Here is a 72089-nt window from a genome sequence, read left to right on the forward strand (position 1 = left end):
ATCAGATTTATTCAACAAATACTTGATGGCTTCATGATAAATGTAAATTATTACTTTTGACCCCACCAAGTATGACCTGAACTTTTCCAATGCATAAACAATTGCTAGCATTTCCTTCTCTGTGGTAGCATAATTAACCTGAGCATCATTTAGAACCTTGTTGGCATAGTAAATTGCATGGAATACTTTGCCTTTTCTTTGGCCCAAGACAGCTCCTACAACATAATCACTTGCATCACACATTAGTTCAAACTCTTGACCCCAATTTGGAGCTATAATCACAGGAGCAGACACTAGGATGGTCTTTAGGGCGTTGAATGCTTGCAAAAAGTCTTCATCAAATAAAAACACTGCGTCCTTGTTAAGCAAATTACTGAGTGGTTTGGAAATCTTTGAAAAGCTTCTCACTCCTTTGACATTAACAGGAGGGGGTAACTTCTCAATCACATCAATCTTAGCTTTATCAACTTCAATTCCTCTCGCAGAGATCTTGTGGCCTAACACAATACCTTCTTGTACCATGAAATGGCATTTTTCCCAATTAAGCACCAAATTGGTCTCTTCACATTGTTGCAACACTCTCTCTAAATTTGATAGACAGCAATCAAAGGATGAACCAAAGACGGAGAAGTCATCCATGAACACCTTAATACATTTCTCCACCATGTCAGCAAAAATCGCCATCATACATCTTTGGAAAGTTATAAGAGCATTGCAAAGACCGAATGGCATTTGCCTATAGGAAAACACACCAAAGGGACAAGTAAATGCTGTCTTTTCTTGGTCATTTGGATCTACAACAATTTGATTGTAGCCAGAATATCCATCTAAAAAGCAATAGAATGATTGTCCAGCAAGTCTTTCAAGCATCTAATCCATAAAGGGAAGTGGATAATAATCTTTTCTGGTGGCTTCATTCAGCTTTCTATAATCAATACACATCCTCCAGCCAGTGACAGTTCTTGTGGGAATTAAATCATTCTTCTCATTCCTTATCATTGTCATGCATCCTTTCTTGGGAACCACCTGCACAAGACTAACCCAAGCACTATCCGAAGTTGGATAGATGAGGCCTGCCTCCAGCAGTTTAAGCACCTCTTTTCTCACTTCCTCTTTCATAACCGGATGCAATCTTCTTTGTGGTTGTCTCACAGGCTTATAGTCAGGTTCCATATTGATCTTATGCATACAATAAGAAAGGTTGATTCCTTTCAAATCATAAATGTGCCATCCAATGGCTGCCTAATGTTTCTTCAATACCTTCACCAGTTGATCCTCCTCTTCCTTCCTCAAAGAACTGCTAATGATCACCGGATTGGCTTCATTTTCCCCCAAAAATACATACTTTTGATGTTCAAGAAGGGTCTTCAATTCTACTTTAGCTTTTTCTGCTGGCCTATTATTTTCCAATCCTTCAAATACCACATGCCCAGCAGGTTTTTCCTCTACATCATCTAATTCTTCAAGACAAGTCTGCACTTCTTTTTCTTCTTCCATGGTCAAACATTCTACAGTGTTATTCAGTGCTTTTTCTGGTGGAGACTGCAGTACCATGGCTCTAGCTACCATATCTATCTCGTTTTCCATCTTTTCTACTTTAAAACAGGCCTTATGATCATTTGGGTGCTTCATTGCCTCAAATAAGTCAAATGTAACTTTCTGGCCATCCACGCTCAATTCCAATTTACCTTTCCCCATGTCTACCACACAACTGGCTGTTAGCATGAAGGGACGTCCCAGGATCAAGGGAATTTCAATGTCCTCTTCAATATCCATCACTACAAAATCAGCGGGGAAAGTAAAATGCTTCACTCTAACCATAACATCTTCAATTACGCCATAAGGCCTAGTAATGGAGCGATCTGCTAACTGCAGTGTCATCCTCGTTGGCATAATCTCCAACTCTCCAAGTCTACTGCACATGGAGAGTGGCATCAAGTTTATATTGGCCCCCAAATCAATGAGAGCTTTTCCAACAGACACAGAACCAATAGAGCAGGAAATTGTGACACTCCCAGGATCCTTGTGCTTCGGTGGAAGGATTCTTTGAATAACTGCACTGAAATTTCCTTCCACAACAATATCATCACTATGAATGTGCTTGCTCTTCTTGGTTAACAGATCTTTCAAAAAATTTGAATAAAGTGGCATCTGCTGCAGGGCTTCTCCAAAGGGAATTGTTATCTCCAATTTCTTGAAGATGTTAAGGAACCAAGCTAATTGTCGCTCCTTGTCTTTCTTTGAGGGTACCAAAGGATATGGCACCTTTTTCCCTGTACATGGAGTATCCTTTTTCTTCTTCTCACGTGCTAGCTCACTCTTGGTCTTTCTTACTCCTTCTTTTTCCTTCTCTTTTTCATTTTTTTTTTCATTTTTTTCTTCTTTTTCTTTTTCTTTTTCTTTTCCTTCTCCATTTATTTCTTTCTCATTCTCATTTATTGATTTCTCCTTCAACTGGTCTTCTTCATATTTTTCTCCTTCTTCAATCACTAGCTCTTGGTCATCAACTGTTCTTCCCTCATCCTCAACAATGGTTGCCTTTCTGCCTCTGGTCATAACAACTTTGCATTCTTCTTTTGGATTATTTTCAGTGTTTGCTCCAAAAGGCTAGAAGAATTTTCTGCTAACTGTTTTGCCAACTAACCCACTTGGATTTCAAGGTTTTTGATGGCAGACTCTGTGCTCTTGTGGTTGGACATTGTGACCTGTATAAACTGACCTAGGGTCTCCTCCAGCTTAGTGGTTTTGTCATATAGGCTAGGACCTTGTTGTTGAGGCCTATTAGATGGTCCACCTTGGTCCTTGTTGAATTGATTTCCTAGATAGGACCTCCATTGCCCTTGTTGTTGGTTATAATTTGAACCATGATGAAAACCTGAATATCCGCCTGCATTAAAATTGGGTCTGGGTTGATTCCCCATGTAATTTACCTCTTGAGTTGTGTCATCTATGGGAATACAGCATCTGGACTCATGGGCTCCCCCACATATGCTACAACCTCCAACCTGCAAAACAGCTGAACGTGAAGGTTGATTAACATGAAATTGATTTAGCAACTTACATAATGTTTCAGTTAATGTCTCAAGCTGCTTGGACAACAACTTGTTTTGTGCCAATAATGCATCCTGAGATGAGAGCTCTAGCAAACTTTGTTTTGTGGGAATGTGAGTCGGATCACATAGTATGGCATGATCACTTGCAGCCATATTTTCAATTAGTTCCATGGCTTCTTTCGGAGTCTTCAATTTAATCTTTCCCCTTGCAGAAGCATCAAGCAGCTGCTTGGACTACGGCCTTAACCCGTCAATAAATATATTCAGCTGAATTGGCTCTGAAAATCCATTAGTCGGAGTTTTCCGCAGCAAGTCACAAAATCTTTCTTGAGCTTCACTCAAGGATTCATCTGGGAATTACTGGAAGGAAGAGATGGTTGCCTTTCCTTCTGCAGTCTTAAACTCGGGGAAATACTTCTTCAGAAATTTTTCTACCACTTCATCCCAAGTCTTAAGACTGTTCCCTTTAAACAAATGTAACCATCTCTTCACTTCTCCAGACAGTGAAAAGGAGAACAAACTCAGCCTTACAGCATCTTCCGGCACACTTGCAATCTTGACTGTATTGCAGATTTCAATGTAAGTCACTAGGTGTGCATACGGGTCTTCATTCGGTAGGCCATGAAATAAATTGCCCTGTATTAGCTGAATCAAAGAATGAGGATAAGTAATATTATGTGCTTGAACCTCTAGCCGCGCTATACTGGTGAAGAATTGCGGCACAATAGAACTGGAGTAATCTTCAAGGGTAACTCTTCTAGGTTGATCTTCAGCCATTATGTTAGCCTCAGATGCCCTTGTATCAAATTCCCTTGTCTGTGGAAAGATAGAAGACGACTTAGATGATTGAGGTTCCTCTAGAATTGTTGGTGTTGTCCTGCCCTGCAGTATTTTTCTTCTTCTTTCTACGTTGTTTCTTCTACAAGTGGCTTCAATTTCCAAATCCAATGCAACTAAATCACCTATAGAAGATTTACCTCGCATACAAAGCACTAGTAAGAGCAGCAGTTAACCAATTCAAGAGAAAATAAATTCTGAACTAACTAACTATTCACACAAAAATTAATAAAAGAATAAAGAATCAATGCCTACAAATTGAACTAAACTTTCCTAAATGTCTGGTCCATCCACTGCTCATTCACATGCCACTTTTTGTGTTCTGCGTTATTTGAAGCAAGCACCCGGATCAGGACTCTTCTTTCCAGCCAATAGCTCCCTCCAATTAAAAGCTTTTAGTGACTCAGATTGGGCAGGATGTCTTGATACTCGCCGCTCTATCACAGGGTTTTCCATTTATCTTGGTGATTCTCTTGTCTCATGGCGTTCTAAGAAATAACCCACTATTTCTCGTAATTCATCAGAAGCTGAATATCGTGCTCTCGCCACAACAACTTGTGAGCTTCAATGGCTCACTTATCTCCTCAATGATATGTATGTTTCTACTAAATAACCAGCTCTCCTATACTGCAATAATCAATCCGCTTTGCAAATCGCAGCCAATCAAGTATTCCATGAACGTACAAAGCACATAGATATTGATTGCCATATAGTTAGAGAGAAAGTTCAATCTGGTATGATTAAATTACTTCCTGTTGCTTCTCCACAACAGCTTGTCGACATCTTCACCAAGTCTCTCTCACCTTCAATGTTCACAATCTTATGTTCTAAGTTGAGAATGTTGAATCTCTATTCCCAGCTTAAAGGGGGATCTCACGAATAATAGTATGTTAGAATAATAGTTTGTTATAACTATTTTTTTGAGTATCTTTCACTTTCTGTTATAAGTTTTCTTCTTTCTCCACGTTGTAATATATATACATTGTTTTTGGCATTTTATTGAATAACGAGTGTGCATTATGCAGAGTATATTTTTCCTTGCCATTCTTATTTCATTTCTCGTCACTATAGCCTACTAGCATTCTAAGGTTTTGTTTTGTTTGAAATTTCTTTTTCTTAAGAATTCCAGCAAGATGTGATTTTTATTTTCTCTTTTTCTCTTCTATTGTGATCCAAAGATCTTTCCTTTCATTCCTTTTTCCATTTTTATTAAAAATATATTGATATTTGACTTATAAGAAGACCAACTCTTTTTTCTTCGGTCATAAGACCAATTTTGTTTCGTAGTACTTTCTATGTTTGATAAACAAAATATTTAAAAAAAAATAGTCTTGGATGAAAAGGAATATACTGTTACGTTTTATAAGAATATTTTGAAGTTGTATTTTGTATTAATTATTTTTATCAAAATATTTTTTAATAAATGTTGTGAATAAAAAAATATAAATGCATTCCTTTATGTTTTATAATTCTCATTTTTTAAAAAGTAACTAGTTTGGTCCTCTGTTAATTTGAAACTAATACGGGTAATTTTTTTTAAAAAAATTATGACCATTAAAAATGGTATCTTTAATAATTATTTTAGTATTTTTTTAAAAAATATTTTTTTTAAATTAGTATAATTTTGAACTTATGATTGTTACACATGACCTTTAGTAGTAATTTTCTATTTAACATCCAGTAAAAATGTTACTAAAAATTTTTGATGATATTTAAAAATATCATCAATCATAAATAAATGTTACTAATATATTTTCATGATATTTTATCAAATATTATGTATATCTCATTTTATTCAAATTTTAGTGGCATGAACTATTAAGAGTGGTTGATAAAATATCACAAAAATATATTAATAATATTTATTTATATTTGATAATATTTTTAAAATGTTACCAAAAGTTTTGAGGAATATTTTTATTAAATGTTAGAAAAAAAGTATTATTAAAAGTGAATAATAGACTACAACAATTTTAATTTATAAAGAAAAAGTCATAGCCCAAATTTCCAATTCTCAAAATTCAAATTCCTATCAAAGAAAGATTGCACAAAATTAAAGTTAAAACTGAAGCACTTGAATTCAAGCCCCAATCATAACCAATCAAGAACAACTGACTAAAAAATTTAGTTCACGACAAAAAATCACTACCCACCTCAACATCGTGTAGTGACAACACAGATGTTATTCATCTTTCTACAGGAAAAAGAAAACATCCAAATAACACCAGAGCACCACAGTGGTAGCAACATTTCATACATCATAACTTCAAAATTCAAACTAGAAACTAGAACAACATGCGGCCTAATATTTTTTAATCATCAACTCAAAAATAAATAAATCGAATAGAAGTAGGGACCTGGAGTTATAATCAACAAGTGTTGCCAATTCAATGAAGCAAGATCTTAGAGTTGTTGGTAACCATGCATTGCACAATGATGGAGGAGGAAGAAGGGTAGTGGAGACACAATGGGCAAAGTTTCAGGGTCTGTCGCCCACTGGGAAAAGTGAAACTGACGAGTGAGGAGGAAGAAAGGTATAGGGTAGGATTGATTGACCGAAAGAAAATGAAAAAAAAATGAATTAAAGTATAAAGAAAGAGGCATGGGATCCAGAGATGAAGCTAGGATTGAGTACTTGGAAGGCTAATTATGAACTTTGAGTTCATTCAGTTTACCAAAGAAAAAATTACTAGAAAGGAAATTAAAAGATCCTCAAATATTTTATATAAAAAGAGGAAACAGAAACATCTCTATAATACAAAATATAAAAAAATAGAATATTTTGTGATTTTTTTATGAAAAACAAATAACTAATTTATTAAGACTAACGAAGATAGTTAAAATAATTATTGTTAATTAATACTGTCATAAATTTTAGTTTATTTCAAAAAATATCTTTAACTTTTTTTTTTGGAAAGCAAATATAAGATATTATTAAGGAAAGAAGAGAATTAAAATGAGATCACAAAGCTGAAAGCTCAGTTCAAAGTACAGATATCGAAACCCGTGAAGATGGGTATACTAAACCCTTCTTTCCCCTTCCAAACCGGTTAAACTGATTCCAAAAACTCCCCAAAGCTCCAACCAAATAGGTCATCATATAAGTGTTTTAATGCACAACAAAGGTTGCATTTGCCACTCATAAAAGGGCGTTGCTAGGTGCACCCAGCAAAATTGCTGGTGTACCTAGCAATTCAATGAACTACCAACAATATCCTTCATTTAAAAAATAAAAGTTAATATATTTAAAAAAAAATTTCTTCTTCCGCGCCTGGTTTCTTTTTTGCTCGTGCACCCAACAATCTCCCAGCAAGCTTTCGTTCTTCTTCCTTCGTCTTCTTTCCTTCTTCCTCTGCGCCCTTCATTTGCTTCTCCATTTCAAATTTGGTTCCCTTCTTCTCCTTCGTGTAACAGGCTTTCGTTCTCCCCGGCTATTGGCATCCTTCATTGGCTTTCTTTGTTCGTTTCTTCCGCCATCCAGGTTAGTGTTCTAACCTCGTATCTCTTTAAATCGCGTAAATGGCCGTAGGATAGATGACATTAGTGACGTGTGGTGCTTGAGGTTGAAGACGAAGGTTCTTCCGCGAGAAGAACCTTCTTCCGCGCGTGTGAAAGTGGACATTGTGTATTGTAGCGGAAGACGGTGTTCTTCCGGGGGATCTTGCAGAAGAAAGGTGAAAAGGTTCTTCCGCGGGTTCCAGCGGAAGAAGGTGAAGAATATTCTTTCGCGGGATGCAGCGGAAGAACGTTGTCTTCCGCGAATCCCGCGGAAGAACCTGTGGAACCTTCTTCCGCAGGCTACATGTTCTGCTCGTGGAAGAACCTGCGGAACCTTCTTCCGCAAGGTACATGTCCTTCTCGCAGAAGAACCTGCGGAACCTTCTTCCGCAGGCTACCTATCCTTCTCGCGGAAGAAACTGTGAAACTTTTTTCGTGGACCATGTTTTGCTGTATATTGGTTTTTTTTTTCTTGAAAATTATGTCTGAACCACCAATTTATTGATATTATTAGTTAGTTTTTTATTTTATTTTCTATTACAAAGTGTATATGGTATTTAACTTACACAAACTCCCTAATTTTGATGCATCACCGTACTACAGGTTTATTGTATTTTGCTTTTTTTTTTTTTAATTATCCCTGAACCATGATTTTGTTCATATTATTAGTTAGTTTGTGTTATTTAGTTGCTATTAAAAATTGCATTTATATGTAAATTGAAATTATATTTGGTGTGATTTATATATGCATTAGGATGTCTAAATTGAATTGTTATTTGTTGTCATTTGGTTAGGATGTCTAAATGACTGTATGCACTACATAAATTATGTGGATTAGTTAGGATTCTTTTCCCCTGATGAATGAGACGGTTAAGAAAAAAACAAGCTAAGCTAGGATACTAATATGCACTAAACTCAAATGGGATTGAAGTTGTATTTAAATATTGTAATAGATACCTGTAGAACCAGAATGCAAGTGTTAGACTTGTAATTAAGAAAAAATATGAGACAAGAAAACAAAGTTCATGTCTTACTCTGTTTCTAAAATTATTTTGATATTGAAAAGAAATTTGTCTAATATAATCTAATAGCCTGTAACTTGTCTTATAAGCATGGGGATTCAAAGCTGATGCCATATGAGATAAGTAGAAACCTGTGAATCACAATTACAGCATCGCATCTCATCATCACACAATGTTACATTTAAGAATAACAGGGCTTGAAAAATGAGTGAATCTCATTTGTGAAGGTAGACATATGGAGTAAACCAAAACATTTGGGTCCTGTTGTTGTAACTTAACCAAAATTTCAACCTCTCCAAACCAAACCAATTGATTGCATGCACATAATGTTGTCTTTTTATAGGATTTAAAATAAATTGGTCCAAAGAACTACTTTGCATATCCTTTTAACCTCTTTTTATGCATAGCAAGCCGAGAACAGTGTCATATCACTTTTTTTAGTCGATAATTGAGATCATCACCTTTTTAAAAAAACATTGTGTAACATGATTAATAGAAATGAGGAGTAACTCACGGAAATCTAACTAATTGGTAAAGAATGAAAAATAAAAATAACTCAAATTACCTTGTAAAAGACTTTTTCTCTAAATTTAATAATTTTCTTTTAACCTTTTTGTCTCTTCACTCTCTATACTTGAAGAGGTGGTGGAAGAAATTCATTTTTGTGAACCTTGGCCCTTTTTGTAACCTTCAACCTTTAGGTAGGTCTCTCCCACTTTGGACAGAAATCTTAAAAAGAAAATTCATTTCTGGCTAATAGAATTCATAACAGAGAAAGACATAAAACGTTTCCCATCTAATATTATATTTTCTTTATGTGGGACAAAATACAAAGGGAAACTAATATGGCAAGGGGTTGATCTTATACACACATTCACATAGAGGTACCTCAAAGCTCCTAGATCATCCCTGTGATTATAATATTTGAAAATTGCATCAAAATGTGATGGATCATGATCTAGAAGACGACTGGGAACCTTATCTCTCAGATCATTGAAGCTCAGAAGACTGTAAGCTCTAAAACCTTGAAAATCTGGGAAAGCTTTAGGACTAATCATTTGATAAGCTAGCAAACTATTTAATTATTCAATTTCAGCTTTTAGGAGAATTTTGTCTCCTAAATTCTTTGTCTTATTTTCATAATACTAAACCAAAAAACAAAAAGAATAAACACACACAAACCAACTTCGTTAGGAAGAGAATGGCATGCCTTGATTCTACATGTCCCTCATAATCAAGCATAATGTCACACAAATTTGACATGACAATGTCACACATATCATAAGTGACAATGTCACACATATCATGAGAACATCATGTCCAAGAAACATTGAAAACTTAATTTGACCAAATTAGTAAGAAACATACAAAACATGTGTTTGAACAAATTTGTAATGACAAAGCTTTTTTACCAATTATTTGAATATTTAATTTGACCGAAAAAAGTAAATGTTCTTCATGATTTCAGATCATGGTTAGAACACGAGGTTTTGGTCGTGCGTTAGGAGCTGGTAGAGGTAGAGCCATTAGTGAGGATGCACATCAAGCAGATGTTCCTCGGCATCGCAGGCCTACTGCTTCAGCACGTAGGCAACGAGTTCGTGTGCGTGAGGACGTTACAGAGAGACCTGAGGATGTGCCTCAGTTGCATGAGGATGTTCCTCATGTGTCTGATGCTACCCTAGAGATGACAGGCGCATCATTAGTAGGGATGCTGGGGCGTTCAAGTAAGTTTAAAATTGTTTTGGCGTGGCATGTTCCACCTTCCGTTGTAATACAGAACCGCATCATGAGTAGGGATGTTGGGGCGTTCGAGTAAGTTTAAAATTGCATTTGGTGTTCTACCAACGGTGCATAACAACTCAATCAGTCCAACACATGAAAATTGATCATTACACATTAACATGGTGTTCACATCCATGTCATGTTTCAATTGCATACATTGGAAGTGAATGTTGTTACCTGTATCTTCGAGCGGTCGCTGGTAATGAATTTCATCCACCACTTGATTGTTGTTTAGCTGAAGGGTGTTACGTATTATGCTTTTAAGAGTTGAAAAATTGCACATGTTTGGTACTCTCATGGGCACTGGAGTAGAACTTTGAAAATAAACCTCACACTCCTTGTGAATGACGGCTCTATTTGGAAAAATGAATGCCAACCTTGAGTTGACGATCGTCTGAGATGAAGTTTCTCCTAAGAATGCCATTGTTTATCAAAATTTCTTTTGACAGACTGTGAATACCACTTGCTGTTGAGTACCATGGACATGCCCATGTCTCATTTATATACACGGCCCAGGCAGGTGCATGGCTTCACTTTTAACAGACCCGTGACCATTTTTGTTTTTAAGTTTACAAGTAAAGCATTGTCGTGTCACGTCAGTAATTGTCGTGTCACGTCAATCAATGTCGACTCATGCCAGTAATTGTCCTATCACGTAATTGCTTTTAAATGGACAAGCTAGGCAATTTGTTCACGCAACAATTCATTAGTATTTCAATACTGATTAATTACATGAACAGAAATCCAATCGTAAATATAGATACATAAATATTACAAGTTCAGTGTCTGCTTAGGTCTACATGCGTTGTATTAATTGTCATTAGGCTTAAGTAGTGTTGCATTCTACCTACACCTACATATGCAGTTGACCACTGTTTTGCCTCCGGATACGAATTGCTTGACCACAACAACGCCATAGGCGATAAGGGACAACGATCATTCAGATAAACCTGTTGTGAGTGAAATTAAAATAATAACTTAAACAGACAAACCAACTCATTCAATAATTGAAATTATTTAAGTAAACGAATTTTCAATGGACTTGAACAAAATGACTGCCAAACACATGACCAACACATATCATGCGGTGTGTAGAAGAATCGGCCGGTGGTCGACTTCTAAGAGGAAAAAATGTGAAGCTCTGTTGTCGTGACAACGATACAAGGATTACATTATATCTTGACGCAATTACATATCCCATATCCGTTATATCCATCCATTTGTCCATACTAACCTAAATCACAAAAAAAATACACGTGTCACTCATGTAAACATTATTTATATAAATAAAAAGCATAAAAACACATACCTTGGATAACCCATCCACGTGTAGGGACAACCTCAGCTGTTCATATCTCTCCGTGCCACCAAAGATCTTTATGTAGTCTTGCGACCATTTGCCAAGTTCTTTAATCAATTCGTTACGCATCATGGCCCAACACTCTTCTCTCATACCTAACAAAGTGGAAACTGATCGATATCCACAATTACCATCCGCTTTTACATCAACAACGTCCTCAATGAAACCATGCATAAATGGCGCAAATTGATCCAACATCGGGATCATCCTTGCTGGCTTCGATGGTTCAAAAGATGATGCATTGGGTCTGACTGAGGTGTTGCTGTTTTGAACCGAATGATAAGCATCAACATACTCCCAATAAGATGGATCACGCTTTGTCGATCTTTCGCTTATTTTCATTTCTTTCTTCGGGGCACCTTTTGTCTTAACCTTTGTTGGAGAAGGATACATAGAGGTCTCATCGAGAAACGGGAATTCTCGGAGTTTACTCTTGAGAGTAACTTTCCCGCAAACATCAAGTTCCTTGAATCTTTTATATATTTTATCCATCTCTTCCTTGATGCTCACTTCGGCCTCACATAGCCCCTGGTCTGAAAAACTAAGTCTTCTCCAGTACATATGGACTGCATCCAATGGGATGTTGCCTCCATCATACCTTTGTAGCTCGCATGCACAAGGAAGACCTAGCGTGGTTCTCAAGACACAACCACAAGAAGACAGATTGTCTTTGAAATGACGTACGCGCTCAAACTCAATCAAAATTTCATTTAAAGCGTACCTTGACACCATTCCCAGAAGCCTCTTGTATAAGGTTTTCTTAAAAACATGACCAACGACATGCGTACTTGTTTCGAATGATGCTCTAATTTCAGTGTGTTGCAGTGTCATCATGTTGTTCATTGCATCCCAAACATTACAGAGGTCTCCAACGCTATTCTGTAATACCCTTTTCAAAGACCAATGAGCATATTCAACCCTACATTTAAAACACACAACAGACAACACAAATTAATAACAATCATTTATACTAAAACAATCATTTAAACAAACTTGACAAAAATAATAAAACATGTAAATACCTATTTGTTGTTGTGTTGCCTAGGTGCATCACCTTATTCGTCCAGACCGTGATAAACTTCTCCTTGTGTGGGACAATCCATGTCTCACATACGTAGTCAACGAACATTGGCCACGGGGAACACACTACTTGAAACCTTTGAAGTTGCTCAGGGAACTCCTGTTCCGAAGGACAATCTACCAAGTTACCCCAGCTATCCATTACGTAGTCTCAGGCATTCTTCTGACTAATTAGCAATTTGCACTTTGCCTTCACATTCTTGTCTATGTGAAACCTGCACAACAAATTAGTACACTCCGGAAACACAACTTTCACAGCATTCATCAGGGCTAGGTCTCTATCTGTGACAATAACAACAGGAAAGCGATCGTTTCTTAAAAAAGGCCTCGAAACCATTCCAATGCCCATACAAGATTGTTCACGCGCTCACCCTCCGGATATGCAAACCCAGCAGAGAAAGTCATCCCGTTTGGTGTCACCCCCACAAAGTCAAGCAATGGGAGCCTGTACCTATTTGTTTTGTAGGTACTGTCTATCAAAAAAACAAGATGACATGTGTTACATAACTTAACTGCATCTGGGTGACACCAAAACAAATCACGCACCACATCTTGATCCTTCAATCTATGCCAATGAATGTATTGGTCACGTTTAAGGAGCCTCATTAGGTGTTGCATTTCAGTGTCATCTCCTCTGATTGAAGAATGATATGCACTTCTTGCATTGTAGATTTGTTTGATTGTGGTGCAACTGTTGGTGTTGTGCTCCTTCAACGTTAGCTGGATGTTTCTTGGTTTCACATTCGACTTCGTCATATCAGCAATGATATTCTTCTCATCATCTGTCAATCTCCCAGCATATGGATGTTCAACTAAGGTCTTTGCCAATTCATGGTTGTGAATCCCACATATCAGCTTCACCGTCCAACCTTCACCTCCATGCATTGGTTTTCCACGAATCTTAAAGGGACAACCACATTTTCTAGTGCATGTGTCTCTTCTAACAAATTCTTTCTTCCTACACTTGTACTTACCGCTCCTTTCACACCCAATTAACACAAATGAAGTTCTTCCTCTGCTACCAGTATATGTATCAGACCTCATAATTACTGCAACAAAACCGTTTTCATGGGCAACCGTTCGAGTCCACTGCAAAACATCTTCTCGGGTTGCAAAGACCTAGGACACTACCACGACATATTAATTTTTACACAAATCATACATTAGACCAAACAACTCAAACTGATCGACATGATTAACTGAGAAGTATTAAAAGCGTCTGAACAATCAACATGTCCTTCATTCACACCACAATCTTGTTCATATTGAAAATCCATATCAACTTCTTCGGACATCGTACTGTAATATGCCCATTAATCTTCGTCCATCTTAATTCAAACTATAACTATCACCTAATTCAATATTCAACTAAATAATTTGAACAATACAGCAACCCAAAAAAATTTACAAACTATGAATATCAAACTAATTCAACATTTGACAACCTCACACAAATATTTAATCTACATATACATCAATATTTTAACAACAACCAAATTCAACTTTTAATTACATAATTTCAAAATTATAAACAACAAAGTTCATTTAACCAAAAAATACTTCAACCTAGGCAAAAAAATCAACACTTCAACCAAGAAATATATTTTTATGTTTCACATAAATTACAAATAGAATTAACCAAAATAACGTTCAAAATAATATTAAAACTAAAAATCATAAAACAAATTAATCCACGGAAGAAGGTTTCTTCCGCGATTGACATTACAACTGTGGAAGACAACTTCTTCCGTGGAGTCTCGCGGAAGATGTCTTCCGCGAGATTCCACGAAAGAAGATTTCTTCCGCTATTGACATTACAACTGCGGAAGATAGCTTCTTCCGCAGTAGTAATGTCAACAGCGGAAGAAAACTTCTTCTGTGGAATCTCGCGGAAAATGTTCTTCATTTGCTTCAAATCAGACACTTACATCATTCCACTACCCAAAATAAACAATGATACACAGAAAAACTATGTACCTTAGTTGACAAATATCACACCAAAGCAGAGCACAAGCACAACCAGCACGGAGAAATATTGCACAACACAAGCACCACAGAGAAACAAAGAAAGCAACGATGAAAAAAAAATAGCTTTTTATAAAAGAAAAATGTTCAGGGGTATTTTGGGGTTTTTGAAAAATTGTTGGGTGCACCAGCAATGTTGCTGGGTGCCCCTAACAATTCCCCTCATAAAAAGAGAAAGAGCACCGAGGAACCTTAGCCTGGATCCAACTCCATGATTTAATCTTCACCAAGTCCAACGCTTTATCCCCGTATGGTTGAACCCCATTGAAACACCTCTAAATTAATTGGATTAAATAGTAGTTTATTTTATTTTATGTGGAAGTAGTAGTTAATTTAATGACACTATACCTCTAATCATATACCTCTACCCATAGTGTCTTCTAGTGTTAATAGATCAATAAATACACGCGAAAATAAGTTAGTGTTCCATTAATAAATTTTATCAAATGAAGGATATAAAAGAAAAATTATAATTTATATCATACATTTTAAAATAGGTTTATATTTCTTATAATTAGGACAAAAAAATACTTGTTTATTTCTTATATAAAGGATGAAATGAAACATTTTGTATATAAAAAATCTTAAATATTATCATTTGCATAGTCAAATCTCACACACACACATATATAAAGGAGGAATTAAATTACATTGATGTAACTTTGATAACTATTATATTATTCAATAACTTTCAATTGAATAATATTTTCTTAAAACTCACTGTTAGATTGAATTTTTTTTTCACATAGATCACATATGTAAAATTTTATATTAATCCAAAATAATTTGTTACTTCGTTTATATAAATTAAAATTAACGTAATATAAATATTTTAAAATATATTAAAATATGAACCATTTGTTTATCTTCTTCTTCTTGTTGTTGTTCAATTTTGACAAAATTTGATACATACAATCTTGATAATATGTAGATATAATTCAATGATTGAATTAATAAAAATTATATTCTAAATCAAATTATAAAAATGGTCTAATAGTTATTAAAGTTACATTGTTGTCAAAGTTACACCGGTGTAACTTTAATAACTACCACACCATTTTTTTCAACTTTTGACATTGTTTTTTTAGCCTTAATAATCAAAATTGTTAACGAACATGACTTGTTACTATCAAATATTTAGACTATATTTAGAGGTTTGTATAGGTTTTAAAAACAGAAAGGAGGTGTGTTTAATTTCCTTAAACCTTAGGATAAACATGTGTATGTTTCTCAAAAGATAGAAAGACATAAGTGATTTCTTTAAACCTCATGGAGTTATACATTCATTATATATATAATTATCTTAGATATAATATTTCTTAAGATTCTAATTGATTGACGATGTCAAAATTGACACTAACCAGTATAACCATTAACCTCTTTATTTTATTATCCCTAATCTTAAATTGATTAAAAAATTGTGGATTATAAATCTTTTATTTTCTAGTGGCAAATTGTGTTTATTTCATTTTCTCATGAATTTTCATAGTTAAATTGCCGATGACTTCAATCAACCTTCATTCATATATTTTCCCCCTCCTTTTATATAAAATATATCTAATATATATATATATATATATATATATATATATATATATATATATATATATATATCATTGAAGATTCTAATTATCTTTTATCTCAAATCGATGATCGTCAAAGGAGTCTAACTTGGTTAAACAAGAGTGTAAAAGTTGTTATAAATCTACTAACACTATCTTTGATTCTCACAAATGAAAATAAATCTATGATAATATCATGGATTATAAATCTTTTATTTTCCATTAGTAGACTATGTTTAATTGGTGACGACTTCAATCAATCTACATTCATATTTTTTTGTTCTCCTTTTTTAATATATATATATATATATATATATATATATATATATATATATATATATATATATATATATTAAAAAAGTCATGGGGATCAAGTCAAGGCCCCCCTCAAAGTAACATAAGTGCATTTGTCCTTGGTAGGAAGCACACTAAATAGTAAAATTTTCCTTTCAAATAATCTTTCCTTCTTAGCAACCAAATTATTCTAAGAGTGCCTTTGGATAGAAAATTTTAACTGAGTAAAGTAATTTATCAGAGAATTTGAATTTTTGTAATCTAGAATTCATTGTTAGGATATTTTTTTGTGAAAAATTTAAAATTTTGGAATTTTAAAACAGAATTTTAAACAACTAAAATTGTGGAATTTCAATTTCCTTCTAAAATGTGAGAAATTGAAATTTTATTCTTAGAGTCTTCTTTAAGAAATACCGTTTGAGCTCGTGCAACATCGATCCAGGAGCGTAGAGGAACACCTATAACTAACACACCAATCATATCTTATTTTTTTTTTCATTCATTTTTTTTCACCCTCATCATTTTAATTTTTTTTATCCAAAAATAAAATTTTGAAAATAAAAGAATTTGAATTGAAGTATTTGAAATTCTTAGAATTTAAAATTTCTCAGAATTTTTAAATTCCCCCTTGTAAATCCATTGACAATGTCTTTGATTCTCACAAACGAAAAAAAAATATAATAAAATCATGGATTATAAATCTTTCATTTTCCACTAGTAAGTTGCGTCTATTTCATTATCCCATGGATTTTCATTGTTAAATTATGGATGACTTCAATCAACCTATATTGTCTGTCCTTGGTAAGACCCATATTAAATAGTAAAAAATTTCTTTCAAATCACATTTTCTTCTTAACAACCAAATCATCTCTTGGAAAATTCAAAGATACAATATGGGTTTATAATTTTAAAGAAATTAATAAATTATGGCAATTAAAATTAATTATATTAAAATTTAAAACACTTATAATATTAGTGTGAGATTGGTGACAAACTAATCATTTTGAATAACATTACAAATTTAAAAAGACTAAAACATGATTTTAAAATGTAAAAGACCAAAGCAAGAATTACTAAACATAAGAACCAAAAGAATATTTTTAACTAATTATTTATAAGTGATTTTATATCTTTTAAATGTAGGGAGATTATCTTTGTGATAAGATATGAATTTGATAAACTTTTTTATCTTGTTTTTCATACACATTAGATGGCAAAACTAGATAGCATTATATTATGTTATAAGTGTTCGAGTAAGACCAAATTAATTAATTTATTCCAATAATCAATTATTTTTTTATAATCAATATTTCTCTCTCAAAATATTTTACACTACAAAATAAACTGTTGATTAAATATTTTTAACTAGAAATTTAATAAAATTCACTTGACAATTGAAGAAAAAAAATAAAAAATTATGATTTAAATCTTTTTTACCAACCAAAATTATTAAATAACTCCGTTCTAAAATAATAATCATCACAAATTATTCTACACAGATAAAACAAAATATTATAAGAAGTATTAACGAAAAAATGTAATTAAGATAATATTAAAAAATTAAAATAATAATTACTTTAAAATAATTTTTTTATTACACGACAAATTATAATGAAAGAGTAATAATAAATAATAATAACTAATATTTACGGAGAAAAAAATATATTTTAAACTAGATAACAGCTTACAATCAATCAATGATTTTCCAAAACATCCTAGAAGAAATAGAAAACCATCAACCGCAACCGTGTAAATTTCTGGAACTTTCCACCATGATCGAGATCCTACACCTGTAGAACACTAACTTCAATACCCGAATGATTTAAACACCGTATTCCTTCGACACCATTATCATCAACAACCTCAAATTCCAAGCACAAGTTCTCTGAGTTGTTTTGTGAGATAGCACATAGCATAGCAAGGAAGGAGTATTACAACCGAAACCCTGAAGAAAAAAAGAGTAGAGGAAGAAAAAACACCTGCACCACCAACGATGGGTGTGGATTACTACAAGATCTTGCAGGTTGATAGGAGCGCCAAAGACGACGACTTGAAGAAGGCTTATAGGAAACTTGCTATGAAATGGCACCCTGATAAGAACCCCAACAACAAGAAAGAAGCTGAAGCTAAGTTTAAGCAGATTTCCGAAGCATACGAGGTATGTTTTCATAAGCATGTTGCAATTTTTTTTTTTTATCTTTTTGTGGAATTGGGAGTTAAATAGTGAAACTAGATCAAATATTTCATCTGGGTGTTGCTCACTTCTTCTTCTTCTATTGTGATTTCTGATGTTTTTCCATAGGGATGTTGCAATTTTGTAGCTTTTTATGAAATTAGGAGTGAATTAATTCATCTGCTATTGTGATTTCTAATGTTTTTTTCATTAGGGTATGCAAAATTTTGAGTTTTTATTCTTCTGAAATTAGGAGTGAAACAGTGAAATCTAATAGAGAGGTTGGTCTGGGGGTGATTCTTACTCTTTTTTTTTTTTTTCCGTTGTGATTATTGAAGGTACTTAGTGATCCCCAAAAGAGAGCAATCTATGATCAATATGGAGAAGAGGGTCTGAAGGGTCAGGTTCCTCCTCCTGATGCTGGTGGTGCTGGAACTGGAACTACTTTCTTCTCCACAGGAGATATCCCGGGTTCGTTTCGGTTCAATCCGAGGAATGCCGATGACATTTTTGCAGAGTTCTTTGGTTTCTCAAGCCCATTTGGTGGAATGGGTGGGAGAGGTGGTGGCGGCAGTGGTGGTGGCATGAGATCAAGGTTCCCTGGTGGGATGTTTGGTGATGATATGTTTGCATCTTTTGGGGAAGGGGGAGGAGTACATATGAGTCAAGGTGCATCTCGGAAAGCTCCTCCCATTGAGAGTAAATTGCCCTGCACTCTTGAGGAGATATATAAAGGGACTACAAAGAAGATGAAGATCTCTAGAGAAATTGCAGATGCTAGTGGGTGAGTAGAAGTTATTGCCATGCTATTTCTTCTTCTATGTTTGAGAATCTTCTGGGTTTCTTAGTTTTTGTTGTTGTGTATGTGATATGATATCTAACATGTTAATTTTGTGCATGACTGAAAATGGTTGAACTTTCAATTGGTTGCAGAAAAAGTATAAATGGATTCACTAAGGAGAAACTAATTGATCCCAATTTTCATGACTGCAGTCTGCGATTTTCACTTATGTTGATTGCTTGGCCTGAAAAATTACACTTGAGAACATGCTCATCGGCTGTCCTTTGTGAATGCTATTTTAGCTATCCAGTGACTTGCTTTATTTTTTGGTGCATCTATTCCATCTTCTGTGTGCAATGTTCAAGCCTCCATTGATAGGTGTTTTAGTTTACACAATGGTTAATGCTTAAACGGTCTTTTTGTTAGTGTCGTTTGCTTTATTGTTTGAAGAAGAAAATTGCGTGCTACTTTCTAGTAATTATAATCAACAATGCTATTTGTATTTTGAAACATCCTGCAGTTTATCTTTTATACGCAGTAAAGTTTGTACACCCTCTCATCTTTGTGTTCAAGACATTCTTGAAGTTCTTACTATAGCTCCAAATTGAATTAAAACACTTTTAATTGCGATAGTTTTGCCTTGGGATTTTTAATATAGAAAATTTTCCAGGTTTTAACTTCTTATACAATAATTACTTCAGTTTGTCTGTGAGGCATTTGACGGATGGTGGTGGTGGATGTTCTGTTAGTGTTTTATTTCAATTTATTTTGGTACTTGTCATTCCCAGTAATGAATTTATGGAATTTAAGCTTGAAATAATAAGGGTTATTGATCTAACAAGTTAGTTAGTGCCTGACAAAGAACTTCTACTCTATAATCATTGTTTAGTTATGCTAACACGACAAAAATGCATTATTATAAACCCTTGTGCTGGAAAGTGTTCTTTTTTCTACGATCTTATGAGTAATGCCCCTTTAGGCGTGTATACACATAATCTTTTTGAATGAAATTGTGATGTTCAAGGATTATTTTAATGTGCATTCAGAGTGTACTTGCAGTTTCTTTTGATAATTACTTGTTAATTTTCATTCTGTCTCAAACCAATTATTGACGCATTCTCTTTCTTGTGGTGCAGAAAAACCATGCCAGTAGAGGAAATCTTGACCATTAATGTCAAGCCTGGCTGGAAGAAAGGAACAAAGATCACATTCCCTGAAAAGGGAAATGAACAGCCAAACGTGATGCCTGCAGACCTTGTTTTCATCATTGACGAAAAACCGCATGGCGTCTTCACTCGTGACGGAAATGACCTTGTTGTCACCCAGAAGATTTCTCTTGCAGAGGCATTAACTGGTTATACAGTGCACCTCACTACCCTAGATGGTAGAAACTTAACCATACCAATCAACAATGTTATTCATCCCACTTATGAAGAGGTTGTCCCAAGAGAAGGAATGCCACTTCCAAAAGATCCATCAAAGAAGGGGAATTTGAGGATAAAGTTTAACATCAAGTTCCCAACTAGGCTCACTGAAGAGCAAAAAGCAGGAATCAGAAAACTCTTAAATGCCTAAGCGTGAGATAGTATAGTATTTGTCAGATTCCCCCCTGGGAACTACTTTTTTTTTTTTTTTGTGAAGATGTAAGATATACCAATATATTTTGGTTGATTCCCCCTGCGAAAAAATTTTGATTTGATTATTTTTGTGTGGTTTATCAGTTAATAATGTGCAAAGCTTTTAAATCCTTATAATATTATAGCAAGGGATCAACTATCGTTAGGATTACATGCTCAAAATGTTTGCTTCTCAAAAAACAAAAAATTGTTCAAAATGCTTAAATAAAAAGGAAATGTTTTTGGCACCATGTAGCTTTGCATATAGTTTATTCTTGTAAGGGAGCAATAGCAATCCAAATCAATGTAAATTTAACTCATAAAAGGTGCTATCTTAGATTGCTTTTACACCCTGACGGGGAGTCCAAATTTAGATTCGGTTCCTTTAATGTACATTGTTTCGTTAATGATGAGAAAATTAATTGAAGTGAATTGTTTAATTGTTGATAAGAGAATTAGTGATCGATACCCGTATATAGATCTACAAAGTTTTTCCTAACTTTGACTTGCATCATTACCAGAATTCATCCCTAACCTTGACTTGCGTCATTATCGGAATTGATAACAACAGCGTCACAGAAAGAGGGGAAATAATATTGAAATCAAGTTTAAAATAAGCTAACCAAATACCTTATCTAAAGTGGAGAAGGAAAAACCAAAAAACTTTCAAAATGGAGTACTTGTATTAAAAACCAAGCACTATTGCAGAAACCAGACACAGCAATGTAGAAGATAATAAACCAAAAAGTATTTCATACGTAGTCCATCATCAATTCTAACCTGTAAGCTTATAACTGTTATGCTAACAAGTGCAGCTAATTTTATAAAGGGCCGATTAACTATATATACGGTTTGTAAACTTAAAAATCAAATTACATAAACCTTCCTCAGATGTGTACTTATTACACATGTATCTAGAAGTGTCAAAATGGGTCTCAAGCCAACTCGGTTCACCAAGGTTCAGAATATGAATGAAAAATTGAAAAATTTTACAATATTTGTCAAATTGTAACCCGATTTACTTAATTTGTGAGTTAGGTGAGTTTGAGTTGGGTTGATCCACTTAGACTAAAAATTGATATTTTTAAATTTTAATTTTAAGATTTTAATATTGTTGAAATAGAATTAATGTTTGGACAATTGGATTTTATTTTAAGACTTTGATATCTTAAGACTTTTGAATGATATTTATGTATTTGAGAAATTTAAATTATTACTAGAATGATAATATTAGATACTTGAATGATTATTTCATACATTTGCATATTATTTCTGTTCGTGTTCATATTAGAATAATTTGAATTAATAAATATATTTGATGAAAAAAATATTTTTTAAAAAGAGAAAAAGGAAAAATATTTTGATTTTTTGTTTGGAATTTTTTATTTTTATACCGGATTGAGTTGGTATTTTCAAGGGCTCTTGCTATTTATACCTATGATTTTTTAAGTATACCCTCATACCCCCTTTCTACACCTCAATTATTCATTATATCCTTTTTTTCTTAAAGAAGTACATCCCTTTTGCTTTTGAAAAATGTATTTCCAAAATTACATATACCTATTCTGGAATGCATCTCTAGAACTTTGATTCATAGTTTTGAAGATATAATTTAAAAATAGGTATATATTTATCAATAAAATATTACTTAAGAATTAAGATGATTGAGGAGAAATAAAAAAGAAAAGATGATAAACGCTTATCTTATACTCATGTTTGTTAGTCTTATTTTCATCCTATCATTAGTGTTTTTTTAAATCCTATCTAAAATCTTATTTTCCTCTTATCTTTATTATTCTTAAACCCTAATTTTAAACTATTTTATATTTATTATATAATACCGCGTTTTCATCATTATTATACAATATTTTGTGTTTTCCTTCATGTGACAATGCATTTCAAGATAAGTTTAGCACTAACTTCATGTGACATTGAATTGTTGTCATAGACTTGGATTAGAAAATGAAAGGACACACTTGAAGGAAAGAAACCTCATCCAAAGCTTTGCTTTGTAATCAAGGTGTATAATATATGAACTTAGTGATGAACGTACCTTGAAACACAGTGTCATATGAAGGAAAACATAAAATATTGTATGATTTAAAGATTAGGGTTTAAAAATAATAAAAATAGGATAAAAATAAAATTTTAGATATGATTTAAAGAACACTAATAATTGGATGAAAATAAGACTAATAAACATGGATATAAGATAAGTGTTTATTATTATTATTTATTTCTTATCAACCATCTTAATTCTTAAGGAATATTTTATTGAAAATCATATACTTATTCTAGAGAAGTATATGAATCATAGTTATTGAGATGTATTTCTGGAGATAAATTTTTAGAATAGATATATGTGATTGAAATCGAAGGCACCATGGGGGCTACGACGGCACCGGTAGGAGCATCGTCAATGATCGGCGGCGACTTCTTCTTGCTGGAACGTAGCTGCCTCCTTTCCCCATCGTCGGCAACCAGTCGAATTGGGAATGTAGAAAGAGAATTTTGGGAACAGAGAGGGAATGGAAGCATCCAAGTAAGAAGAAGGATAATTCTGGGTTTCCAAAAAAATAAAATGGATAGGATATAAATGTAATTCACTTAAAATAGTTTAACAGAAGTAGTTAACATTGTTAATGAAGGGGTGCCAAAGAAATGGTCTCAAACAGAGGGGTACATGTGTAATTAGCACAAATCTTAAGGGGTGTTGTTGTAATTTGGTCAGAATTTAATTACATCTAACAAAAAAATTGTCTCTCAATCTTTAAAGTAATTACATAGCTAAGACTCAAAATTATAACTGCCATGCAAGATGCTTAAGAGTAGATAGAATGAATTTGATAATGCATAACTGTTTGCTGACTTTGATGCTGTTAGATAATTATTGTGTTGTTAAGTCATGCCTCGGTGAAAGGAGACCTACCCCAGAATATTTAAGTGTAAAAGTGTAATCTCTTGTCTTCTAGGTCTAATATGAGTGATATAACAATGTTGTATTTTGGGTCGAGCTGTTCCGCATTATACGCAGTCTCTCGATCTCAGGCATTGTGGTGCGAAGAGATTACATATGTTCAAAGACGATCAGGGTACCAAAAGGGTACAATAATGGTTAGGCCGTTGGTCCTCTTTTAACACCAAGTTACCTGTGAACTCCTCAGGATGAAGGGATGCATAAGGATCATGGCTAGTTGCGCCAAAACCTATCTAAGTCAAATCTTCCAAATGGACCTACCCTGCCTCTGGATTCTATACAGTTTGGCAATGACATCTCATCCTGTTGCACAACCTCTTTATTAGATTTCTTCAAATTAAGTCTATATTTCTGCCAATCACAGATAATGGAAATAATATTAATTGCCATGCATAAAAAAGGACAACATTACTGTTTAGAACCACAAACGCAAGTGGGGTTTGGATTGAAAACAACCATGGCACCTACGTTTCATGCTCAAATCTCTACATACCAGCTAAGCTCAAATCTTAATTAATTGAAATGGCAGTTTATACTGAATTATTCTAATTTTCAATATAGAAACCAACCTGTAAACGACTAGCTACATGCTCTTCTGTCAAACCAGGAATATTCATCACTTCAAGAGTTCTCTTTGGCTGTGCCTCTGAAAAATAATCAAGGGACAGATTATAAGTGTCATAAAATTATGCCTTATACATGTATTACAAGACCAGAAAACAAATTAATTGTATGAAAAGAGAAAAATAAACGTTGAAGAATTAATCATACTATCAAGCCCAACTTGCATCACATTCACAGCCTTGACAAATTGGTGATGATGCAATTCTCCTTGCCATACTAAACGAGACTTCTTTCCAGGGGGAGCATAACAAACATCAGGATCAGATTCTTGGGAATTAGAACTGTTCTTTTTTGGGTCCCTCACTGTTGTATCAAGAACATAAGAATCAAATTCAGAATCATCTTTTTATGGTTGCTTCTTTTCATTCAGGGCTTTCCTAGCAACATGCTGCCACATCCACATAATCTTGAATTGGTTCTGATGCAATGGTTTAATCCAATAATCACAAGCTCCATAAGCAATAGCCTTCATCACAGTACTTGTAGCATCATCAAGAGACATCACTGCATATATATTTCACTATGATAAGTAAAATAAGACCAGAACTTATTATAATAATTAATATATAGGATAAGTTTAATTACATTCTTATACAGGAACATGAATTTTTTTAGTGACATGCTGAAGAAATTCATAGCCATCCATATTTGACATGTGAGTTTCAATGAGTATCACATCAGTGCAATCTTTTTTCTTCTGACATAATTCAGAGCAAGTGGGGGCATTATATAAGATGTAGTAACTGCAACATAAAACAATAATCAACAAGGAAAGATCAAATCTTTCTATAAGAAATAGTAACAGTTAAATATGAGATAAATAACTAACCGCCATAATGGCATTGAAAACACTTTTTCTGAATGACTTCAATAAGGATAAATATCATTTTTGTCTATCTTTTATTAGTTTTTTTTTTTTTTACTTTTTATACATTAAGTTTTAAAATTTTTATTTTAGTCTTTTATATTAATGTTTCATTAATGTTTTAAATTTTGAAATAATTAATTATTTTAGTTATTATTATTTTAAATTAATTATTTTATTTATATTTAGTGTTCAGTCAAAATTTAAAACATTGATAAAACACTAATGTTTTTTTTAACGAAAAATAAACAAAATGATAAAAATGAAATTTTAATAAATATAAAAGACCATAATAAAACATCTAAAACTATATCAAAATGTAACTTTTGAAAATATAAAAAAAAAAAATTTAAAACTTAATGTACTAAAATAAAAAATACTAAAATATAACGGACAAATTAACCTTTCTATAATATTGGCGTCATCATCAATCGCAAGGATCCTAAGATCTGCTGGGAATTGAAACGAAACCTCAGTGGGGCATTTAGCCATTGCTTACTATAGAATTGAGAAAGAATTTAGTACGTGTTGTGGTTTATTATGTACTGTCTATATACTTTATATAAAGATTTAGATCGGTAGACAGAAAGAAAAAGAATTGAGAAAAATGTGTAGACATAATAGGTTTTATAAGTTGACAAGAAAAGTGTAAAATAGGAAAAACAAAGAAATACAGATTTATAAGGGGAAAGTGAACGAAACACTAGAGACAGAATTTATCAGATAAAATATACAAAGTGGCCGGGAAAGAAGGAATAGAAATAATCAATGTTATAGAAAGAGAAAACATTAACTACGTATCAACAATAATTACCCATTAAGAAAATTTACTTGATTGATTGGTTTTAATGATATATTTGCATTGAAATTTTAAAGAGACCAAATCTTATAGATGCTGTTATCAATCAATTATATCACTAAACGTTTTAATTTCTTGGAGAATAGATTTGGTTGGGTATTAAATATATATCACTTAATTAGGGCAAGCTGGGAGACAGAACAACTTCCGACGGTAACATTAAGAACATACCTCATCTTCTCACGCCTCTGCTTCTTTCCTCACTCTCTTTCTAGCTTTGGCTTTGATCTCCTCTTTCACGTTCTCCTCTCTTTCTTCTTCCTTCGGCCAAGTAATTTAAAACTTGTTATTATTAAAATCTTGTGTTGTTAATTTAATTATATACTATAGTCCAAGTTCTATATATAATATCTTATTGACAATTTTTGTATGTATGTGATTGCTGTTTTGTAGAAAATTGGTCGTGCAAGCACTACTACAATTATAGCATTCTATGACAGCTATTTTAAGATGATTCTTTAGAACTATCTTAGAAAATAACACGGTGACATTTTTGTAATTATTGGCATTATAATTGTTATTTACGTCGCAGGTTCTAAGACGATCATAATGAACCATCTTAGAAAGACACATGGTGGCATTTTTAAAAATACAATGAATGAAGACAACGGCGGTCTTTGTCTATGACCATCTTTGTTCATTGTGTTAAAAATTAAAATACTAGGTCACCCGCGCACGTTGTCCACCTCCCCAAAAAGTTTACTTCTCTTGCGCCCTCCCTTCGTGCCTCTACATCCCTGTGCAGTCTGCCTAACGCTTGTCGTCTGCCGTGTCGCTTGCCATCTATCGTTCATCCGTCGTCACCGTGGTCGGCTGCCTAGGTTTTTTGGTGCCTCTGTCGTCCCTCTGCCTGAGTTTGCTTGGTTCATCTCGGGCGTACAGCTGGTAAGGAAATCACTTATATTGCAAAAATGTGCTTCACTTGTTCCTGTGAATTAAAAATAGTTGCATTTTTACTGTCTTATGGTACCTTTAATTTTAGGGTCTGGGGTTTAGGCATATGCCTGGGTTTTCTGCAATTAATTATTTTAAACAAATTATAGGGACAAAATCATATATTTGAGGACCTTCATTGCAGTTGATAGTGATTCTGGAAGCTTCTTTTTCTTCTCACTCCTTGTTAATTGTTGCCTTTACAGGATATTCCACTTGATCCAACCGGTCAAGTTGACCAACTTGGAGCTTTCATTGAAGATAATATACATATATGGGCTTATTGGCATTGTTAGGGTTGTGGTTCAGGTATGTTCATTATTGTTGTTGTTTTAGTTTGTTAGTATTTGGCCCTTTTATTCATGTTAATTTTTTAATCATGTAAACAATGTTATATGTGTCTTTTTTGTTTCAGTTATATGTGTATAAAAGGTGATAATCAACGTGTATATATAGGTATGTTTAAAAATCCATAATTGGTGAAAAAATTATTTATCATTGGCTGATTTTAATATATGAAAGGTTGAATACAAGAGCATAGGCTTTTGTTCTCTTAATTTAGTAATTACTAGTACCTGGGTTATTGTATCTTGTATGTGGTATCTCCATTTTCATTGTCAAGTTTCTTTCTGTAAGCCGCCCTTATATATATGGATATGCTTGTTGTCCTTGCCAAATGCATGCATGGTTAAGACTGTTGAGGGGTGTCTTAGGTGTTGTGTGTTGTTGCTTTTGGTTCAGCAAATTGTGGTCCAGTATTTCGTTATGATATTTTTACCCTTTTCTGTAGAAGAAAGCTACCTACATTGTTGGCTGGCAATGCATTAGCACCATTGTGCATATTGAAGTATTGAGGCAGCAACTTGACCTTGCAAAAGAGTTAAAGAAACCAGCATCTATTGATTGTGTTTGTGCTTTTAGTGATGTTCTTCAGCTAATTAAGTTATAATATTAGGTAGGTTTTCCTTCTTTGTTGCTAATGAAATGGTAATTTTCTTTGGTTTTCTAATTTGATTTGTTACTGTTTGAATTTATTTGATATATATTTAATATGGACCACTACACCCAATGACAAGTATCAATCTGATATAGGGCAATGATCAAGAATGTATAATAGAATAAATTTCCTCTTTACACTCTAGCTATTCAATAGACTTGGAACTCTTCCTTCTATTGAATTCCCAAAATACAAGCTACTCCTCTCTTGGTACCCCCTTTTGACCAACTTCCCTTTTAGTTACCTAACTTACCTCAGTAAATGTGGTTAATTTCTGTTACATTGAATAACGCCATTGATTCTCTGCTGCCGAACCTATTCCTCCCATAGACCATATTTGTTGTAAGCCACTATCATACTCCAATTGAGATTTCCAATCCCTATGCAAATATTAGGGAATAGGAATGCGGGGTTGGAATCTCAGGTAAAACTATAACATATCACATTCATATGCACCAGTCCAGAAATAACAGCATGTTTCTGTAAGGCCTCACTTTATTGAGGCAAAACTCACACAGTGCTCGGCAAAACTAACAAACAGTATATGCCAGAACTACCACACAAGCAAATTCAACCACAATTAAGTTTCACTTATGGACACTTATTCCAACTAAACTAAATGATTGTTGTTATTTTTTACCTATGCTCCACCATATGAGGGGCATTAAAAATGGAATAATAGTGAAATACAACATTCCAATCAATAGAACTAAAATACATAAATAGCTAAGCAGGCTAAAATTCAATTTAGAAAAATATTCTCTGAAAAAATGTACAGGCAATTTCAACATTGTTATTAATAAAATTTAACAGAATAAATATAGAAAACCACCATTAAACCTCTCTCCATTTGACCATATTGTCTATGTCACATGAAGAGATTGTGTTCTGAACAATTCAAAAGTGAAGACACACGCTTACCAGTATTAGAATTACTGGCTTTAGTAATGTCATTCTTCTCCCTATCCAAGCAAGTGGTATTGACAGACTCAGATTCATTTGTCCACTCTTCAGAAGTATTCTCATCATCAGAGTCATTTTCAAAAGTATAAGCTTATAAAAGTTCAAATGGCATGCTTCTCAGTTATCTCACCTTTGTCATTTTTTCACTAGCCAAACTTGTGTCCACAACAGTAAATTTCATGACATATGTACTGTGGTTTGGAGTTTTTACCATGAGATAGCAGTGGCTTGGTTGATTTGAGGAATTTTCACAGTCCAGTTTTGTATCTTTTGTCCACCCATTTCCTTACTTGCTAGTGCAATCATTATCTGGTATCTTCTCTAGCTCAATTAGCTAAGAGTCAGAAGCAACCTTACAGAGGACATCACTATTTTGATTCTATTTTGTCCTCTATAAAAACAAAATAAACTACATCTAATTACAAATATTGGTCCCTAGATTTTTCATTGACATTTGTTGTGCCAAATGGTGTTGTACCTCGTTCACTTTGCATTGTTTTCCTAAGCCCAATTTCACCACTCCTTTTATTAGTTGGTAGTGCTAAGATTCTGTACCTATTTTTTTTTCTTTTGAGTGTCCTACACCTAACTCATTTTGGCTAAATTATCAACAACAAGCAAATATTTATGTACTGTAAAGGTCCACAAAGAGAAGAATTGATAACCCTACATTGAAGAATGATGTTAACCTTAGTGTGTGTCTCCAATGTATTGGGTTAAAGGAAACTATATGATATCAAAATTGACCAATGGTATGTGGATTTGAATATATATCTTGTTCAAGCTATTTGGAGGCACATAGGAAAAAAAGACAGCTAAGCTAGAATGGTAAACAAAATGTACATGATTTTAAAATGTAAAATAAGAGTAGACTGGGCTCAGTTTGGAGTGGTATGTTGCAAGTTGTTATACAATTGGTTGGTACGTAGAATTAAGAATCAAATTCAAAATAAAATCTAAACCAGAAATTGATTATGTTTGGAATTCCCTCCAACATCACTATGGGGAAAACCAATCCTTTACTCTGATAGTAAACAATAGTTTGCAGCACATTTTCTGATTCCAATAGAGTGAATTCTATTTGGATTATTAACATATATATTCTTTTGCCTTTTCTCTTTTCTTTTGAAATGTACTCCTTTTGAATTTGGATGTAAGCCTTTGGTGTTCTTGAGCTTGATGGAGAGGGTGGAAAAGCAAAAGTAGGAGAATATTTAAATTGGATTGCAAGTTATGTGATAGTTTGAGGAACAATTTCTGGCAAGAGATCTGGGCAATGAGCATGGTCAAAATCTGCACATACACTTTTCCTCATTTTTTGGCTTCTGACCCTTCTTCTTTATCTTCTTTCTATGCAAAGGTCAACAAGGTACCTACCTCTCTTCCCTAACACCAATTCAAACACAAATTATATAATAATACTGTCTCAAATAAAAAGATGCATTCAACTCAGTTTTTAGGATTATAGTGTTTGTCTAAAGTATGAGAATTTAAAATATGAGAACAAACATAAATTAACATGTTTTTTTTAAATTTATTCTAATTGCGTGATACTATTATTTTTCTAATGAAGTCAAAAAGAGATTAATGGGACAAAACTCATGCTCTATTCAAGGAGTGAGAACACGTTTAGTGGACTTAAGGCATTGATCTTATCTAATTTTATTATTAAAAAACCCTCAATTAGGTAAAAATAGTGGTGAAATGATAGGATATGAATCTTGGATTGTGTCAAATTCGTACAACAGGTCAATTGAAGCATATTTTCCTTTTTTAAGTATATTCTTAATGAATAAAGGAAGAAAGTTATAGATTAGATGTAAAAACTAACAAGTAATGAAAAATAAGGATAATGTTTTTGAGCTTTTGTAAAGAAATTGACTATGACCACAAAAAAAGGATTAGTTACTAGACTGTTAATATCTATATATGTATATATAGCAAATTATACATATATAGTTGCCATAATGTCTACAGGATACATAATGGCAATTTGATACTTGAATTTAGATGGGGCAACTGTATTGTACTGCTGTATTAGTTCTGTAATTGAGAGCATGACTTCAATTTACACCCCATTGCCATAAGCTCGTGCTTTTTTCCAAAATGATATCTTGTTTTATTTCAGATCATGTCATGCCTATGGACACGGTCATTGGGGGTGATGAGAGAGGCTCCTTTGACTTTGTACACAGAAGTGGGAATGATTCTAGAATCATATGTAGTAAAAAAAGGAAACATAGAAGTTATTGCTCTGGTATTTGCTCGGGACAGAGACAGGTCTTTGGGTATGTCTTGTTATCTTTTTGGTAGCCCTTGCCACCTGATGCATGACATTCATGTAACTACTACAATGCATACTATCCTATTTCATTGATGAGGAATGCATTCTCTTTTATTCCTTGAAGGATCTCGGGTGACAGCTGCTGTTTTTTCATGAATATATATAGTTTATGGTGGAGAAAAATGTATTGTAAATCAAATAAGTTTTAAGAAAAGACAAATGAGGATTCCCTTCAAGTTTGATTAGACATGCCTGTAAATATCCTTTATTTTGCTCTCTCAAAAGCAGATAGAGGCTAATAATGCAATTGCTTTCATTGTTTGTTATCTATAAAAAATACAGTTTGGTGTTGTTATTATTTTTTTGTTTTTGGAGGGGGGGGGGGGGGGAGAGAGAGATCCATGTCAATGTATTTTTAGGCATGGGTTTTGGTTGTTGCCCGCCACCAATGCTTTGTTGTTTATTTTCATCTTTTTGGGTATTATTATAATTTTCAAGTGTGCTTATGATGGTTGAGATAAGAGGTGTCCTATCTCATTGCCATTCCTTAGCTCACCTCCAAAAAAAAAATATCAATATTGGATTCAAATATATCACCAATTTTAGAGTATCCATGCATCATAGGAGAGGTGCCACTAGTCTAAAAAGCTACTAGTCTATGACCCTGATTTTTTTTCATGCTTCCTTCTCTTCTGTGTGAACAAGTTGAATAATAGTCTGTCTTGTATATTATTTTACTATCCTGATTGTTTCCAGAGTTGCATGGCATGATATTACAATTACAAGTCTTTTTATTTTTATTTATTTATTACAGTTTTTTACAAGTTACTCATCTCTGTTATGGACTCATTTTGTTACAGGAACTATTAGGTTTCATGTTGCATTGTCAAATGGTGTTTCAACTGTGGGTCCCATATACAAGACAACCTCAGTTAAATCAAACAATGCTGATTGTTCAACATGGCTAATTGCTAGGAGGGAAGGGCAATAGGAAAATCTTGATGGTCAGAGTATTCTACTTGATATCAACAATTTGGCAGCTCCTACCACAATCAAAGAAGGACTTGGCATTCATATCGGATCATTGTCATAGGAGATTGTTGGTATCACAGGATCACTATTTTGACTTGCGATCAGATTGTAATATCATTCCTACTAGATCTCCATAGCATGGCATGGGTTTTAGTTGTTGCGGCACTTACATAGTCATTAGGACGACTTGACAAGCAACAGTCTTAAGTAAGACTTATGTTCATTGAATTGAATTGTTTTCAATTTAATATTATTGATAGCAAAACTTCTTACATACATGCATGAAGTTTAGAAATTCTATTGTATAATGATCCTATATATATATATATATATATATATATATATATATATATATATATATATATTAATTTTTTCACACTTGTAATATGTAGTTAAATGATTTTATAATTGTTGAAAATGATGATAATACTTTTGGTTGGCATCAATGTGCATCTTATTTTTTTGAAATTGAATTTTATTTCTTTTCTATATATAGAATATATAATTCTTTTATTCTTTAACCTTTTTTAGATAATAAGGTTAAAGAATAAAAGATACCAGAGATCAACACAAAAAAAATACAAAAAAAAACCCAAAAAACAAAAAACAGAAAAAAAAATTAAGACATACTAAGACGGTTCTAGGAATAACCATCTTAGTATAATCTATATAATACGACGATTATGTCAATAACCGTCTTAGTATATAGTATGTCTACATGTAAAACTACGACGATTATAAAACAACCGTCTTAGAAAGTCATCGCATACTAAGACAATCTCCAATGACCGTTGTAGTTTCTCATGTACACATACTACATACTAATACGGTTATTGAAATAATCGTCATAGTAAACCAAGAAAAATAATGCCTTTCTAAGATGATTATTACAATAACCGTCTTAGATTTTAAGTACATTCTATGACTAACCGTCGTAAAAAGTTGAATATATAAAGATGGTTGTGACACCTGTTGATGTTTTTTTTTTCCTTTTATGACGCCCAATTTTATGACGGTTTACAACCGTTGTAAAATGCTCATTTTAACCGACTTAGAATGCGCTATTTCCATTAGTGAAGAATCACCTTGAAACATATCTCATATGTGAGATCTCACAAGAGAGCTTTCATGCAGAGAAGGGAAGTACTTATAAAAAAAACCTCTAAATTTTCCAAGTTGTGTGGAGTTGAAGTTGAAGCCTGCTTGATTGTGTATGATGGTGGCAATGTTGAACTAGTGACTTGGCCCTAAGACCCCATAGTGGTACGCTCTAGCATAGAAAAGTATGAGCGTCAAAAGAATGAGACCTCCCAAAAAGTTTCGTATTCAAGACTTTGTATGTTGAGAATAAGAAGAATATTATTAAAGCTAACACTACTAGAAAGGCTCTTTTTTACGATGCAGTATCTACAACGATCGTTTAATAACCATTTTCGTTTGTATAATGGTGACAATATTGTAAATATTATGAATATTTCAAAAACGGTTGTAGCGGACCCGTCTTTGAATGTTAGCAATTTTAATTTTATATATGGCTCGCGTCCATTCTTCTTTGTGTCCGTTTCTCTTTCTTCTTCTCTCCTCTTCCCTTTTCCATATCTCCACCTTCTCCCCGACGCCACCACCACCCCCAACTCCATATTCCTCCTCCGCCCCCATTCTCCTATCCTCTAGTGGAACCGTAAAAAATCCTAACCCCCAAAAAACCTAAACCCCTCATCGCTTGAGGTTCTCCGTCCCCTCATGGCCCAAACCCCAACTTCTCTCGATGCAGAGCACCCCATTGCTATCGACTAGCACGTGGGCTTTTCGGCCCGGAGCCTAAGCGAAGAGTCTTGGGCGGAGCGGGCATAGGCCCACTGGGCCAAGTTGGGTCGGCCCAGGTTCATAGTGGCCCTAATGGTCGACAACTCGGAGCTGTCTTTTCGCATGTTGTGCCGCAAGTACGGTGCCCAGGGCACATACATGCCAATGCTCCATTCCCGCATTTTCACCGAGACCGAAAAATACAGAAATGAAGAATTCACCACTTGCAAGGTAGTGTATAACACACACACACACACATATTTATATGAACTAAGAAATCTTGTTCAGTTCTTAGAATCCTAACTATTTTATTTTTAAAAAATTACTTTCTACGATGGTTCTTGAAAAACTGTCTTAGAAAAGTTACACATTCTAAGACGATTCTAAGGAAAATAATCGTCTTAGAATGTGCAATTTTTCTAAGATGGTTTTTCAAGAACCATCATAGAAAGATTTGATTTTCTATGACGTTGACTACAGCGACAGTTCAAAACCGTCGTTAAAAGTGCTTTAGAATCGATGTAAAATCACCTTTTTGTAGTAGTGTAAGATTTCCAAAGTGCATAAACAAATAACCAACATCAAGTATCCAACTTGGGATCCAAGTATGGAAGAGGAGCAATGCTAAGATTTTCCAAAGTATTCATTGCTTAGGTGAATGTTAAGATTAGGACTTGTTATCATATGTTGAAAAGCAAGGATCAAAGTGCAAGCCAGCTTCTTGCAAAACATGGTTTGGGAAGTGCTTCCTCCTCCCATCCAAGCCAAATCATCCTTACTCCTATGGATCCACTTAATAATAATGGGAGGTTGGACATTACAAACTCAATAAATTAGGTTTATGAAGCTTGTAATCATTGTGGAATGAACATTCTGAGAAATGTGCAACAAGTTGATGCTCTCTTTAGTTACATTCCAGACATGGTTCAAGAAGGTGCTAATGCTACCTCCTCACATCAAGGCAACTCAATTGCTTGCAAAACATCTCTCAAAGCCAACCCATACTTAAAGCTTTAAAGCCACTTAATGTTAAGAATGAGGTGGTAGGTTTTAGTAATAGAGTTTATGTGCCACTAGATACAACTAATCAACTTGGTGGTATGTAAAGTTTAGTCAAGAATTATTTCTGTCAAGAATCGAACTTGGGAACTACTCAAACCATTTAATCTTAACTTTAACACATTAATCACTTGTACTCAATCACTTGGTTATTAGAAACTTAAGATACGAATCAAAGAAGTGGTCTCAAGAACCAAGAGAGGTTCTCTCACACAAAGTTTATAATTCTTTCAATAAAATGAGTCTTAGTCTTCTCAAAGTTAAAGATAGACTATTTATACCATGATCTAAAAAACTCTAAAAAGAGGCCCCAAAACTAATAATGTCAGCAAAGGCCCAAAAAATAGAATAAGCAATCTTAATCTATAAGTTGAATCAAATTTATGATCTTTAATTCTCCTCCATCATCCTTCTCCATAAATGAAGTCATCTTCAAAGTGACCTCTTAAAGCTTCCGTATCATTGATCTAGTAACAATTACTCTAAAGCTAAGATTCTCATCCTTCTATAGTCCTTTATCATCCTTTCCTTCTTGAAAAGAATTTGCCACTAGATTTCAGACGTCAATTGTACCTACATGACAAAAAGATAAGTCACTAACATTGAAAGTGGTACTTACACCATAATTGAGATGCAAATCAATTTTATATGCATTATCATTTATGTGCTCCAAAACATGAAAAGGTCCATCTCTTTTGCTTGAAGTTTAGATTTCCTTTAAGAAAGAAACCTACCCTTCCTTAAATGCACCCACTCTTAGGTCTGGACAATCCACTAAATTGGACAACTTACCACACCTTAGATTTTGATGTTTAAAAAATTATAAATTATTGATAATCTAATGATTTGACATTAAGTGCTATATCAACATCTACAGTTCTAGTAAGTCACTTCCATGCTTAAAGTGGAAAACATTTTGTTAAGATATATCCAGTGTCCAACACGCTGTAAAATCAATCATGTCCACTTATTTTGAAAACCAATGTTTATACACTAAGTGCCTTTATTACTTGCGAAAAGGCAATGTTAGCCACTAAGGGAAGTGCACGATCTCTCTTTACGAAATTCAATCGTGTCTCTCTTTATTTGAATTGCTAACATTTGAATTTAAGGAAATGATGGAATAAAAGAGAATAAAAGGAATTTATAGAATATTCCTCCAGAGGTTGCTTTCAACGTGGAATAGGAGCACATGTTGTTGTCTGTACTATTATTCCTTTCCTCTCCAATCAGAGCATGCCAGGTTGCCTTGCCTCCACATGTGAGACAATGATCATATCAAGACTCAATGCTAATCCCATAACAGATTCTTCACTAAAGTCTATAAAACACAACCTCTACTCAAAAGCAAAGAAGTAGAAAAACCATAAAAGAAATGAGCAAAATCTCTGAAGTGAAACTATGCGAAATCATTGATTATATTGTCTATCCTTTCCTAAGCAAAGTTATTTGTATTCGAGCTTATATTTTTTATTCACGCTCTGAGTGTTGTTGAATCGTTGTATTCATTCAAACTATTGTTTGTGAAAGCCAGGAGTAGCTTAGTGTTAAACAATACTTGGGTGCTCTTAGATTCATGGGAAGTCTAAGGGTGTATCAGAAGTGGCTAGAAGAATACTTGTATAGTTAGGAGTGACATAACAGAATACTTGTTTTGTAATTAAAGTTTTGATTCGTGAAACCCTTTATAGTTGTGTAAAGGAGAATTGGACATAGTTCTGTTTGAGTGAATGAACCAGTATAAACCAAGTGTTTCCATATCTCTCTTAAGCAGATTTATTAAGTATTCTCTTTGTTTACTTTGTCACTTCTTCTCACCAAGTGTTTATCTAAAAACCTTTTTGAAAAATTTTCTTTACATTTACTGGACAATCAACCTCTATTTTCATCAAACTTAGTTTTCCTTGTTGATGGATGACTCTGGTGCATATATCTTTAAGAACTTGTGATATAGCTATTTATTTACAAAAAGGTTTTAATCTTTGATTAACCCACTATTCAACCCCCCTTCTAGTGTGATTTGTGTTATATCACCCACACCCAATCATCGGGTTCAAACACCATCTTCCTTCCCTTTTTGGCATGTTTAGCATATTGTTCCATCTTCTTTTCAATTTGAGCCTTCATTTTCTCATGAAAGTTCCTAATAAAATAGGATTAGGAAAATCCATCTCTATTCAACATAGAATCAACATTAGACAAAGGAATCAAATCAAGAGGAGACAAAGGATTGAAATCATAAACAACTTCAAAAGGAGAATGAGAAATGGTAGAGTTGATTACCTTATTGTATGCAAATTCTACATGAGGTAAACAATCCTGCTAAGATTTCAAACTATTTCCTACCAAGCATCTAAGAAGTTGAGATAAAGTTCTATTCACCACCTCAGTTTGCCTATCTGTTTAAGGAAAACTAGTAGAGAAAAAGAGCTTAGTGTCAAGCTTGCTCCACAAGTCTTCCAAAATTGGCTTAGGAACTTAGAATCTCTATTTGATACAATGCTTCTTGGTATTCCATGTAGGTGCACCACCTCTGTAGAGAGCGAGTCTACTATTGCACAAGCACCATCCACTTTATGGCAAGGAATAAAGTGAGCCAACTTTTAGAACCTATCAACCACAACCAAAATAGAGTCATTGCCTTTCTTTGACCTTGGAAGACTAAGTACAAAATCCATGGATATGTCGGTCCAAGGAGAGGTGGGAATAGGCAAAAAGGTATACAATCCATGATTTAAGACCTTAGATTTAGCTTTATGGCATACAATGCATTTGACATAATATTTGTTAATAACATGTTTCATTTTAGGGCAAAAGAAATGCTCTTGCAAAATGCCCAAAGTCTTGTCAACCCCAAAGTGATGCATCAACCCTCCCTCATGAGCTTCTCTAATCAACAACTTACACAAATAACTCTTAGGCACATACAACCTTTTATCTTTAAATAGAAAACCTTCATGCATAAATAATCCATTACGAGCAATTTTCTCAGATAATTAAAACAACCTAGAGAAGTCATCATCACAAGCATACAATCCCTTTACGTGATTAAACTCAGCAATTTAGTTTCAAGCAAGAAGACTAAAGAGCATCTCCTCGAAAGAAGATCAACTACCACATTGGCCTTACCTTGTTTATGCTTGATCACATATGCAAATTGTTCCAAAAATTCCACCCATTTGGCATGTTGCTTGCGAGAGTTTTGCATACTTGACAACATTATCTCTTGCCTAAGGAATTTGTGATACACAGTGATCATGAGTCTCTTCATATCATCAAGGGAAATGGAGCCAATAAGAGCCACAAAAGGAAATATTGATATCTTAGGATTTAGATTAGCAAACAAAAATTAAAAAATATAGACCTATTCTCCCTCTTAAAATCTCTGAATGGTGCCTCTACTAAATCCCTTTGTGCAACTAACTTATGCTTTGGTAAAACATTGGCTAAACTAATCACAATTTGAATGACTAACTTTGGTGGAACAATGTTTTATGCAATTGATAAACCTAAATTTGACGTTACTTTTGAGTTAGTTTTTATGCAAATTTAATGCATTTTGACATTTTTATCGGAAAAACTGCAGTTTGGTGCAAGTTTGTGAAAACCACATGCTTACGAGACTACATGAGCAAAAGAGCTAAAAATCATGCATTTTGAGAGTTATTAAGGCAATACTAAGATAAAAACAATCTTGGTAGATTTTGTAGGATTGTAGTAAAGCCATCATGGCTTGCAAATCAGCATCAACAAACCTTACCACGACCATGTTCAATGAACCATGACTATGGTTAATTTTATACAATCATGATAAATTTTGTACAATCTCAACTCTGGTTAAGGAACCATGGTCGTGATTGATAGCAAATTGAGGATAGAATATGATTATATTTTGCTCTTTTTACATTTTTTTAAGGTTATGTGAGAGGAAAATATATCGTGAGAGGATTTTGGCTGCAAAGGGACCTAGGTGGAATCATAAGGGTAGATTTTTTGTAACATTTCTTTCCTTTTGTAATTTTTATGTTCCTATTTGAGTTATCTAGTCTTATCATGACCATGAACAACTAGTTCTCTCTAGTCTGGGATTATGATGTAGTTGTACCATGTATCTTTTTTATTATTTTAATAAAATTTCTTGATGTTATTTAGTAAATTGAACTTCTTCTTTACCCTTAATGCCTTTTAGACTCAATCATTGATGTGTTATATTTTATTCCATGTTTTTCATATTTATTCATGTAGGGTTGCATTCATTAGTGTTAATTAGGACTAGTTGCATGTTTTGTTTTCTTTCATTTTCATCACCTAGAACTTTTGGAGGTTTGTTTTGTGTTTTTGGTCCTTAGAAAGGTGAATTACTTAAGGAGATTGCCATGGAAGCATGAGGTTATTTGCTTGGAGTGACTTTCATCTAGAGGAAGAGGACTTAGAATTATGTTGAAGCTTGGGTGAAGCAAAGGCAGGATCACAAGCAACTATGTTGGAAGATAAATGAAGAAAAGTGACCAATTCCTCAATTAGAACATATGACATATGTGCAATGTTTTGAGGATATCTTGAGTTGTAAACATTGAAACAACATGAGATCGGTACCTAAATTTCAAGGAAAAAATTATCTATAACTTTTGTGAAGACACCAAGTCAAGAATCTCACATACTCGATGTGATTTTTGCTATGCAAGTGACATATGATGCAATACTCTGTTTTACATTTTCTTATTTTGTATTTTATTGTAATGAGCTTGGCCCCTTTTAGGTTTTTAGGTTTAAATAAACCTTTTCGAGTTTGTTTTGGTAAGTTACCTACCAAGGAAAACCCTAGAGAGGAGAAACTACACAAGGATCGAGATAGAAGATGATTCATCTTTCTTCCTCTTTATCAGTTTGAATATTCTTGCTTCATCTTTGTGGTTTCTCTTTTAGTATGATAGAGTTCTTTATGTAGTTTTTGGGATTGAGCAATGCCATTGATAAATTAGTGATTTCAAATTGATTATTTTACCCCCTTTGTTATTGTCAGAATTCCTTTTGGTTTGATTCTTATTCAGTTTATTTGTGTGAATTTGGTAGTCACTTATTTGTACCTTTCAGATAATTAGGGAAGAATTGAAATGTGAACCATTTTTTTGGATAAGATTGAAAGGTGAACCTAATTTTTGGAACTATAGGAATCTGAATGTAAAATCCAAATCACAAAAGTAGTTTTAGGTTTTGCAAGGAACACCTATGAATTATTATGAACCTTAATGGATTTAATTGAACATAGCTACCATGGAAGTAGGGATCAGTTCAGCTAGGCACAATCTTTGTATCTTGAAAAAGAACCTAAACTAGATTGGAATAATTCACCTTCAAATAAATGTAATCTTTATATTTGAGTCATTAATTTGGATTCATTAGTTTTCATTACGGTAACCCTAATCCCTATAAATCGTTCTTGATATCTCCCAATCTTTATTATTGTAATCTTAGCTTGTGCTCTTTATCTTCATTTTTATCGTTATCTTTATCTTGTTTTTTTTTCTTCTCATTCTTATCAAATAAAATATATTATTTTATCTTTTTTAATCATGATAAATTTGTAATCATAAGACATAGGCCCTGTGGATTTGATATTTTATTACTTGATGGCACCCATGCACTTGTAGTTTTCTCATATCAATCACTCAAAATTTAGTTTAGTTTATTGCTTGTCAATGATCAAATTGCATGTAATTAACTAAACTAGGAAGCGATTGAGTTCATACAAATTGCGTGATCAAATCTTTTGTGGGAATTTTCAGCAGATTAGATTCTTTTAATCAACCTCTCTATGATTATTGTTTCCCCTAAATTAATTCGCCTATGACTAATTGGGAATTAAATTAGGGATATAACATTGTTAACCATGGCCAATTGTTAACAGAGAATTTATGAGGCATTGAACAATTGAAATAATTTGTGTAACTTTGTTGGGATTGGAATTGGAGTTGGGGGGAAATGATACACACGAGTGAGTCACAATCTTAGGTTGCTTCATACTATCTTCACACCAATTTTCTTGTGTTGATTCTTATTTTTGTAAAAGAACAATGGAACACAAAATCACTCTTATATGATTAAACTCTAATTGTTTAGTTTTCTACAAAATTAATTATTTGGAAACCCAACTAGTAATCAGGATTTGATATTTGAACTTATATTCCACTATTACTATTGCATAAGATACATTTGTCCTTGTACAAAATATTTTATCTATAGTTTATAATAATTTCAAATGATAATTTGTATGTAATAGTTATTTTACCTGAAAATTCATAAAATTATGGTACTAGAATGTGATGAAATAATATATAAAACATTATGATAATCAAGTAAAATAAATCCTTACAAAAAATATATTATAAAGATACGTACTTTTACTTCCTCTTACCCCCAACAAATAGTTTGAAAGAAAGCATAATAATTTCACATTTCTCACGTGAAATCCTTATTTACGGCAAACATTATATTGTTTCGTAAAGTATTAAATTAGTTTCTATAGATGATTTATTTATTTATTTATTTTTGAACCACTGAATTAGAAATTCAAAATCTTTAGAGACACAATTCAATTTAGAATAATAAGTATTATTTAGTTGTAGTTTTTGATAATTTATTCAAAATAGAGCTAAACACATAAAAATACCCAAAATATCCTTATAATTAATAGATAATTTTTTTATTACATCCAACAACTTATGACTAATATTTTTAATTATTAAATATTTTCATATTTTTTATTTTTTATTTTTAGTTATTATCATAACTAACATTGTCTTTATACTTGTTATAATAATGGTGTTTGTTAACTATCATCCGGTCACTATTTGTTTTAAAAGTCTCGTCACATTATACATAATATAATATATCATTACACTTTAGAAAAACACTTACAAGTTTTACTTACAGGTTAACAGAAAAAGAAAAGATTGGTGATGAAAAGAAAACCTTTCAAATTTCAAATCGTAATCCTTCTTTTTTTGTAATTGTTTTACTTTAAATATTTTTATTTTCAAACACATTATTTATATATATATAATAAATTTAAATCATAAATGGAGTAAATTTCTTCTGTACAGCTAAGCTAATCCTGTGTATTACATAATTTTTTTTTTTGGTATTAATCTTTCAATTCATCAAGTAAAATTTTACTAATCCAAAGTTTGATTTAAAGGTAAGTAAGATTTGACTAAAAATTATTTCCGCCAAAAATTGATCTCAAATATCATCTAAACAATTCAGTCTTAACTTCAATTTTTTTCATCAAACTGACTCCCCCAAAACAATTGAGGAGCCTAGACTAAATTTTTTAAATAATTTTTTATGGTTTAAAAACACTAAATATACACCTTCATAGTTTTAAGAAAATTTCGGTCCCTTCCAGTTTTTATGTATTTTTTTTTTACAAATTTTGGAAAGTGTCTCAATTCTTTTATATTTTCCTTAAATATTTACTGCATTAATTGCTTTTATTTTTACAAAAAACATCTTTTAGTAAAGATGTAATAATCAACTAAAAAGAATGAAATGTTGTTAATTTTAAGGATAATTCTAAAATATATAAATTATTGATAAATTTAATACCAATTATTATTTACAGGAATAGAATCTCTCTTTTTTAAATGATATAGACTAGGCTAGCTTTTTCTGTGTTAATGTTTTTCCTTGGCATAAAAAGAAAACGACCTACAGATTAATAGTTAATAATTTAACTAGTGGAATGCAACCTACTGCTGAGAGAACGATGTAGGAAGATAAGATACCAAAGTAGTAATATATGTCGATTGATGATGGATGTTCTCTTTCAAAATAAGAGAAACAAATTTCCTTTCATAATTTTGCAATCTACAAATTCTATCACAAATACATTATGATCGGCGGCCTATGCCTACTACAAACTCTTGTGGAGTCACATTCCCTGTCTGGTACTGCTTTTAATCACTATAGTATGATGATGTAGAACCAACTCCATCCGGATCAATGTTTTGTTCTGCATTTTCTTCTTTCTTGTCCCTTGCATCTGAGTCGCCCCCAATTGTGTAATCATCGACAACAAGATCAATTTGCCTGTCGTCATCATCATCGTAGTCAACTTTGTCATCAATATCCATATCTTCCTCACCACTCACATTATAGTGGTTTCCATCTAATAAGTTCTCAGATTTCCCACTAAATCCTCCCTGATATCCATCATTATTATTCACCAGATAATCATACTCATCACCTATTGCTTGATAAGCATCATCTTCATAGCTTGATCTCTCTGAACTACTAGCATTTAGTTCAATGGCTTCTATTTCACCTTCATTGATCTCCTCTCTGAGAAATATACCAGCTGCTTTATCCATGGCATCTTTCGGGGTATCCCTCTCACCAGAGATCACATCCACCTTGGCTTCTGAATTCTGCCAGCTTCTAATGCTCTGAAGACAACAGACATTTCCTCCTTGTCTGCATGGCAAACCTACTGAAATTCAGATTCCTCTCCCTCCGCTAGTCCCTGTTCTAAAAAAAGAATGATATAACACCCTACATTCTTTATTTTGCTAAACTGAACATTGTCCTACAATAATTTCACAGAATATTTGATGGGACTGCATCCGCTGATATCGGCCCAAATGAGTTACTAATTCAACAAAGGCCCAAGCCTCTAGTGTGGAGGATATATGAAAGGAAAAACAGAAATGGTGCCAACGTGCCAGAGAGTGAGTAATAGAAAAAGGGGAATTCTGTTATATAGTAGGATGAGGGGAAAGAGAGGGAGGGGGGGGGGGAGAGTATTGGTTGGTTATGGCAGATTGCTTTTTGAGCATCTGAAGGAGCCTAGCTCTGGGCAGGGGGTCTTGTATTTTCCTTTTGAGTTTTCCTTTACGTAATCCAATAATATTCTCCCGAATTCATAAACAATTACTGCATATTTGTTTCTGTTGCTGTTTCTGAGTTCCAAGTTTCCATAAATTGGTCCAACCTGTCGGATTCCCATAGAGGCGAATCTTTTTATTGTTTATTTTTGGTGAAGAGAAAGCCGAGTGAAGGAGAAAGTTAATGCCACCTAAAAAAAGGGAAGCCACAGTAGCAGCCCTAGAGCAAGAAGTAGCGAACCTCAAAGTAACGCTAGCGGAGATGCAAACGAAGGCAGAGGAGAATCAAGAGAAGTTGGTCTCGCTACTCACCAACAAAGAGGCTGAGAGTCCTAGGAAGTCTAACATATCAACCTTGCAGAACAGGGGATCTGTCACGGGCGGAAACCCAGGGTCTCATGTTCTCCATGAAAACTCCCTGGAGGATTTTCGTCAACCAACGAAGAAAGTGGAGGTTTCCATGTTTTCCGACAAGGATCCGGTGGCTGGATTGCACGCACTGAAGTGTACTTTCAGGTAATGAAGAAGGTGAGTTTGGCACAACTGTGTATGGAGGGGTCGACCATACATTTCTTCAAATCCTTACTTGACGAGGAGAGTGAATTGACATGGGACCAGTTGAAGGAGGAGTTGTTGGAGCGTTAGGGTCAAATAGGGGATGGCAATGTCTTGGAGCAACTTTCAGCTCTCCAACAACAGGGAAGTGTGGATGATTACATCCGCGAATTTGAACGACTCACGGTGGAGGTGCCGCGTCTTCCAAATGAACAATATCTTGGGTATATTTCATCCATGGACTCCAATCGAATATCCGAGGAAGGGTGAGAAGCATGAGGGTGTTGGGTCCTCTTTCTCGTTCCAGATTGTTGAATCTGACACGAGTCGTATAAAGGGAGGTGCAAGAACAAAGACAAGTCTGGAATAGGCCGAGAGTTCTAACGAGCAAGGACCATTATAGTATTGGGCCTAGTTATCGGTCTGGATTGGGTCACATGCTTGGGTATGGGAATATGGGTTGACCCAAAAATGAATGGATCTTCATTAAAGGAGGAAAGGAGGTGCATGATAGAAACGTGCATGGGCCGAGCCCAAAGATGGAGTCCACTGGAGCTGGCGCAAACCCTCGAACCGAGATAAAGGGACATGACATTTGTCATTTCAGGAACTCACCGAAAGGAGGTAGAAAGGTTTGTGCTTTCATTGTGGTGGGTTGTTTCACCCTCGCCATCAGTGTCCTGAACGACAACTACAAATAATGATGCGAGACGATGAAGAGGACGACGAGGGGGAGGTTTGAGGTGGTAGATGAGGGGGAAGACAAGGAAATGGAGGCCAAAGGGAAATGCAGTGTGATGCATCTGGGAGTGCTAGCTTGAGAGGATGGAAGGCAATTTCGCACCATGAAATCACAAGGGAAAATTAGGGGAGTTCCTGTGTTATTGCTTGTTGATAGCGGTGCAACCCATAATTTTGTGTTCGCACAGCTTGCGGAGACGATGGGGTGGCCCATTACTGAGACCAAACCCATGCGAATCAAACTCGGGGATGGTTACAGGGCTATGTCACGAGGGAGGAACACTGGGGTAAAACTGGAGTTGGATGCGTCCACTATAGAATTAGATGCACTTCTGTTTGATTTGGAGGGGATTGATGTGATACTCTGGATGGCTTGGCTGGCCTCACTTGGAGGCATGTGGGTTGATTAGGCAAAACAAATTATGCGGTTTCAGCTTAAGGGGTAGTGGCAAGAGTTACATGGAGCCACAGAGAGTAGCCCAAAGCAGGTGGCCTTACAAAGTTTCATAGGGATGCCTTTAAGGTGTGTTGAAGACATTATTTTCTCCATGGAGTTGCAAACCCAAAACAGGGGACCAGGGGCCGTAAATCAGAGTGGTTTGAGTACCCTGCAGCAGCATGCACTTGAGGAGTTGTTGACTAAGTACAACAGGGTTTTCCAAGAATCAAAGGGGCTACCTCCAATTCGACAAGAAAAGCATTTGATTGGGTTGCAGGAAGGTCATAGGCCAATGAACGTGAGGCCATACTGCTACCCCTACCACCACAAGAACGAGATCGAGAAGCAAGTTTGTGAAATGTTAAATTCAGGGATGATCCGTCCTAGCTAGAGTGCTTACTCAAGTTCGGTCATTCTGGTCAAAAAGAAGGATGAGTCCTGGAGGCTGTGTAGATTACCGAGCCTTAAACAAAGCCACAGTACCCAACAAATTTCTGATCCCAGTTATTGATGAGTTGTTGGATGAGCTTCATAGGGCGTGATTCTTTTCTATGCTTGACCTGAAGTACCATCAAGTCTGCGTTGCTGAGAAGGGCGTCCATAAGACGACAATCAGAACTCACGAGGGGCATTATTAATACCCAGTAATGCCTTTCAGACTGATGAATGCTCTGGCCATGTTTCAGGCTCTCATGAATACAATTTTCGGGGATGTGATGAGGAAATTCATATTGGTGTTTTTCGACAACATCCTGGTTTATAGCCCAGATTGGGAGTCGCATATGAGGCACTTAACCATGGTGTTAGAGCTGTTGCAGACTCACCAGGTGGCTAATAGAAAAAGATCTTCATTTGGTCAGATTTTGGTTGAATATTTGGGACACATAATCTCCCTCGAGGGTGTGGCGATGGATCCCAGCAAAGTTCAAAGTGTGCTTCAATGCCTGGTCCCAAAGAATGCAAAAAGTGTGAGAGGATTCCTAGGACTTACAGGGTATTACTACTAGTTCATCGACGACAATGGCAAGATTGCCAAGCCACTAACTACCCTTACTAAGAAAGAGGGTTTCCATTGGGATAACCATGCTCAAGAAGCTTTTGATAAACTCAAACAGAAGCTAACTACAGGTCCCACTCAGGCCCTCCCGGATTTCAGCAAGGACTTAGTAATCGAATGAAACACTTCAAGATGAGGTTTGGGTGTGATTTTGACTTAGGGTGGCAGACATGTGGATTATAGCATGGCATTGGCCGATAGGGACTTGGCCAAGTCAGCTTATGAGAAAGAGTTGATAACAGTTGTCTTGTAGATTTAGCATTGGCGCCCCTATTTGTTGGGTTGTCAGTTTACTGTCTGCACAGACCAGAAGAGCCTCTGCCAACTGCTCCTTGAGTAGAAAACCACAGTTGACCAGCAGAATTGGGCCACCAAACTGTTGGGCTATCAGTTTGACATTGTGTACAAACCTGGTCTGGAATATAAAGGAGTTGATGCCCTCTCACGGGTGCATGGTGAAGCTGAATTACAACCTATGATCCACTACCCTCATTGGCCCAAGGGGCAGGAAGTGATTGAGGAAGCCCATCGTGATGCAGAATTAAAAGAAATTATCCACGCCTTTCGCAATAATCAACCCACCAAAACCGGTTTCTCCTATCAGAGGGGGGTTTTGCTCTACAAGGGGCATCTAGTGCTCGCTAGAGCTTCTCCATGGATTCAGCAGCTACTTCAAGAGTTTCATGCGACTCCACTAGGGGGCCATCTAGGCTTCTACCGGACTTATCATCACGTGGCTGCAAATCTGTTCTGGTTTGGTATGAAACGTGTTTTGTTCAGGAGTGTGACATGTCAACATCAGAAATACATCGCAGCTGCACCTGGAGGTCTCCTCCCACCTCTCTGTATTCCAGAGTTGACATGGGAGGAGATATCCATGGATTTCATCAAGGGACTCCCTAAATCCAAAGGCTTCGAAGCAATTCTGGTTGTAGTGGATCGGCTCTCCCAGTATAGCCACTTTATCGCTTTCAAACATCCTTATACTGCCAAGATAGTTGTGGAGGTGTTCACCAAGTAGGTTGTGAATCTCCATGGCATTCCAGCTTCGATTTTGAGTGACCATGACCCAATTTTTGTAAGAATCTTTTGGCGGGAGCTCTTTAAATTGCAAGGAACTCAACTCAAGATGAGCACTGCTTACCACCCTCAAACGGATGGGCAGACCGAGGTGGTGAACCGCTGTTTGGAAACATTTCTTCGATGCTTTATGGCTGGCTGACCAGCCAAAGTCATGGTCACAATGGGTAGCTTGAGCCAAGTTCTGGTATAACACCACATTCCACGGTTCCAGAGGTACTACTCCTTTTGAGGCAGATTATGGGCGGCCTCCTCCAATGGTGAATTGTTTCCTCCCAGGAGAGACAAGGATGGAAGCGGTTCATTGGGAACTCATTGACCGAGATGAAGCTTTACATCAGTTAAAATAACATTTGGCATAGGCTCAACACGAAATGAAGTTTCATGCAGATAAGAAGTGAACTGAGTGCCAATTTGAGGTGGGTGAGATGATGTTTCTCAAACTAAGGCTGCACAGGCAGCAATCCTTGGGTGCTTGAATCTGCCCCAAACTCTCTCCAAGGTATTACATCCCATTTCAGACTTTGGAGAAAATTGGTGCGGTGGCTTACAAGCTGCAAGTGCCTGAAGGGAGTCGCATTCATCCCATTTTTCATGTATCGTTGCTAAAAAAAAGCTGTTGGGAAGTACACTGTCAAGGGAACTCTTCCCGAGTTGGAGAGTGACACCACGAATCCCATCACACTGGTGGCCGTCCTCATTACCCATGTCATTACAAAGGGATGTGACTCACTAAAACAGTTTTTGGTGCAGTGGAAAGATAAGCCAATCGAAGAGGCTTCTTGGGAGGAGGAATTCAATTTCCGAAGTCAATTTCCATCTTTCAGACTTGAGGACAAGTCTGTGATTCAAGGAGGGGAGACTATGACGGGACTGCATCCGCTGATAGCGGCCCAAATGAGTTACTAATCCAACAAAGGCCCAAGCCTCTAGTTTGGAGGGTATACGAAAGGAGAAACAGAGATGGTGCCAACGTGGCAGAGAGGGAGTAATAGAAAAAGGGGAATTCTATTATATAGTAGGACGAGGGGAGAGTATTGGTTAGTTATGGCAGATTGCTTTTTGAGCATCTGAAGTAGCCTAGCTCTGGGCAGGGGGTATTGTATTTTCCTGATTTTTCCTTTAAGCAATCCAATAATATTCTCCCTAATTCATAAACAATTACTGCATATTAGTTTCTGTTGTTGTTTCAGTTCCAGATTTCCATCAATATTACAAAAGTCCCATCAAGTGTACAGATAATAAGTTTCAAGGAGTCCAATCTTGGAGCACCAATGAACAATTGCTTGTTGGCAAAGTCTATGAATACATTAAAGGTGTCTAGCCTACTGTTAGTTGGTGTTCTGTTATATGGAACCCAGTAATCTCCCCTAAGATGTCTTTCATTCTATGGCTTGCTATAAGGAACCGGCTGCTTACTCTTGACAAAGTTGCTTTTTTGAACAAGGGTTCCCTCAGCCCTTTATGTTCAAATGAGGCTGAGTCAAATGCTCATTTGTTCTTTTCTTGCAAGAAATCTCTCCAAGTTTGGGCTCACATTCGTGATTTGGCTCCTTCCGCAGGCGTTTCACTTCTTTACAGCGCATTACTGACTCTTTAATTAGGGGCAGATTCACATCAAGTGTTCAAGGAAAATTACGTTGTCTGGCTATAGCAATTACAGTCTACTGCATCTAGTTGTCTAGGAACAAGCTGATTTTCGAAGATTATCAATTTTCTGTAATAGAGGTTATTAGCAAGATTAAATTTCTTATGTATAGACAAGCGCACCTATTGCATTTGTTTTAGCATCTTGATATAGGTCTTCTTGTATTAGGGAGGCTTTTGATTTTCTCTAGCTGCGGGGTATGCCCCGTTTATTGTTGTATCATTTTGGGTTTAATATAATTTACATTTTTCCCAAAAAAAATAAGTTTCAAGGAGTTGTCTTTTCTTTTGAATCAATTTTTCGATACCACATTCAGTTCTTTTTCCTCCATTCACCAACCATGTTCCCCTTTCCATAATTTTAAATAGGCATATTTCAATAAACTCAAATGAAGATAGCCACTCAAATGAAATCATAAATTATAGTATGATTACAAAATTGTATAACAAGAAAAAAATCAGTTGATAGAATGAAAGTGTGGAGGGTGGTTACATGAATTTGTAACCACCCTCCAAATGTATAACAAACACAGAGAGCATGTGCACACACATACATGTCAATATTTATACAATTGTACAGAATCCAGATCTTGGGTCAAGCTGGTCCTAATTCTTAAACTGGCCATATTATTAGTTGGGTAAAGATCAAATTGTGTAGTGTCAAAGTCAAAAAGATTGGACTGCACAAAAATGAATTTCCAAACCTAACACATTAGTAGTAATACCCTTCTAAAAGGAGTGCAACCTTCTTAGTCATTTTCTTTAACCTCACACCCTCACCTAAGGGCTTTTGGCAGCCTTTTCATTTTAAATTTAAATTAAGTATGAACACTGCAACGCTATATTTGTTTATTTTCCTCAAACCTTTTTAACATTTTCACAACAGTTCACAATCAAAGTAGGAAAAGGATACTCACCATCACAATTCCAATTTTCTTATCCTTCTCAGACTCCAGCTTCTGCTGTGAGGTGTAAAAGATACATGCATCAAGTTGAAAGAGCCTTAGAGCTACAGTAGCTGATGTATATGGAACCCACGGAAGTACATGCATCCTTTCACCATCAATGGAATCATTAGTGTGACATCCAGAAGCACTAAACAAACCCAACAACTCACAAGTAGTTTCATAGTTTGAATCCAAATACTCCCTCTTTATAGCACCTTCCAATGCAGTCAATAAGAAATGATATCTTTCACATCAGTAACAGGGTAGACAAATAAAAGAAAAAGCTCAAGATAAACTATGCATATTCCATTCATGGTAGAACCGAAGGAGTAAAAAAGAAAACACACTACAATGAACAAAAAACACCTAAAATGTTCAGCAATAAGGTATGAAACAATCTGTGTTGAGAAAAGAAGCACTACTAAGCATCAATATTAAATTTTAAAATGTTTAGACTAACACAATAACTAGTCAACTAGCCAGATCACATTCTGGACTGCACCAGCTGGCTATAGAACAGTCCAGAATGTGATCTGGCTATCCAGTTCAACCACAAAATCAAACAGTTGAATAAATTAAATCATGACCCAGAGGTCACACCAGTTCAATCCCATCCTTAGTTTTTAAAACATTGAATATGGTTAAAGAACACTATTGAAATAACTTCTATTCCTTAGAAGTCCAATTGCTAAGACTTGAAGGTAAGACTATTATCCACAATTACCACCAGCATTGTCCTTCCTCATTATCAGTTTTATCATATGACAATGTAATTTTTCAACCAGAACAATGACCCTAAATTTTTCTTATTCTTAATTATCTAAATATTTTCCAGCTCCATATTGAATTATTAGCACTACCCCACTATTGGAAACAGGGAAATAATCCGGCATTAGTTAGTCTTTCTGTCTGCAACAGACATGGGAAGATCAAAGATGAACTTAACTTGAGACCATTAGCAACAAACTGGAAGTTCCAAAGGATGATTTATCAAGATGCACCAGATTACAACCTGAAGAAGGTCTTCACTTGATGAGGAAGCATCCAGCTTTGTACTCCAAGGTTTCCTGTAGTTGTCTCTCCAAAGAGGTTGCAGAGCTTATTGGGGAAGGGTTACCTACCACCCATAACCAAACACCATTAGCTCCAGTGAACTCGAACAAACAATAAACAGAGACCTTATCTAAATTCTAAAGAACTATTAAAAAAAATAGTTATACCTAACTTATCCACAAATCATAGTCAAGAAAAAAAATAATATGGGTTGTCACCTCAACAATTGACAATAAGATTTTGAGCAATCTCATCCTCAAAGACAATGAGGATGAAGCATGAAAACAATTCACCCAAATAAAATGACTACAATGTGAAGTTATTTAATGAAAAGTGAGATAGTCATTGATTTAGGCAAATACAATATTTGTCCACGTGAGTTATTTCATTAATCCATCATATATACAATGAGTATTTAAAATTGTAACTTTTCTAGCTATAAATAAGGATCTATATTGCATCCACTAATGGAGTCACATTCCTGTACTAATATTTTTAATTAGAAAGATAATTAAACCCATAGACTATATAGTCTTTTATTTAGCCAGATTTAATTTTTTTTAGTTGCAATTGGATGTTGAATCACTCTATCATTCAATCAATAGTTCTTGTTCCTTTCAAAATTCAAAAGCCAACATAAAAAATCATAAATTATAGTAATAGGAAGAATAATTTTCCTCACTGCACATTTATAATATAATTAGCATATAGAAATATGAAGTATTAGCCATGCCCAAAAATTTGATGTACGTGGTCTTTAAGGCAATGCCTGAGAATATTAATTGAAAATATATTTATTGCAACTTTGCAAAATTGAATTAGTTCAGTTGGTCCACAGTCATGTACACCATGAAACAATCCAAAATCAAGGTAATAATTAGTTTCACCGGCAAAATTTGAAAACTACATAACCAATTAACCACATTTAATTAGTGAATACCCCTTTTCTTACCATGGCTCTGTTGACTTCCCTCCCAAAATGTAACATCCCATTTTTTTTTGTATATAAAATTTTAGAGAATAATGATGTTTTATAATTAAATAAATAAAGAAAAATAGTTATAATAAAATAATGGTTTGAGAGAAAATAAGAAGGGTATTTTATTATTCATTTGATAAAGAATAAAATAGAGTTTCTTTTTTTATAAAATAATAAAAATAAATAAATAAAGTAAATAATAGGTCGTGAATATCCCTAGTTATAAATAGTGACATGCTAGGTCATTTTTCAAACTGACTTCTTAGCCTCCTCCACCTACCAATTTCATTTTTTCTCTCTTCCTCTCCCAAAACCCTCTCTTTTTCCGTAGGCCACCAAACTTGTCTCAGAAAAATGACGATCTCGGACTCATTCACCGTTGGATCATCTTGAAATTTAAACAGCATGTTCACAACCCATTTCCGAGCATTCTGACCGTTGGGAATTTTGATATCACGTCTGAGCTAAGATAAATATCCCTCGCATTGTAGCATTTTTCTTTCCCGCAGAAACCCAGAGCCGTCTTGGTAAAACTACGATCCCGGTTTCGTTAACCGTTGGATTGTCGTAAACTTTGGATATGTTGTTCGAAATTTAGTTGCACACGCTTTGACCGTTGAGATTTGCAAGATAATGTTCGTGGAGGGAGAAAAAGGAATCGCATAAAGATAGTCCAAATGGTGGCTTTAATCCTTTCTCTGTTTCTCTGATGTTTGGGAACTCTATCGTAGCAGTCGGAGGAAAAATTGGAAGAATCTTAGGGAACCTTTAAAGATGACGCTATCGCTATGAGAAGACACGTGAGTCCGCTTAGAGGTAAGGGATGAATTATTCACAGTTGGAGATTAGTGGGAACATGTGTATAGATCCTTAGAGGATTAAATTGAGATTTTATTTTTGGATGTTTGTTAAATTGCAATTTTTCCTTTATGATTATAAATAAAATATTGATGTCCTAATGAAAATTGCTTGATAAATTGTGCTCTTGATATTTGTATATTTCGACCTATGATTTTGATATAATTGTGTAATATTATTTGAGGGGTTTTAGTCCTCATGGTTGTGATAGTCTTTTATATAAATTGCTATATTTGACGATATGAAATAATGATTCAAATTGTGAGTATGTGATGAATTGTAGAATAACATGTTGCTTTGAGATTATAATATTGTTATTGAGATTGAGTATAAGTGTAAAGTTGAACATGTGTTAATTTGTGAGATACGTGTAAACATATGATAGTGGATTGTGACACTATGAGATGTGAAATTGTGAATGAGTTCTAGTTGTGGATAAGTGTGTAGTTAACACTTGAGGTGAAATTACTTGTGTTGTAAGCTATGAATTGTACAATAACTCGACCAGCGTTATCTTGAGAAATGCGTTGATGCGCAGTGTTAAAGAGAAAATGTAAGTTTCCTATTTAGGAACCAGTGTTAAATCGTAGCGCAATTGTCACTACTAAAAAAAGGTTTTTTACGACGGTTAATAAATGCATTTAACGACGATTATCAACCGTCATTGTTTAAAACGTCGTTAAAACAAAATCAGTTTTTACGACGATTATTATAATAACCGCCTTTAAATGTAGGAACCTTTCAAAAACGGTTATTAACTAATAACCGTCTTTGTATGCTATGTCAGAGTTTACATTCAAAGACGGTTATTTGCTAATAACCGTCTTTGAACTGTGTGTCAGAATAGGCATTCAAAGACGGTTATTAGTTAATAACCGTCTTTGTATGTTGTATCAGAGTTTACATTCAAAGACGGTTATTTGCTAATAACCGTCTTTGAACTGTGTGTCAGAATAGGCATTCAAAGACGGTTATTAGCTAATAATCGTCTTTGAAAGGTATGTCAGACTTTACAATCAAAGACGGTTATTAACAAATAACCGTCTTTGAAAGCTGTGTCAAAATAGACATTTAAAGACGGTTATTTACTAATAACCGTCTTTAAATGCTGTGTCTTTCAAAGACGATTAATTGTTATTAACCGTCTTTGAGTGTTGTACCAAATTTTAGATGAAGCAGTACAATAAACAGGTTTACCACAAATAACCATATATGCTGAATCATTGTCAACCAGTTTCAACTACTAGTATGTGTTTAATAATCATAATTATCTTAAAAATTCATATGAACTGAATCAAGGGACTGAACATGGAAAGCAGTGGACTCCGATAATAACTCAGTTTTAACCATAACATCCAAAAAGGGTTCAGTTTCAAAAATCTAATCATAGCAACCTACAAAAAGCTAAAAATACAGCTACAGATGCTAATTGCATTGAAATGTTGTGTATATTTATATTTATATGTTTAATTAGCATAAAATATTTGATGTTGTTTAGTACAGTGTGATTTCCAAGGAAAACATTGTAGGTTATTGCAAGATTCTGTCCATTTACTAGTGCAGGCGCCTCCAACCCCATCACAACACTTGCATACAACTCCAAGCGTTGCAAAAATCTTTGAATACCCTACAATTACATCACATATATAAATCAATAAACAGCCAAAAAAGAATTTAACTAGAATGAACTAATAAAATCATAGATTGTTATATATAGTAATAACTTTTTTATATGAAAAAATCTGTTGGAGATATTAAAAAATCTAACTGATCATATTAAAAAATCAGTGCTAGTTGGTATACATAATAAGAGTATATTAATTTTTATGATAATTATTTTAAAAATTATATCTAAGAGAAATTCTAATTAGTTAATGGTATAATTATCTTTGTATTAAAAATTGGACACCGCAACAAAATCAACTAGCACTGATTTTGTTAACCTGCATGTGCAAATCCTCTGATTTTGTTAACTTGTTAAACATTCTTTAATTTTTATTATTTCTATTGTTTTCTAGTACACCAGTACACCCGTTTCTCCTTCACGAGGATTGAAAATATTATTTATCTTAAATATTAATATAGATTTATGTTTTATGTTAACAAAATAAAAGCAAAACTCATTATGCACTGAGTTTTAAAGAATGAGAAATTAACTTGTTAAGATTCTTTTCTAAAATGTTTTTTATTTCTCCCATTTATTGTATTTTAAAAACTATATTTTACCATATACTTTAATAAATTATATATCTATAATTGACAACAATAATTAATGATTAAAAATATTATACTTTACAATCAATAATTAAAAAATTAATTATAAATAATTCCTGCTATAAATTTAAAAAATATTTATATATTTAAAATATTCATGAATACTATTTACTTGTGTATAACACGAATCAATTAGAGTTGCTAACTAGTGATATAAAATTATTATCATTAGTTATGAAAAATAATTAACTCATTTGAATCTATTTAATATATCTATCTATGTAAAGGAAGTTTGAATTTATATGAATCGTTAGATCAAAATTTTTAAATTAATTTAAAGTTACTTTTAAATTGAAAACACTGTGTTCTTGCGTCTTGAAATTTGACAAGTCACTATAAAAATTCAGAAATTGTGAAAATTCAGAAATGTATTATGAAAATTCAGAAATTGTAACATATCCAGCAGAAAAGATGTTTATTTATAGTCCAGAACATAAGATAGAAAAGATATTTTCTTAAAAGCAAGTAGATGCATCATATAAAAAAGTATCCAATAACTCTAGTTATGCATGGAATCTGATATTTTTTTTTGGCTTCCTAAGCACTCTAATATGACTGAAATCTTCAAAAGTTCAAACTGATCAATCCTCACACTTCCACTTGGTAGATATACCACTCAATTATTAGTAGATACTTATTGTTCTATTATTTCTAAATCTTCAGGAATACTAAAGGGTGATCAAGAAAGGACTCTCACAAGTCAAATTGCACCAAATTGCTATCCGCATTTGAGACTGGAAAAGTCAAGCTTTTTTGTAAAACAAAACTTCAAGCGGAAATTTAAGATGGTACAAGTATATATAGAAGTGGATGGATTATGAAGGTAGCTGAATCAAATGCTTTAGCTCTATCAATTTTTGTAAAGGAAAGTGAGCATTGGCTAAAAGGGAAAGACTAGAGAGCAAAGAAGGATCAGGAAGGCTCCTTATAGGGCTCCTTATAGGGATAGCTTCATTTTATTTTAATGGTTATCAGATCCAGAGTTGTAGTTGCACTCACTATATGCTATGGGAACTAAAATCAATATATAAGAAACCATATAGAGCACTAAGTCACAGCTAGATTCCATCTATATTGTCCAAATATCTATCAATTTTGTACCTCAAGTTTATAAACATTAGATTCATTTGTCTTTTTATTTTATAGAAATTAATTAAGCAATTAGTATAAAAATTATTAATCTTCATTAAAATAGAATTATCATAAACAATATGATGCATCAGTAACATATACCTCAATTTTCCATGTTAATAAATTTGTATGTTAACGCCATATATTATACTTTTATCATAAATTTATAATTTATAATAATATATATACAATAACAGAAACGCACCTAACAACTCATCATTAAGTTTATGATTTTTTTTAGGTGAGCCATTCAAGCAACCAACATATATCTTAATGTCCAAAACAAAAAGAAGTTACCTGTTTTCCATGTGAAGACAAACTTTTATGCAGTTCCTCTAGAGCAGTGATTCCAGCGGTGTCAATGTTCACCAAATCTATCGGAAGAAAAGCCTCATGAATCAAATAATAATACACATGCACTTTGTTATTTTAAACACCATATTAATATTTCTTATTTCTTTTTCTCTTTCTTTTCATCACATCACAAAATCTATCAAATCTATATACTTTTTTCTTTTTCTAGGTGTTCAATGGGTATTAACTAGAGTAGTTCATGTATCATTTTTCTTTTAATAATAATAAAAAAAAAACAGCAGCTGATCGAAATTGTAAAATTTTTAACCACATTGCTTTCTCACCAATGGTCTTATGTATAATATTCTAAGATGTATATATGTGTACTTTTTTCGAACTTTACGTAATCAGTTATTATAGGTACTTTAGTAAAAGTAAAAGGTGCAAAATATGCTGTTAATTTCATTTTCTTTTCCTTTTTGTGGAAAGATCAATATCCTCCTATATTTAATAACGAGAGTCAGAAAGTCTTACTGGAGGTGTCAAGCCTTACTGGAGGTGTCAAGAATTAAAAGTGAAAAGCCTTACTGACATCTCTTCCGTTTTCTTTTCTTTAAAAACTACAAGATATAATATGTTTTTCATATACTAATAGATTTCATTTTCAGTATATTACCTAATTTTTTATTATATCTAACATTTTCAAAATTTTATTTTTGATGCTTTCTATTAATTTTTATTTATCAATTAAATGATAACGTGACAAATTATCATAATATCAATTATCAAATAAATAATGATATGATAAACTAATAGAACATCACATTAGCATAATGATATTAAAAATAAAAGAAAGCCAACCTGCATATGCAAATCCTCTGATTTGCAGGTTTCCATAGCTGAAGAAGCCATGTTGAAGTGTTTGGGAGAACTTTGTCTCGTGAAAAACTGACCAACTACATTCTCATGTGATGTGACTTATCTGTGAATTGGAAAGCTATGAAGTTGAAGGACTTGGGGTTAGAAAGCACCTTAAATAACGCAACAAAAGGCCTTGCTTCATTTTCACACCAAATATATAAAAAAAAATACATACATATATATATATATATATAAAAGAGATATGAACTAAAGGATTCGGGACCTTATAAGTCCAATCAGCTGAGCCCACTGAGCATCAACATAACTCCATCGATCCCCCTCAATAACCAAAACAATATGAAATACGGCATGTGAGAATAGGGTCAGAGAGGATAACATTAACACAGACCATGATATCAAAGATGGTTGACAGACACAAAATCTTGTTTGCAAAACAAGAAAAAAGATTCACTACATAAATAAAAGACATAACTAGTTATATTAGCATCTAAAATACTAGAAAAAAGAAGTGCCAAGTGATGAAATGATAGAAAAGAATAATAAAATCATATATATCCAAACAAACTTATATCACCAAATGCCTCCTAAAGGACCTGTAGATGAACCTTCCTCTGCACCTTCTTGTCTCAAACAATGGGGAGTACTCAACCCTCCCCATAATAACTATGCTAATTATGTGTGTCTTGTTCTACACAATTTGGTTTTTTTGCTATTAGTTGCATTGGTATTTGTAGCCAATACTATGGCATTATTGGCATTTGAAAGTTTGTATTTAATTGACTTATTTTCCATTGAGTTAGCGTGCCTTTTTTTAAAAGGATATTGCTGCATAATTTGGTGGTAATAGAATATAATAAGAGTTCCATTATAATAGAATATAATAAGGCAAGGAAAGCCAATGATACACCTGCTACCTGCTGGTAATAGAATATAATACCATCATTATTGTTTAATAAGAGTTCCATTAAGAATATTTAAATCATTCCCCACCTAACCCCATTTAATTTTATATTGATATTGAATTGATTGAAATTAAGCTTATAAGTTACGAACTATTTTTCACTTATCCTAGAAAGTTTATTTAAACTTAATTAAATTGAAAATAAATTATAAACAAATATTAAAGTAACTATTTTAATAAGTTCTCTATCAAACACCTGCCAAATATACTTATATATCTCATAAGATAACTCTAAAAAATTATGATTACATTAAAAAATCTATTTTTTCTTTAAAAAAAATATTTTATACATACGAATGTAGTGTGTGACTGTAAATTAAAGATATGCAAGTTTTATTTCTTTTTATCATCAAATATTAATTTCTTAATTTGGTTAAAAATTACTATTGATATACATTAAAATTAATCTATAAATTTTTGGCATGTCTAAAAATTAAAATTTTTAAATACGTGTACTTTAATTATCATTAAAATTAATCTATAAATTTATTTTACACATTTTTTATAACTATTATATTTTCATTATATGAGATAACTAATATCAAATAAAATTAATATTTTTTTAAGAAATGATCAAACAAATTAGTTATAATACATCTTTATTCCATAAAAAAATGTTATTAACTACAACAGTTTTTTTTTATGGAAAATAATATTTGTTGTGCAACTGATGGTCATATTAGTTCCGTCAAGATGACCAGGACATGCGTACTTGAGATAATGCCATTCAAATACATATAATAAATAATTTTTCAATAAGTGAACCTTATTTTTTTATTTAGTAGTACTCTTATTATCAATGCAGTAAAATTCAATTTCAACCAATAATAAAAACAGTTGGAAAAAAATATAAACATGTTAATAGCATTAATCCTCAAGATCACAGAAAGTGAATATGGATCTTGATTAGTAATGTAGATAAACAAATGACTTGTGTCTGGATCCTAAAACAGAATGTTAAGAATGATTTAGTCAAGTTAAAACTACCAACCAAGTAAGGCTAGCTCTACTTGGAATTGGCACATACCATAAAGATTAAAGAGTGCAAATTAATACAATATAGGATTACTAGTGCCAAATCAATATGTGCATCCCAAATCCAAACCAATATAGGATTACTGCTCATAGACAGATTTGTCATCCCATTCCCGAAACACAATACAATAAAAAAGAATAGCAAAACAAAAGAAAAATAAAAGTTTAACATGAAGAAAAGGTGTTAAAGAAAAAATTTACCTTAGTTTGTCATCTACAAAATCCATTTTAGTTCCAATGACATTCATAAGGGCCTTTGGATCAATCAATATATTAACACCCTTATCCTCAAGCAACTCATCAAACTTCCCTTTTTCACCTGTCAAAGCAACAAGAATCTAAGATCAAAAAGTCATAACTCATAATGCAATCACACATCCATCTCGAGCTCACCGCAATTGAAAGGAATAATCAGTACAGAAAAATAGTAAATTCCCAACAGGATTAAACTCTAAAGGTCAATGAGATTTTTATATGAGAATAGATTAGCACCAAAGGTCAATTTTGAGGTATGCCTATTTACAACCAAGCCACTACACCCTTTTCTAACAAAGCTGAATCCCACTCCCTACTCAACCTCCTATTTAAGCTATACCCGTCTTTCCATACTCTCTAACTAGTAACTAACTGCTAATATTTGGGAATCTCTAGGAGCCAAAATATGTAATATTTTGCCATTGAGCATAAGTTGTACTGTGCTGAATAATTTTACAGTTTACAATATATAATTGCGACACAAATCTCACTCATTTTAACCATATTTCCAGCTAAGATATCAAGAAATAAAAATATGGGTACAATGAAAGCATTTTATTGGAGAGCTTATTAAAACAAATCCCAATCTCTATCCACCCCTTCATTATAAAATATAAATCTACGTAGTCATTCTTAGGTGAGATGAATTCTAAGACCTACAGTCTTTCTCAATAAGCCCCAAGTGGCTTCTCCTACGTTATGTATTTCACATTTTATTTCTAAATTTTATTTCTTTCATATATTATTGCTTAAATTTAGTCAAATCGAAATTTTACTCCAAGTTTAGATTTTGGCATCAAATTAGAAGACATTGAGACGGTATTTCTTGATTCAAACAATTTACTTCCAAATTTTCGTCTTTAATTTTAAAAATGTTATGTCTTTAATTTGTTAGTTGTTTCTTTCAAATTTGAGAAAAGGAATAATCTTGTGAGCCTCTATCCTCTTATAATGATAATTCCATGTCAACGTAAGTAAATTATCATCTGTAGTGATGTAATATATATAAAAACATCATAAAACCTACCTATTTGTAGTGATGAAAGTTTAGAATTGAAGTCTTCAGTTACAGCTGGTGCAGATGGTGTGATGGTAAAGAAGATGATGATTAGCCATTCAAAAATAATTTCTTGAAGCATTAGAACTAAATCAAGCTGTATTTTGTTTATATCATCATGTAACAAGTGGACCCGCATGAAAAAAATTCCACAGCATCTGTGTCATACATACAAGATATTATTAATCTACATCTACAAAAAGGTAATAACATTTTGCTAACAAATACAACTGCCTATATGCTTTGAGAACTTGATCTACAGGAAAGATCAACATGTTACCAAATCATGGCTGACCAAGTACTTATAGAATACAATCCTTGAACTCAATCCTATAACTTACCATACAGACAAGGCATCGACAGCAATAGTGGCATTCTTCAACTGGCTAGTCATAAGTACCAATATCCTGTAGTACTAGTTCTCTAAGCTGCATCAACATTTAAGATTCACGTGTCACCAACCAAGTACCCAAATGTTCTTCTCATTAAATGCACCAATTATACATAATTGATTGTCTAGTTTCATTCTCATTCGAGATTAGAATTTTGTTAATAAATAAAAATGATTTCAACTGTTAAGACAAAATACAAGGCCAATGAAAAACTGAAAGACATCATATAAGTCCAGCAAGAATTCAAAGACTTCACTAGATATGCCAGAAATACTAATATACGAATTCAAAGACTCTGTTGCGGCGCCTTTGTGTTTGCCGCAGACACAAACAAGTGCTGCTATGCATCTCTAACCAAATAAGTGCTGCAGACACAGCACAAACAAGTTTTTATATACAAAATTTAAGATCTTTACTCTTGTTTTCAAATAGCATATGCACAGGGTAGCTAGCCTGATTGCTCATGTAAAGCAAAAAGAGGAACATATAATTAATCTAACCTTACGCTCACGAACAACCTTGGCGGCCTTGTCCATTCCTTCCTCAAGGAGCCTGAGATCTTCCATGCCCAGCTCATTCAGACAATCTCCCATTCTCTACCTAAGCCATGAACAAACACCAGCAGTAAACAAATTAAATAAAACATGTGCATGTGCATGCATATATATATATATATATATATATATATATATATATATATATATATATATATATATATATATATATATCAAGAATAAAACATTACCAAAGAGATCGATCGAAGTGATGAAAGATATATGTACCTAAACTCCTTACGAAGATTCCTATTCACCTCTTTCAATTTCTTCAAGTTCTCTTGCATATTCTGGGGGACAAATCAACCAATTAAAATAAAATATATTATCAATTACAACTTCCAAAGCAGCAGGCAGAAGTAAATCTGAAGAAAAGAAAAGAGAGAACCTCGTAATGAGAGTTCCAAATATCAACTCCCAGAGTCATCTGGTATTGATCGAAGAACTGCTTTGTTCTTGAAAAAAGAAAAAGACATAAGAGAGAAGATAGGTAGGTAGGGTTTGTTGGATGAGATAGAGAATAAAAAAAACGTACGATTGCTCGATCTTGTGGAGTTTTCCAGTGCTGGAGAACATAATAATAGAAACCTTGGCATCGCAGAGAACGGTGAGCTCGTTGGCCTTCTTGGTGGTGTTCTCTATCCTCTTGATCTGGATCTTTCCTCTAGCCATAGCTAATAGCTAGCAGCTTCTTCACTTGCTCGATCTGGGGCAGCGATTTCAATTAATGAGGGAAAGAGGAGGTGCGTTTGCATTGCCGCAAATGGGAGGTCTCTTTGCCAAATTAGTGAAAGCTATTGCACGCTTTTTCATAAACGTCTTGTGTTCTTTCTCGTTTCATCGTCAACACTAGCTCCCATGTGCACTATGGGGACCCTTACGAGAAAGAGAAGAGAGAGTATGAGAGTGAGAGTATGAGAGGGTCAGCTGAGTGGAGGCAGGAAGGTTCAAGAATTAGGGTTCGCGAAAGGAGAAGGAGGAGGACGCATTTTGCTTTTTTTTGTTTCTCAATTACGATGGGTTTTTATTAAGACCCGCAGTGAATTTAATTACATATAACATTCTAAGACGGTTTTCAATGACCGTCTTAGAATGTGTGTCGTAAAATACTCTAAAACTAACAATAATTACAAAAATGCCACCGTACTATTTTTTAAGGCAGTTTCTGTACAACCGTCGTAGGATATGTGTTGTAAAAAGCTATTTTTACAGTAGTGTGTGTTGAACGTGTTTAAAACATGAGTGTAAGGTCGTGGGTATTGTATAATTCATGAGCAGTGTTTGCATGCAAAAATTATTTTAGAGGTTGGACCTGAATCAGGAGGGAGAGGCCCTGACGGACTCTTCGGAGTGTAGGCCTTGGGGGTCACCAGGTTTGAGTGCTCCTTTAAGCCTATGCTGATCCCATATGGTTGGAGCATTCTCGCAAAACATCGTGACCCTGACTGGTCTCCCTATGATCTTACTTAGTGAGAGTGACCTGACAAACCCATGGTGTGGTGTGTCTTGTTATGTACTCCTAAGCGCCCCAGGGTGGTTTTTCACTGACATGGTACCACATTGCATATAGGATTGAGTCTTAGCATAACTGTTGCATATGCTTGCTAATTGATGTGTTATTATATCTTGATCGAAGTGTGGGATTCTTGTGTAATGTGATTGATGATTGGAAAATGAATTTTGAATGACAAAGTGGTGGAATTACGTGAATTACGTGTAAGTAAGTTTTATTTGGTTTATATGATATGTATATCTAGTTGTCTTGTTTCTCTATTAGTTAGGAATGTGATAACTCACTCCCAGTTTGCTGTTTATGTTTGGATCCTGTGATAATCTTGAACTTTGTGTTCGGGGGAGCAGATGACTAGGTGAACTGCTTTAAGGAATATTGTGCTGAAGGACATCGGGACACAACGCTCTGATAAGATGTGACATTGAGATATAAGTTTTTATGTTAATTTTATGATGTTAGTCTATTTTATTTCACCTCACTGATTTAACAAAATATTTTTGTAAATTTTGACGGCCTTATTTTGAGCCGAATATATTTTTAATAAGTTTATTTGGTAATTGAAGTGAATGTGAACCTTTTACCCATGTGATTTTGTTTACCAATATATTTTATTTATTTATATATATGTCGGGGTAGAGGGTGTCACACAAAACATTGAGAAGTACAAAACAAATTTAACAAGAAAATGAGAAGGAATACTTTCAAGGTGCAGACTAAAATGAAATATCTAAACTTAAATTGAGAAATATTAAAGATAATTTTGCACTTCGGGCAAAGAAAGTTTTTTTGTTCAATGAGAATTACCTGTGTAATACTCTTTGATCCAACAAATGCTTCAATCTTTTTCCCATCATGGTCAAACCTGAAAACAGAAATGAAGGAACAAAACAATGTGAGGATAGTGGCAAATGGAAACCCCAAGATCAAGAAAGGGGAGAAACAAACACTAGCTTTAATTTGAAACACCAAATTCCTTGTAAGGGATATGAATTAAGTCTTGAGTCTTGACCTTTCAATGAAGCTCTCCACCATAATAATGCAATGATTTACAACATTCTCAAGTTATTACCAAAATTTAAAATAAAAAGCATGATGATTTGAAGAGTATTTTGGTTAAAGAAAAATGCCTACATTCCAAGGGTGTCTTTCAACCTTTAAATTTTTTGTTGTAATTTTTTTTATGGTTTCTCTCTGGTGACCTAATAGATGTTTCAAGGGAAGTTCTATTATGAAAAGCAAAAAGCTTACATAGTTTTGCATTTTTACTCACTCTGGCTCACTAGCTCCTTCTCCTTTTTTTATATATATAAAAAAGTGGAGTTCTTGTCTCTCACCTGGATATATTTTCTATTTCTACTTACTATAATATTTTCTTCTACCAAGAGAGGTAATAACTTTCCTCTTATGAACATATAAAATTAAACTAAGAGGAATCTACACTAACCTTGCTTTAGGTCATTTTGTATCGTATGATGACTATGTTACAACAATCCCTAGGAGAGAAACATATTGTCAAAATACATGCATTATTGGTGTAGGAAATCTTCTTAACATACTAAATGCTTTTTAGATTAATTAGTACAATAATTGTTTTCTTTGTGATCTAGGTTAATATCAAAGTACTAAACATTGCCATGAATCATCTTTTCTAACCACATAAACTTGTGGTACAAACCCAAAAACAGTTGGAGTGGAGTTCACCTGTAGTCCCTGGCAGCAGAAATCACTAAGATCTAATTCCTTCCAATTAGTGATAACAAGGTGTCTTACAAAATCTGGGCAAACAACCACAAACCCTGGCTATTAGCATGAATTTATAAAAGAATCCAAATGGGTATACATAAATCTATTAGCACAAAGTTACTAATGGTAGAATCTATAAAATATAATTAAGGGAATCAACTGAAGAAAGTTTCAGATAAGCCATAGATATTTCCATCTTTAAACCAATATCATTAGATCACATTAACCTTTTCCTATTCTTAGAATATTAAGAATATGAGTTTAAGCCTAACTCAACCCCAAAAGCTAGCTCAAGGGGTTAGGGTTGCCACTCATTTATATATTCTAGTGACCCTTTTTTTAGATGTGAAACTTGGGTTTTCCCCAACACTTCTTGGGCTAGTGCGTGAATAACAAAAGGTGGGTAACCCTTTGAATTAATCTTGAGGGTTGCCCCTCATTTATATATTCTAATTTGGTTTTATTTTTAAGTCCAACACTTCTTGGGTTTAGTGCGTGAATAACAAATGGTGGGTGGCCCTTTGAATTAGCTCTGATACCATATTAGAATATTAAGAATATGAGTTTAAGCCTAACTTAACCCCATAAGCTAGCTCAAGGGGTGAGGGTTGCCCCTCATTTATATATTCTAATTTTTCTTTATTTTTAACCGATGTGGGACTTGGGTTTTTCCCAACACCTACCAATATACAAGATTGACAACAATGGAGTGAATAATCCTTGCACATAAGTGAGAGCCAGAGAGTGGGCATAATATGAAAACATAACAAAAGACAGGGATGGTAGATAGAAATAGTAGCTCTAGAACTCATTTGAATATCGCATCTCAACTTGAAACATTTTTTGTATTGGCCTCAAGACTAGAATAATAGTTCATATAAATAACAAGATCAATTTATATATATGATGAAGATTTAAAACAAGACTATAAAGTTACATATGGTCAATGTTTCAAGACAAGATTTAAAACAGTTACATTCTCATAAATTTGAATAAGATTTGTAAAAGTTTTTTCAAACACTTCTTTAGAGAATACTACTCTATAATAATTTTTAGTTAGTATTTTCTTGTATTTTTCAGCTCTTTAATTAAGATGTGGTAGCTTGGCTAATTATGAGCTTTCATGTAATCAGAAAAATCACATTAAAAACTATGCTGGAGTGCTATAAATAACATTGCAAAGATACATTTTCTTTATAGAGTAATATTATTTATGTATTAAATCATTTCTTTATCTTTTCATATCACATTAACTCAATTTAATTATCTAATAGTTCTCTCTTTCTTCTTTGGCTATTCTCTCTCAGTTTTAATTTCTCATTTTCTTTGAAAAGGGTTCATATAGGTTCTCAATGTCATTCGCACAAGTTGTAGCCTTTATATATATGAAATTATAAAATGCTTTTGGAGTGATATGCGATATAATATAATAGAATATGCACAGTCCATAGCATGCTAACATACAAAGTGGTTGAACGAAGGAGATATTGGCCACGCCTCTCACCAAAGTTCTACAATGTAGCTCATGAGTCATCACAGATCAAAACCTCTCAAAGAAATTGATTGGATATGGATACTACTAGCATGCAATGAGCAGGAGAAACACTACAAAAAGGGTATTTTTGATAGCACAAATTCGTCAGTAATCCCAAAAATTCATTGATAATTCAATATTTCCGATGGACCAAAATCTGTCGATAAAATGATCGTAGGAAATTTTAACCAACATAATTTTGTTGTCCGTTGGTAATTTCAGATGAAAATATCCGTCGGTATTTTTTTCATGAATTCTTTATTTCATTAATTTAGGAATATATATTTTTTCATTTATATTATTTAACGTCAATATTTAAATTAACACATACATGTAATTAACGAAAATTTCAAATTCATAAATCCAAAACAAATTCATTTAAATTCAAAATAAATCTAAAATAGAAGCACAAAGTCTAATATGTCAATAGTAATTTTGTGTTACTAAATCAGTAATCAAAATATTCATTGGTAGAGTTCCTTTGCTGGTCATCATGTTGTTGTTGTTCATCTGGTTGTTGTTGCTGGTCGTTTGGTTGATCATTGTCTTGTTGTTGCTGGTGGTTAGGTTGTTAATGTTGATGAATAATATTTCGTGCTTCAAAAGGTAGGAACTGAAGTACAATTGATTGAAATATACGCATCTCTTCTTTTGATTGATGAAGCTCCTCCCTTAGTTGATTAATCTCTGCTGAATCTTGAGCGAGACTAGAAGATCCTTGCATATGCTGCATGAAGCTGTAATCTCCACATTTATAAGTGTGAGTAAGATCTCCAATACTGTAAAGGCGTCCCTTACACTTTGGTCCTACAGCTGCAACCCAACATCGAGTCTTAAGTCTTTGTTCTTCAACAGGGGCTAAAAGAGTAATTTATGATTCACCAACACTTGATACAACATCAGACCTAGCTTGAGATAGTCTAGCCTCAAAAATTTTCTGTCATTCATAAACAATCATTATTTCATAAATATAATAACCATTTTAAAAAAATAAAAGAACATGCAAGATAATGGTCTCACATGAGTCTTTCTATATCTTTCATCCACAAATTGACTAGTATCCTTTCGTAAATGAGTTTGCTAAAAGACCTCATCTACATTTTTGATCGACGAAGCTCCTTTGACTATTTACAAACTGTCGCAACATGCCCTTTTGCGGGCGAGCGAGGCGAGGCTCACGGGTGCGCTTTCCAAAGGAGGAAAGATGCGCGGAGTCGCCACCAACGTTTATTTGTGGAAAACGTCGGAAAAACCGAAGAAAACCGGTCAAAACGAAAATTCTAAGTTCGGGAGTTGTATTTACGTTTGAGGAAGGTATTAGCACCTTTCACGTTTGTCTCAAAGGACAACAGCCTATTTTTAGAATTGTGAAATTGTGTTATTTTACCTTTTATTTCTTTTTATTTTTTGAGATCGACAAAAGTGGGACTTTTGCTCCTACGTACCCTCCATCGAAGAGGAAATCAAACCTACGTAGTTCTTTCTTAAGCATGAATCAAGCGATTCTTTTTACTTGAAAGGTGATCATTTTAAGGCGTTGGACCTTAAAAAATGATCAATTTACTTGATAAGGAAAACTGAGATGATAAACTTTCAAACCCTTTTTTAGTGACTTTTTTGTGGACGAGCTTGACTAGGCGAATTGATTTTAGCCTTAATTTCACTTTGGTTATTAGTCAATTCATTCAAGGAAACTTCCAAAGAAAAAACGTCCGATTGATTTTTTTTATTATTTTATTTGAAGATATTTTGATTATTTTATTATTATTTTTCAGGATATTTTGATTATTTTATTATTATTTTGCCTTTTTTTGGTTTAACCATGGTTACAACGTGAACGATCGGTTAGATTTTGTTTTAACAGTGATTAAACGAGATTACAACACAAATGATTGGTTGAAATTCATTTTATCATTTATTAGGTGAGAAAACGGCTTAAATAAACGGTTAAAGCACGTTAAAAGCGGAATAAAAGAAAACTGAAAGTAAATGAAATTAAAGTGAAAGTACACAAAACAAGAAATGAATTGAAAGTCTCGGATTCAAAAACTTACCCGTTGAAGAATGAAGAACGAACAAAGAACATTGAAGAACGACGAAGAACGATGAAGAATTTCCACAGAATCGCTTACGGAAACGTTATGGAAGTACTTCGACTCGATTTTTCTTCACGAAAACATGTTTTTTTGCCCAAAATAGCCGAAATGCATAGCCAAGGGTCTTGAACATTTTGAAACAGCTCCCCCCTCCCCTATTTATAGAAAAAAAGGAGGTGCTTGCCGCCCAGAGACTTAATGAAGAAGATTTCTAAGCACACGCAAATTACTAAGTTCACCCCCCTTTTCGTATTTTACGGAAAAGTTACGGAAGCCTTACGGAAGTGTTTTTGAATTTGATTTTCATCTTTTTTCTCTTCCCTTTCACCAATGTTAAGTGGAATATGCTTACCCAAGGTTTTCGGAAATTTTACGGAAGCCAGGGAAGCCTCGGAAACCATTTTTCAAAAACGTGGAGGAGCTTGCCGCCCAGTTGCTTCTCCTTATGCAACCTATATTCCAAAATGTCCCAGAAGGCCCTGGGGACTCGAATTTCTATTTACACCCCTATCTTGATAAGTTCACCCCGCCTTCTTTCATAATTTACGGAAAAGTTACGGAAGCATATATGACTTAACGTTCATCTTTTTTCTCTTCCCTTTCACCAATGTTAAGTGGAATATGTTTACCCAAGGTTTTCGGAAATTTTATGGAAGTATTACGGAAGCCGCGGAAGCCCCGAAAACCATTTTTCAAAAACGTGGAGGAGCTTGCCGCCCAGTTGCTTCCTCCTTAAGCAACCCAACTTCCAAAATGTTCCCGAAGGGCCTAGATTTGAATTTCTATTTACACCCCTATCTTGATAAGTTCACCCCTCCTTTACCTTTTTTGGTGATTCTTTTTCCGTAACGTTATGAAACTTTACGAATTTCGTAACGATACTTATTTTCTTTCCGTAAGGTTACAGATCCTTACGGATCATGTATTTACTCTTTTTTAGCTTTCAAAGAAGTTACGGAAACTCACGGATTGCGTAACAACACCTCCTTTTGGTTTCCGCCACATTACGAAATTTCACAGATCGTGTAACCATGCTTTCTTTTGATTTCTGGCGCGTCTCTAGACTTCACATATTGTGAAACAAAGGGTGCCAAGTATCTCGAAGCGGCCAATCAAAGGTTGCATGTCATCAAGTAATAATCCCCGGACGAAATTAGGGTATGACACAAACATTATAGAATAAACATGAAGTGGTAAATTAAACAAGTACAATGAATTATGTATTATGAATTTAATGAACATACCAAGTGAATGGCGTGATCCTACAAGCTAATAGAATCACCTGTGTGCATACATCCACCCTTTTTTTATGCCCAATTTTTTTTTGCATATGCACACTTGGAACAATACCTAGGTGCATTCAAATGTGATAATAGATCATTCCACACATATCTCCAATCCAATATGGCCTTTTATTTTCATTTCAGGCATTCCTAAACATCTTAGAAAGTCCATGAGAGGCTTTCGAGTGAAAAATTTCTTAATTTCATTCTCTTCCCTAGGTCTCCATATCAATTTTCTCTAAAGTATCACAAAGTTATGAAATGGCACACAGTTAGCAAAATAGCATTTTTACAATTTCCTCGAGCCATTGAATTAATTCATTAAGAAGTCAATAAGTTACCTTCCAATGCTAGAAAGAAAGTTCTTGATGATCTTTGGGAATTGTTCCCCATGTAAGCCATGAGTTAGCAAATTGTTGCCTAATAAACAATGTGATAGCCTTTGCTGCAACCTTAGATGGATGAAACCTAAATAGAAAAAATAATTCATGAAAAACTAAAAGATAAAATGATGTATGATATATAATGATAATTATTTATATTTTTTATACACTATTAGAAAATATGTTTTTTATATCGGTTATTTATGACTTTATACATCGGTTTTTAACCGATGTTGAAAGTATTATCGTTAACATCGGTTTTCTAAAATCGATATTAATGTAAAATTAACAACATCGGTTATTTAAATAACCGATGTTATATAACAAGAATTACACCCAAAAAAATGTATGAATGTTGGCAGTTCACATTGGTTTTTGTACAAAACCGATGTTAACTTCCAAACGTTAACATCAGTTTCACTCAAAAACCAATGTTAACTTATACGTTAACATCGGTTTTTGTAGAAAACCGATGTTAACATTTTTTATGTTAACATCGGTTTTTAACAAAAACCGATGTTAACGTATAAGTTAACATTGATTTTTTACATAAACCGATGTTAACGTTTTTGGATATTAACATCAGTTTTTTAAAAAAACCGATGTGAATATACACAAAAATTGATGTTAACTTATACGTTAACATCGGATTTTTGGAAAAATCAATGTTATTTATTAACATCGGTTTTTTTAAAAAAGCCGATGTTGTTATTAGGAATTTTTTTAAAATACACTTTCTGTTTTTACAAAAAAAACCCAAAATTTAACTTGTAAATTTCAAATCAGACCACACAACACAACATATATCATTTGCATTCTACTTTCAAATAGTTTTTAGCAGAAAGCTAGCTAGTAAACTATGAATTGTAAAAAATCAATTGATAACTATGAATAAATAATTCATTAATAACTATCAATAAAGAATATTCAATGTTAAAATGAAACAACAATTGTAAAAAATGTAAAACAAGCTAGT

General features: G+C 33.8%; 2 protein-coding genes, 1 long non-coding RNA gene and 2 pseudogenes across 3 annotated transcripts; 2 read left to right on the forward strand and 3 right to left on the reverse strand.

The window, feature by feature from the left end:
- Positions 1 to 1242: 1242 nt before the first annotated feature.
- On the reverse strand, positions 1243 to 2151 carry LOC121173143 (uncharacterized). Its single transcript, XM_041007200.1, has one exon. It carries the CDS (start codon positions 2149 to 2151, stop codon positions 1243 to 1245), a length of 909 nt encoding a protein of 302 aa, XP_040863134.1.
- Positions 2152 to 18366: 16215 nt separating this feature from the next.
- On the forward strand, positions 18367 to 21172 carry LOC100778672 (dnaJ homolog subfamily B member 4-like). Its single transcript, NM_001254269.2, has 3 exons — positions 18367 to 18674; positions 19028 to 19473; positions 20607 to 21172. The coding sequence occupies exons 1-3, from the start codon at positions 18510 to 18512 to the stop codon at positions 21043 to 21045; spliced, it is 1050 nt and encodes a 349-aa protein (NP_001241198.1). The 5' UTR covers positions 18367 to 18509; the 3' UTR covers positions 21046 to 21172.
- A 6239-nt stretch (positions 21173 to 27411) lies between these two features.
- Positions 27412 to 35532, forward strand: LOC121173144 (uncharacterized; annotated as a pseudogene).
- A 19623-nt stretch (positions 35533 to 55155) lies between these two features.
- On the reverse strand, positions 55156 to 59017 carry LOC121173130 (uncharacterized). Its single transcript, XR_005887428.1, has 4 exons — positions 58570 to 59017; positions 58287 to 58422; positions 57429 to 57505; positions 55156 to 55353 (listed from the first exon to the last, which is right to left on the reverse strand). It is a non-coding gene; the product is annotated as an uncharacterized lncRNA (long non-coding RNA).
- A 1483-nt stretch (positions 59018 to 60500) lies between these two features.
- LOC100791659 (floral homeotic protein PMADS 1-like) lies at positions 60501 to 63233 on the reverse strand (annotated as a pseudogene).
- Between the last annotated feature and the right edge of the window lie 8856 nt (positions 63234 to 72089).

This window comes from Glycine max, chromosome 12, assembly GCF_000004515.6.
Source record: "Glycine max cultivar Williams 82 chromosome 12, Glycine_max_v4.0, whole genome shotgun sequence".
NCBI classification, from domain to species: Eukaryota; Viridiplantae; Streptophyta; class Magnoliopsida; order Fabales; family Fabaceae; genus Glycine; species Glycine max.

What these genes read in the sequence shown, in the direction of transcription:
- LOC121173143 (XM_041007200.1), bottom strand. Translation starts at nt 2,151, where the DNA reads ATGCCACTTTATTCAAATTTTTTGAAAGATCTGTTAACCAAGAAGAGC.
- LOC100778672 (NM_001254269.2), top strand. Translation starts at nt 18,510, where the DNA reads ATGGGTGTGGATTACTACAAGATCTTGCAGGTTGATAGGAGCGCCAAA. An exon ending in AGATTTCCGAAGCATACGAG is followed by an intron (nt 18,675 to 19,027) that starts GTATGTTTTCAT and finishes TGATTATTGAAG; the next exon opens with GTACTTAGTGATCCCCAAAA. An exon ending in GAAATTGCAGATGCTAGTGG is followed by an intron (nt 19,474 to 20,606) that starts GTGAGTAGAAGT and finishes CTTGTGGTGCAG; the next exon opens with AAAAACCATGCCAGTAGAGG.